At 43.5% G+C, this 72,089-nt stretch overlaps 1 protein-coding gene across 1 annotated transcript; it reads right to left on the reverse strand.

The window, feature by feature from the left end:
• Positions 1-464: 464 nt before the first annotated feature.
• Positions 465-27,258, reverse strand: LOC138641444 (nuclear receptor ROR-gamma-like). Its single transcript, XM_069728962.1, has 10 exons — positions 27,003-27,258; positions 9,975-10,060; positions 9,282-9,423; positions 7,857-8,297; positions 7,640-7,761; positions 7,435-7,567; positions 7,250-7,357; positions 7,063-7,173; positions 3,723-3,832; positions 465-1,039 (listed from the first exon to the last, which is right to left on the reverse strand). Exons 1-10 carry the CDS (start codon positions 27,043-27,045, stop codon positions 893-895), a joined length of 1,443 nt encoding a protein of 480 aa, XP_069585063.1. The 5' UTR covers positions 27,046-27,258; the 3' UTR covers positions 465-892.
• Positions 27,259-72,089: the final 44,831 nt, after the last annotated feature.

Below are 72,089 nucleotides of genomic sequence, written 5' to 3' on the forward strand. Positions count from 1 at the left end.
GTGTTGGAGCCATGATTCATGTCAGTCCACTTGGTGGACTCTAATTTGATGCAGGTGTTAGTTTTGGGAATGAAAATTTACAGGGTGATTCCATAATTTTTTCCCTCAGAATTGAGTGACTCCATAATTTTTACCCTACGCTTGGTTACAAAACGTAACCATTACTGACTACCACATTTTTTGTTCTAGATTTCTTTTACTGTTTCTTAAAGCCAGAAAGTTGTCATTTGAAATTACTTTAGTTTTGTGCCATGTTTGTGATATGCTTTTTTCTACAAAATTAAACAACTGAATGAACATCTTCCAAGGACTGTGATTACATAATTTTTGCCAGTTGTTGTACTCTATTTTAGAGCACAGTCTTCTACTCAGTTGTCCAAATCATAGATGTTGAAAGAGACATGTTGTGAAGCATAACCTGTCTTTTGATTATGATCCACCATATAGAAGATGTGGCTGCCATTAATACAGAAAATTTCTTTTATTACAAAAAGATATAATAGGACATACAAATAGCTTATTGATGATCAGCCATGTAAAGGAAGCATAGATGTGCAATAACATAAGCAAAAAAAAAAGGAAGAACATTGGTCGCCCTAACTCTTCTTTGCAAAGCTTTTGACATAGGGTTCATGGATTCCATGTCTTGAGTTAATGCTTAAAACAAGGTTGTATTATAATGCCCTCCTATTCTAGGATCTGCTCATAAACTTTTCATTACCCAACCCATTGATCCAAATAAAAGAGTTCTCTACTTCGTATGGACATATGGAGTAGAAGACATCGAGGCCCCTTCACGATTTTAAGATTGTTATTGTCCCAGGACTCAGTGTTAATTAGGGGAAAGAGGACACGGAGATAAGAGATATAAACTCATACGTCCAGGCTCTGTTCATGAATTTTCAGTCTCGGAGATGAACAGCTCTTTATACAGAGGAGGGAATCTCTCCCATGCAATGGTTGGATACATCTGTCTGAAGATGTTCAGCTTTTCCAAGTGCAGCTGGCAAATGTTAGAGAGTTTCTCCTTTTCAGGAAGCTGAATACAATAAAAAAATGATATTAGCTAAAAGACATTCGCACATGAAGAAGAAGCCACATGAGAAAAAGATTCCTGCTAGACCTCGAGGTAATACTGGGATTATATAGATCAGCAATGAAATGGAGAAGAAGAGACATGTTAGAATGATATAGAGCCGTGATCACATGAAGAAGAAGAGACTTGTGAGGATTATATAGGGCCACGTTCACTTGTGAAGATTATATAGAGCCTCGATCACATGAAGAACAGACGTGTGAGGATTATATAGGGCCTCGATCACATGAAGAAGACTTCTGAGGATTACAGTATATACAGGGTGGGCCATGTATATGGATACACCAAAATAAAATGGGAATGGTTGATGATATCAACTTCCTGTTTGTGGCACATTAGTATATGGGAGGGGGGAAACTTTTCAAGATTGTTGGTGACCATTGCGACCATTTTGAAGTTGGCCATTTTGGATCCAACTTTATTTTTTCCAATGGGAAAAAGGTCATGTGACACATCAAACTTATTGAGAATTTCACAAGAAAAGCAATGGTGTGCTTGGTTTTACGTAACTTTATCCTTTCATGAGATATTTACAAGTTTCTCTTTGTTTACAGCCATTGACATGTCGCAGAGGTTAACACGTGAGGAGTGGATAGAAATTGATGTCTGGTGAACACAGTACCCAGGTCATTGCCGCTGAATTTGCAGAATGGGCAAAACAAAAATTGGAACAGGAACCTCAGCTTACACAGGACATTATGTTCAGTGATGAGGCAAACTTTTTTGAGTGGGCCATTTATATGGATACACCTAAATAACATGGGAATGGTGTCAGTTTCCTTGCATAGGGTGTCTTGCATTGAAATCTGCTGCAATGACCCGGGTACTGTGTTCACCAGACATCAACACAATTTCTATCCGCTCATCACTTGTTAACTTCTGCGAGAAACTTGTAAATAACTCATGAAAGATAAAATTACGTTAAAACCAAGCACACAATTGTTTTTCTTGTGAAATTCTCAATAAGTTGATGTGTCACATGACCCTCTTCCCATTGGAAAAAATAAAGTTGGATCCAAAATGGCCAACTTCAAAATGGCCACCATAGTCACCACCCATCTTGAAAAGTTTCCCCCATTCCCATTTAATTTAGGTGTATCCATATACATCACCCACCCTGTAGAACCACGATCACATGGAGAAGAGGAGACATGTGAGGATTGAATTGAGCTGCAATCACATGAAGAAAAGACATGTGAGGATTACATGGAGCCACAAACACATGAAGGAGAGACGTGTGAGGATTATATAGAGCGGTTATCACATGAAGAGACTGAGGATTATATAGCACCGTGATCACATGCAAAAGAGATGTGTGAGGATCATATAGAGCCGCAATCACATGAAGAAGAGACATGTGAGGATAATATAGGGCTGCCATCACATGAAGGTGAAGGGAAGTGTTAGGATTATAAAGCGCTGCGATCACATGAAGAAGAGTTGTGTGAGGGTAATATAAAGCCTCAATAGCATGAAAAAGAGACATGTGAGGATTATATAGAGCCACGATCACATGAAGAGTCATGTGGGGTTTGTATAGAGCAACCATCACTTGAAGGTGAAGAGATGTGTGAGGATTATATGGAGCCGCGATCACATGAACAGACATGATGATTATATAGAGCTGCAATTACATAAAGACGAGATGTGAGAATTATTTAGGACTGCAGTCACATGAAGGTGAAGAGACATGTGAGGATTATATAGAGCCACGATCACATGAAGAACCTACGTGTGAGAATTATATACAGTTGCCATCACATGAAGGGACGTGTGAGGATGATATAGGTCCATGATCACATGAAGGAAACGTGAGGATTGTGAGACAGTGAGCGGCGTTGTTGTGAATGGCAGGATTGTGTCACAGAGGAGGAGGTCCTCTGCTCTGTGAGCCTGAAATGTTGCTCTGGGACTTGTAGTTTTACCAGCTTTGTTTAGCTTGTAAGGGGCTGGGCTTACAGGCCTGGCGGGGGCAGGAGAGCTGGGCGAGTCTACCTCCCATCAAGGGGTGTGTCTCAGACGATATAGTGAGACTGTGGTGTGATCACATGGTCTCTGTGTTGGAAGGTCCTGCGAGTGGAGACTTCCTGAAGAGCACATGGTGAGGCCATGTACCTGCATGGTCTGTGTTGGAAGGTCCTGCAAGTGGAGACTTCCTGAATAGCACGTGGTGAGACCATGTACCTGCAGAGCCTGTGACGGTTAACTGTGTTGGGGAAGCTATCATTCTTCTAAGGGTCTGGAACTGTCGGGTGTGATGTTGCGGAGCAAGTCATCATACGGGACAGTGATCCTAGTAAGGCGGCTTCCCTGGAAGCCAGGAATGACAAGGAGTCAGCATGTGGAATGGAGCTCCTGGAAAGTTACCTCAGACAAGGGGGTTGTAAGAAGGCAGAGAGGTGTATCTGCTATGTAAACAGACTGCTGTCTTATTATGTTTTGTGGATGTAACGGTACAGACTGTACTCTATCCGGTTTATGCTGTATTTGAATAAACCGGATGGTATGATTAAGTGAGAAACTATTCCTGTGTGCAGTAATACCATTGCCAAGCGAGTGTCCCCCAACACACTCAGGGAGCGCTATGTCACAGGATATTATGAGTGTGAACAGTGAATCGACTAACCTTCATTAAAATGAATTCGCGATGTGTCCTCCGGAGAAGATGTCTGAAAGCAAAGTGTATTTTCCTGTACAGAGTATCCACCTTGTGCTTGTCTTGTAGCCAGGGGTAGCCTAAGAAAAGTCAGATTATTATGATTGTGTATGGCCCCGACCAGAAATACACTGTGTGCAGAATTATTAGGCAAGTTGTATTTTAGAGGATTATTTTTATTATTGATCAACAACTATGTTCTCAATCAACCCAAAAGACTCATAAATATCAAAGCTTAATATTTTTGGAAGTTGGAGTGTTTTTTTTTTTTAGATTTGGCTATCTTAGGAGGATATCTGTTTGTGCAGGTAACTATTACTGTGCAGAATTATTAGGCAACTTAATAAAACCAAATATATTTCCATCTCACTTGTTTATTTTCACCAGGTAAACCAATATACAGTAACTGCACAAAATTTAGAAATAAACATTTCTGACATGCAAAAACAAAACCTCAAAAAATTAGTGACCAATATAGACATTGTTCTTTATGATGACACTCAACAGCCTTCCATCCATAGATTGTCAGTTGCTTGATCTGTTTACGATCAACATTGCGTGCAGCAGCCACCACAGCCTCCCAGACAGTGTTCCGAGAGGTGGACTGTTTTCCCTCCCTGTAGATCTCACATTTTATGAGGGACCACAGGTTCTCTATGGGGTTCAGATCAGGTGAACAAGGGGGCCATGTGATTATGTTTTCTTCTTTGAGACCTTTACTGGCCAGCCATGCTGTGGAGTAGTTGGAGGCATGTGATGGGGCATTGTCCTGCATGAAAATCATGTTTTTCTTGAACGATACCGACTTCTTCCTGTACCACTGCTTGAAGAAGTTGTCTTCCAGAAACTGGCAGTAGGTCTGGGAGTTGAGCTTCACTCCATCTTCAACCCGAAAAGGTCCCACAAGTTCATCTTTGATGATACCAGCCCATACCAGTACCCCACCTCCACCTTGCTGGCGTCTGAGTCGGAGTGGAGCTCTCTGCCCTTTACTGATCCAGCCTCTGGCCCATTCATCTGGCCCATCAAGAGTCACTCTCATTTCATCAGTCCATAAAACCTTTGAAAAGTCAGTCTTAAGATATTTCTTGGACCAGTCTTGATGTTTTATCTTATGTTTCTTGTTCAAAGCTGGTCGTTTTTCATCCTTCCTTACCTTGGCCATGTCCCTGAGTATCACACACCTTGTGCTTTTTGTTACTCCAGTAATGTTGCAGCTCTGAAATATGGCAAAACTGGTGGCAAATGGCATCTTGGCAGCGTCACGCTTGATTTTCCTCAATTCATGGGCAGTTATTTTGAGCCTTTTTTGCCCAACACGCTTCTTGCGACCCTGTTGGCTATTTGCCATGAAACGATTGATTGTTCGGTGATCACACTTCAAAAGTTCAGCAATTTCAAGACTGCTGCATCCCTCTGCAAGACATCTCACAATTTTGGACTTTTCAGAGCCTGTCAAACCTCGCTTCTGACCCATTTTGCCAAAGGAAAGGAAGTTCCTAATAATTAAGCACACCTTATCTAGGGTTTTGATGTCATTAGACAACACCCCTCCTCATTACAGAGATGCACATCACCTGATTTACTTAATTGGTAGTTGGCTCTCAAGCCTGAACAGCTTGGAGTAGGACAACATGTATAAAAAGTATCATGTGATCAAAATACAACTTGCCTAATAATTCTGCACACAGTATATGTACCGGTAAGTAAAAATGGGACCTAGAAAAAACTAAAATGAGTAAATGAAGCCATTAAGTCAATATCTAAATTCTGATCATTTTCAAAATGGACAGCTGGAGTAAGATGGGCCTGATTCTTTAAGATTGAGAACATGACAAGTTGTATAGTTTTGCAAATCAAGAAAATTAAATCTGTAATACAATTGACAATAAATGGAATATATATATAGCATGTTTGGTACTTTCATTACATTTTACAATTAGAAATAACATTTGTGATTATTAGGAATGATGTGGCATTATGAAAAGAGGCTTTTTTTTCTTTCTTATTGGATATTAAAAATCTCTATCCTACAAGACAAGTTTGCAGAAATATTTCCTACCATCTATTTGACTACTTTGCACTGCTTCAACCACAACATTTTCCCCCTTTCTGTTCTCCCCTCAGCACCACTTCTGTGCTTTTGTGGTCAGACTGTTTTTTATGTCTCATAACAACTTTTTTATTGCCTAACTCACAAACCTCTAGTTTGCATTTTATATTAAAATTATATGCAATTAATTGAAAATGGACATCAAATCTAAAAAAAATTACAGGAAAATAAGCAGCTATACACACACAATACCTGCCGACTGGCACCTTATACAAGCCATATCCGAGTGCATTTGTAATACTAAGCTACCCCTAACCTCCATGGATGATTGATGCGTGAGTGGTTGTTTATCAGTATCTTTCTGCGTCCACCTTTTACCATTGGATCCTGCAGTCCATTAATATTGATAAGTATGATACTTTTTTAATGTCTATTTAAATCCTCTTTATTCATAATGCTACTAGTCAGTCCCCTTTCCCCTCTCGTAGCAAATGTTGTTTTTTAGCAAGGTTATTAGTCAGTCTACGTTCTAACCTGGCAGCAGTAAATATCTAGTAAGTTCTCTATTCAGCCATTTTCCCTTCTGGCAGCCCTATACATAGTCTTATTAAGTTCCACTGTCAATCTCCTTCCTCTTCTGGCAGCTTTAAATATAGTTTCCATTAAAATCTACTGTCTTCTTTCCCCTTCTAACAACCAGAAATATAGTATCTATTAAGTTATAATATCAGTCTTCTTCCCTTTCTGGCAGCTCTAAATCTAAATATAGTATCCATTATGCTCCTTGGTCAGCCTCTTCCCACTATGTATTATTCCTATTAAGTTCTACTGTCAGTCTGTTTCCCCTTCTGCTAACTCTAAATATAGTTCCAAATGAGCTATACTGTAAGTCCTCTTCTCCTTCAGGAAGCTTTAAATATAGTTCCCATTAAATTCTACTGTCAGTCTCCTTCCCCTTATGGCAGCTATAAATATAGTACCCTTTAAATTCTGCTATCAATCTCCTTCTCATTCTGACAGCTCTAAATATAGTTTCCATTAAGTTCTACTGTCAGTTTCATTCCCTTTCTGACAGCTTGAAATATAGTTTCCATTGAGCTCTACTGTCAGTCTCCTTCCCTGTCTGGCAGCCATAAATATAGTACCCAGTGAGTTGTACATGCATATATAATACATCTATTACGCAGCGCAGTTTATGATCATTTTGCTATAATATGTTACAAGGTACACAGTAATATAAGTAACCAGATAACTTACTAGGATTGAGCAGGGTTATGGCGTTGAAGAAGGCCATTTCATGTTCAGAGAGGTTGAGCGCGCAGAGTGACTGGCAGAGATCAAACATAGAAGTGATGAGGTCGGTGCACCCTGAAAGAGTAAAGACTACGGTCAGCGTTTTGCCTTCTATCTGATCTGATTGTGAGGATTGTAGACATTGTCTCACCTAGAGAGTGGAAGAGTTCTAGCTGGGCATACTTTCCCTCAAAAAAGACTGTATTATTGAAGCAGTTAAAGGCCCTGCTCATTCTTATCAGCAGCAGCTCCATTGCACCTATAGATAGGACAGGGCATTCAGTTGGGTTGTGTGAGAAGCTAATGATCTTACTCCTACATGTTAACCTCTCTTACCTGCTTTCAGGAGTACAATCTGGTCATTCGGATTCAGGTCCGTGAAGCCGCTGAGTCGCTTGGCGAATTCCACAATATATTGAATGGCGTCTGTAATGTGACAGACACAACGTTCCCACATCTGGTCCATGGGCTGCCGAGAGAAACGAGAGGTGGTACATGCACACAGTCATTATTTACTCCATGCAATTAAGGATCTACTCACCTTTTGCTGGAAGTTCTGCATCTCTTCAGGTGAAAATGTTTCCCATCTCAATATCTGTAGGTTCTCCTGACGAAACTGGCAGGTTTCTTGGTGTGCAAAGATCACGTTCTGCATCAGCAATTCTGAAGTAATCAAATGAGAAGTTGATGTTATTGAAGATGGTACTTATCTAAAGTAAATCGAGACTTGCCTTTTTATCGAGAGTGGACTTACTCACCAAGCTCAGTGGCTGATATCATGCATTCCGGAGGGAAAAAACTGCTGAAATTTAGGCTGCAGTATGATTCCAGATTGTGGAATAAATTCGGTCTTCCATTCTCTAAATGAGGCTGCAGATCTCGAAGATGGTTCTTCCTACTTGTGAATTCTGTGTGTGTCTTTTCTGGTGTGTAATGTACGAGAGGTTCCCTCTGCACTTGCATCCTAGGCAGAGAACAGTTACGTGTGGCACAAGAGGAGTCCCATCTTCCGTGACCTATCCATGCAGAGGGTTGGATGGGGTGAGGCAGCTCAGGAGTTGTAGTGGATGGTTGTTCGGCGTTGGTGTCAGAAATTTGTAGGCCTCCAGCGATCTCTGTTCTTTGCTCCTTTAGAAGTTTCTGCACCTCCGCTTGTAATTTCGCCCTCTGCTTCTTAGACATGCGTCCAAACTTGACAGCTGAAACCATAAATTAAGAATGACTGCAATAGTTGTCGTGCTTACCGTAAAAAAATACAATTATTAGTCATTATTGCCAGATTTTTAGAAGCCAGTGTTTTCCTAGATGATCTAAACCTTTAATTATTATCAAAGTGGTGATTTTCCTAGTCAAGGACCACTGGTTGCAACGTAAAGCTGTCTCGATCCAGTTATAATGCCCTTGAGCGCCTCTGATGTTGCAGAGGTAATGCTGCCTCTGCCAGTGACATCGGAGTATGCACTATTCAGACCTACTGTGCGGCCACTCTGCCGGTCTGAACTATCTTTAAGAACCCAACAAGCCAGAAAGCTCCTGAAGAAAGAAGATAGACAACCACTTAAAATTTGATAGCCTTATTGAAGACTACCAGCTGATGTATGGAGTCTTACAAGCAATACCCTATATGGAATAAGTAAGATAAGTAAACTAGTTTTTCTCTAGAAAACATAGCTACTCTGTCAGTGTTTGACCCACATAAAAGTCTGGAAACCTGACCCAAGATATATAAGGCTGTGATCACAAGTAGAGGTCATACAGTTTATACCATGGTGCCGACCACCCAGACCACTGTTTTATCTATCTGCCAGTTGTCACCCACCAAGTTACTCTTGGACACATCTTGTGGTCATGCACCTTCAGCCGCATGTGGTCTTGGTTTGATGCTTCACAATATTTATGAGCCACCCACATGATATTTACAGAGGCACCAAAATGTAGCTCATAAAACACCTTTAAGTTTTTGACATTAGGGTTTCTAAAATCATTTTCATTCATCGTAATAGAGTATTTTCTGATGAACATAACAAATCACCAGGCTTTCTACAATAAAAACGTATGAATATGCCCGAGAAAGAAGCCATTTTTACTTTAAAATGTACCACCACTGTCTACATTTAGTCAGAGGATAGAGAAGAGTGTTGTGTACTTTGCCAAAGAAGAGAGAAGTCATTATGGATTCTTACCATCACGAGACATGCCCAGGGATAGACACTTTTGCAGTCGGCAGTGCTGGCATCGGTTCCTACTAGAACGGTCAATTAGACAGCTTTGTTGCTGGCTGCATGAGTAAATTGGCTTCCCTTGCTGACTCCGGCGGAAAAAACCCTGCCAAATAAAAGAAGCAATAAAGATCTGTCGGAACTCAAGGCCCCGTCACACATAGCGACGCTTAAGCGATCCCGACAACGATACGACCTGTCAGGGATCGTTGCTGCGTCGCTATGTGGTCGCTGGTGAGATGTCACACAGTGCGATCTCCCCAACGACGCAGCAGCGATGCGGCGACCTGTAGCGACCTGTACAACAATGCTATTTCATGATGATTCAATGGGACGTCCTGTCAACGAGGTCGTTGGTAAGGTGTCAAACACAGCGATGTGTGCTACCCAGCGGGACTCTAATCGGTCCTTTCAATACATTGCAATCAGATTAAACACTATTGAGCCAATTGTACAGAGCAGCAGTTTAGTAGATTTTATTTTTCATCCTTCCAGATGACACCCAATATTGTCGAAACCCGCGATAAGGTGCCTGTACACTCCGTATCAGTATTTAGGATCATTGAGATTTCTGCTTCTCTCTGTACCTTTCTATTTCTGTTTATTAGCAAACGTAATTCTGTGTACTGAGAGGATGATGTTCCCCAGATATCTTACCTTGCATCCTTCACATGTGATTACACCATAGTGGATCCCAGAAGACTTATCTCCACAAATTTTACATGGAATGACTTCAATTTGGGCTACAAAAAAACAACAAAAACCAGAAGAGATATTTACATCAGAGCTGCTAAAAAAGCAAATCAGAGAGTCTCAAAAGCTTTCATGATCTCTGCTGAATGTACAATTTTTAACCTATGGAAATTACCTTTATTTTACCTGGAGTGGAAAGTGCTAAGATTGAAAGTGTTAAATAAAAAAAAAAAAAACTATGATGAGAAATACAACAGCGAAGCATCAGCCAACCAAACCCCTTTCCACTTACTGCAAAACCTCAGACATCCGGATATGTCTTAATCATCTTGTCAAGGACTGCAGCAATATTTGCATTGACTGGTTTTCTACTAATTGATCTCTTGCCTTAATATATAATAATAATCATCATAATAAATGACGTCTACATTGCAATTATTTCTCAGGTGAAAGGGAATCTGTCAGCAGAATTTTGCTATGTTTTTGCTTCTTTGGAACTTATAGATCCCAGACGTAGGGATCTTTTAAGAGGGCAAAATAGAGAGCTCCTATAATAGAGCCAGATAGAGGGTTCTTATAAGAAGGCAAGACAGAGGGCTCCGGTAAGAGGGGGGCTCCTGTATGAGGGCCAGAGGGGGAGGGCTCCTTTAAGAGGGTCAGATAAGGAGTGTGCCTGTAAGAGGACCAAACGGGGAGGGTTCCTGTAAGAGCGCCAGTTGGAGAGCTCTTGTAAAAGGGCCAGATGAGGAGGGCTCCTGTAAGGGGCCAGACAGGGAGGGTTTTGTAAGGGGGCCAGATGGGGAGGGCTCCTGTGAGAAGGCCAGACGGGGAGGGCTCACATGAGGGGACCAGACCAGGAGGGCCCCTAAGAGGGCCAGCCTAATGTGTGCTATGAGAGGGCCAGACTGGGAGGACTTCTGTAAGACGGCCAGATGGGGAGGGTTCTTGTGAGAGGCCCAGACGGGGAGGGCTCCTGTGAGAGGGCCAGATGGGGAGGGCTCCTGTGAGAGGGCCAGATGGGGAGGGCTCCTGTGAGAAGGCCAGATGGGGGGGCTCCTGTGAGAGGTATAGACAGGGAAGTTTCCTATGAGAGAGCCAGATGGGGAGGGCTCCTGTGAGAAGGCCAGATGGGGAGGGCTCCTGTGAGAAGGCCAGATGGGGAGGGCACCTGTGAGAGGTATAGACAGGGAAGTTTCCTATGAGAGAGCCAGATGGGGGGGGGCTACTGTGAGAGGAACAGATGGGGAGTGCCCCTAAGAGGGCCTGACTAAGGTCTGCTATGAGAGGGCCAGACTGGGAGGGCTCCAGTAAGAAGGCCAAACCGGGAGGGCTCCAGGGAGGGCCCCTAAGGGGGTCAGCCTAATTTCTGCTATAAGAGGGCCAGACAGGGAGGGCTTCTGTGAGAGGGCCAGACAGATAGGGCTTCTGTGAGAGGGCCAGACAGGGAGGGCTTTCTGTGAGAGGGCCAGACAGGGAGGGCTCCTGTGAGAGGGCCAGACGGGGAGGGCTCCTGTGAAAAGGCCAGACGGGGAGGGCTCCTGTGAAAAGGCCAGATGGGGAGGGCTCCTGTGAGAGGTATAGACAGGGAAGTCTCCTATGAGAGGGTCAGACGGAGGGGCTCCTGTGAGACGACCAGACCGGGAGGACTCCTGTGAGGGCAAGACAGGGAGGGCTCCTATGAGAGTGCAAGATGGTGAGGGCTCCTATGAGAGGGTCAGACGGGGAGGGCTCCTGTGAGAGGAACAGAAGGGGAGGACCCCTAAGACAGCCAGACTAAGGTCTGCTATGAAAGGGCCAGACTGGGAGGGCTCTTGTAAGAAGGACAGACTGGGAGGGCTCCTGTGAGGGCCAGACAGGGAGGACCCCTAAGATGGCCAGACAGATGTCTGCTATGATAGGGCCAGACTGGGAGGGCTCCTATGAGAGGACCAGACAAGGAGGGCTCCTGTGAGAAGGCTAGATGGGAAGAGCCCCTAAGAGGTCCAGATGGAGGTCTGCTATGAGAGGGCCAGAAGCGGAGGGTTCCTTTGAGAGAGCTAGATGGGAAGGGTCTGTTAGAAGGCCAGATGGAGGTTCTGCTATGATAGGTCCAGATGGTGAGGGCTCTTGTAAGAGGCCCAGATGGGGAGGGCTCCTTTGAGAGATTGTGGAGACATAGCATTGTATCTTAATTAACCAGACTGTAAAATGTGTAGGCCCAGAATTATACACTGTTGTCTGAAGTATTGACTCTTCTTGTAAGACAAATATTTACCTGTAATATTACCTCCTACAGTTTATTTTGTTATTTTTGCAAAACAGTAGTGCATGGCCACTGAACAATTATGTTTGCTGATATGTTGATTACATACAATGTCCATGCTATACAGGTTGTTGCCATTACCAAACAGATCAGGAAAATCTATGCAAATAGATTACATAATCAAACAATGCGACTTGGTCGTCACAATTCTTCCCCTTATCTGTGATGCTGGACTGAAGGACACTTGTTAAATATAAAAAGAGGTGATATGCCTCTGAGAGATTGAGAGACAGAGAGAGACAGCTAGAGATTCTGTCAAGATATCCATAGATCCAAAGGACCAGAGACATGACAGCAGCCAATACAACATGGCTCCATCAAGAGGGACATGGAGCTATGATTCTACAGGAAACAACCTAGGGGACCTCGGCCCCGGTGGGGAGAATACAGATCGGCTCCATTGACCATTGCTGAACCGTGGATACATTTAGAGAAGCCAGGTTGTGACCCTCGAGTCAACTGGCCTTGTACCTTAAAGGACTGTCATCTTCCTAAGCTTGTCGTTACCTCTATGTGTGTGTGCCACAGGTGGGGTAGTCGACCCTGGAAGATAAAGCTAGGTCGTGACCTTCTGGTAAACTGGCCTTGTATCTGAATGGACTGTCATCTTCCTACGCTTGTCATTACCTCCTCTGTGTGCATGCCCCGACCTCTGAAGTAACAGCTGCCATTATCCCGGCGAGTCAGCGGAAGGGTGGGACTCTGTAGTGTGCACCATCTTTGGGTTTTGTGCTGGGACTGTTCTATGTGTTATCTGCCTGTTTTGTGGTTCAATAAAGCATTGCCACACTGTTTTACCCTCACCCTGTGTTGTCTGAGTAGAGTTAGGCCCACGTTAAAAGGAGAGCAGGCGCTCAACGGGACAATTCCTGGTCCATGCCGTTTTAGCTAGCAGGCCTGGGGTGCCCACCGACCCCCCATGTCTCCACAGAGGTCAAGATAGTTGGCTCCAATAATAGAGACATGACGTGCTTCTATACCAGCGCTAGACACACAGCAGATTGAGCATTAATGAGACATATGGATGAATGCATTGCGTAATGAATGAGTTGTTCACTTCTTTCTCTTTCCAGCACTATATATATATGACACTATACCATAGTGCATGTCTCATCTGCTATTTTTAGAGGCTTCGGTTGTGGTGCTCATACAACCTCACCTCGCGATCGTTCCCGGCTCTGTCCTGTGGTCTGATTGTAGTGTGAGCCTGTACGTTGGCCCCAGGTGCCACTGAGCCGTAGAAACTCTAGTGGGACGTTGGACAACAGAGCAGTTTATTTCCAGCACTTGGCAGCTGGATATGTTCTCTATATTTGAATCTGCAGCCATTTGTCTTCTGATTCAGCAGATTTTCTCACCTTCCCTGATATTAATAACCTGCCGTTCACATATTGCAGCATTTGGAGCTTCTGTCAAACACTGCAACGCAAGTTTCCCAGCGTTCATCACAATTCTGGAATAATGGAAGGAAATATGACTGCAGGATCTCAGGGGGACACATTGGTTAGAAGACTTTTGGCTTCTCTTTTTATTGGATCAATTCATTAAAATAGTTACTCAGGTGTAAAATAGCCTTTAACATGAACAGCTTAAAGGGAATCTATCAGCAGGTTTTTTCTACCTAGCATAATAATAGTAATAATAATCTTTATTTATATAGCGCCAACATATTCCGCAACGCTTAATGTAGAGACCAAGACCCTGATGCCTGTGATGCGTCTCTTACTAGGCTACTGATTAGAGTTTTAAAAACACTGTTTTATCTGCTACAGATTTACCATTTATTTGCACGTAGAGCTCTATATTACCCCACCCACACCACTGATTGGCTGTTTTCTGTGTACACTGTGCATAGACAGAAAGCAGCCAATCAGTGGTGGGGGATGTTGTTCTACACAGCTCAGCACGCCAATAACTAATAAACCTGCAGCACATAAAACTGTAATTTTTTATTAAAACTTTAGCTAGTAGCCTAATAAGTGACACATCACTGGATTCAGAGTCTCTGCCTCTACATCATGCTGGGTATTAAAAACCTGCTGAAAAATTCCCTTTAAACAAACCATGGCAGAATGACTTAGTGCCTATATGGGACATGTTCTGTGCGTTTCTTATGCTTCGCTCATTACGCTCAGGCTCAGAGCAGTATTTCCAATTAGTACATAGAGCTGAGGTCCTTGGACAGGATATTTCACAACTCAACCACCCCCGATAACAGTTGTGTAAGTCTAGGTTTTTCCTGTGGGTGTTGAAGCACCAAAGTGACAGAGAATAGATTTCGTTCTGAGTCAGTACCTGCAGTCGGTTATTACTCAGGAGCGGTTCACACTCTGAAATGACGGTAACTCTCCCTTTTATCTGCTCAATCCTGACGGGAACACCAAGCCCACAAAAAGGTCATACTGGCCCCTGGCTGCCACTGCCAGGCAGTCATACCTCCAAGTAGCTGTCTTTTGCCTCCACCACCAATGACATGTACGGTTTCCGTCACGCCGCGCAGACCATTTCAGGCGCTTGTAAGACAATTGCTAAACTAGCGGAAGGCAGCGTGTTGGCAACGTTTTATTGTAAGATGTCACCTATACAGTCATATAGGGGACCAAGCCTCGAGAAAAATCATCCCTGTAGTGTAGCCCATAGTTGCATATTATTTTGGTTGCAATGGTGTTGCCAAAGGCTCAGTCCAGCATTGGGGGCAATTTAGATTTTTATGTAAAAAGAAAAATTGAGTTGACGTTTTTCATGAATATGGAGCATTTTACTAAACAAATGTTTCATTTTTTCATACTTTTTTGCTTCATTTTTTATTCTGCTTCACTTCGCAGTATGTTAAAAAAAAAATACTATTTCTTCATGTAATAGAAGAAAGGCCATAGAAGGAGTATAAAGAAAATCTCCCGAAAGTGTGTCAGCGCTGCACACAACCACATCAGCCATCTCATGTGGAAGTCTCCCACAGCAGGTGCTAAAATGTAACTGCATCGATCTCGCGGTCTGATAAATCCCCACATTATTCATCAAAGGGACAGGTGACATGATGCGAGGAAGCTCCAGAACCGGCATGGCTGCAGCTCGAAGAGCTGACAATCTAATAAGGCACTGCCTCTGCAGATACGGGGCTTTCCCTAATCAGATATCGAAAGACAAGTCTTCACATTATATAGAAAAAACAATTCAAGAATTTTCACTCCAGGGCACAAAGTCCCGTCCCATAACCTAAATACAACAAGGCCGTTAATTTGAGTATATCTATCTCTGAAGAACAGGACGGTACACCAGATCAGGGATAATAGAACCGTAAACCAGATAACGGTAATATACACAACATAGGGGCTAACAGGACTGTTCCTCAGATAACGGGACCATACACCAGATCAGTTATAACAGAACCCTACACCAGCTAACAGTACCACACATCAGATCGGGGATAACAGAACCATATGCCAGATAACAATACCACACATCAGATCGGGGATGACAGAACCATACACCAGATAACAGTACCACACATCAGATCGGGGATGACAGAACCATACACCAGATAACAGTACCACACATCAGATCGGGGATGACAGAACCATACGCCAGATATCAGTACCACACATCAGATCGGGGATGACAGAACCATATGCCAGATAACAGTACCACACATCAGATCGGGGATGACAGAACCATACACCAGATAACAGTACCACACATCAGATCGGGGATGACAGAACCATACACCAGATAACAGTACCACACATCAGATCGGGGATGACAGAACCATACGCCAGATATCAGTACCACACATCAGATCGGGGATGACAGAACCATATGCCAGATAACAGTACCACACATCAGATCGGGGATGACAGAACCATACACCAGATAACAGTACCACACATCAGATCGGGGATGACAGAACCATACACCAGATAACAGTACCACACATCAGATCGGGGATGACAGAACCGTACACCAGAAAAAAGTACAATACATCAGATCGGGGATGACAGAACCATACACCAGATAACAGTACCACAAACCTGATAGGGCATAACAGAACCCTACACCAGCTAACAGTACCACACATCAGATCGGGGATGACAGAACCATACACCAGATAACAGTACCACAAACCTGATAGGGCATAACAGAACCATACACCAGATAACAGTACCACCCGCCAGATAACATTATCATACATCAGATTGGGGATAACAGTACCGTGCATCAAATATCAGTAGCATACAGCAGATTTTGGGATTACAGAACTGTTTACCAGTTCGGGGATAAAAGAATCGCACACCAGGTAACAGAACTGCACACCAGATAGGTAATAACAGGATGATACATACGATTGGTGACTGTCCCTGAGATAACAGGACCGTACACCAGATGGGGATAACTGAATCATACATCAGATAACAGTACCATATACCAGATCGAGGAAAACAGAACTGTACACCGGATAGCAGAACTGTACACCAGTTTTGAGATAACAGTGCCATACACCAGGTAACAGTACCATACACCAGAAAAGGAATAACGGGACCGTACACCAAATGGGTATAACAGGACTATTCCTCAGATAACAGGACCACACATCATATCAGGAATAACAGAACCGTACACCAGATAACTTTTCGATACACCAGATCTGGGATAACAGAATGGTACATCAGGTAACAATATTGCTCACCAGATAGGGAATAACAGGACTGTGCATCAGATGGGGGATAGCAGGACTGTTCCTCAGATAACAGTACCATATACCAGATCAGGGATAAGAGAAATGTACACCAGTTCAAGGATAACAGAACTTACACAGGAAAACAGTACCACAAACCTGATAGGGCATAACAGAACCATACGCCATATAACAGTACCACACATCAGATCGGGGTTAACAGATCCACACACCAGATAACAGAACTGTGCACCAGTTTGGAGATAACAGTACCGTATGCCAGGTAACAGTACCGTTCACCAGAAGGGGCTAGCAGGACTGTTCCTCAGATAATAGGACCGTACACCAGATAGGGGATAACAGAACCGCACACCAGATAACAGTACCATAGACTAGATCAGAGATAACAGATCTGTACACCAGTTCTGGGATAACAGAATTGTGCACCAGGTAACAGTACTGCACACCAGATAGGGAATAACAGGACTGTATACCAGATGGGGTATAACGGGACTGTTCTTCAGATAACAGGACCATACACCAGATAGGGGATAACGGAACCATACATTAGATAACAGTACCATATAACAGATCAAGAATAATAGAACAGTACATCAGATAACAGAACCATACACCAGTTTGGCGATAACAGTACCGTACACCAGATAACAGTACCGTACACCAGGTAGGGTATAACTGGACTGTACACCAGATGGAGATAATAGGACTGTTCCTTGGATAACAGAACCATAGACCAGATGGGGATAACAGAACTGTACACCAGATAACAAAACTGTACACCAGATAACAGTATCGTACACCAGATAGGAAATAACAGGACTCTACACCTGGTGGGGATAACAAAACCATACACAAGATAATGGTGCTATACACCAGATAGGAGAATAACAGAACTGTACACCAGATCAGGGATAACAGAACCATTCACTAGATAACAGTACCACACACCACATAGGGGATAACAGAACCATACACCAAATAACAGTACCATACAGCAGATTTCAAGATTACAGAACTGTACACCAGTTCGGGATAACAATTGTACACCAGGTAACAGTATCGCACACCACATAGTGAATAACAGGACTGTACACTAGATGGGGGATAACAGAACTGTTCCTCAGATGACAGGACCGTACACCAGATGTAGGATAACTGAACCATATATCAGATAATGAAAAAAAAAGTGTATGACCCGGCGATGAAGAATCCGCTGCACCTTCAGAGATCTTATATGTATAAAACTTCCATTTTATTGAAGAATAGTTGAAAGTTACAAAAGAGCACAATTACATGCAGTCAGATCAGCCAGTGGACATCTAGAACCAACATGTTTCGGCCTGTTACAAGGCCTTAATCATCATGTTACAGGCTGAAAGATGTTGGTTCTAGATATCCACTGGCTGATCTGACTGCATGTAATTGTGCTGTTTTATATCTTTCAACTATTCTTCGATAAAATGGAAGTTTTATACATATAAGACCTCTGAAGGTGCAGCGGATTCTTCATCGCCGGGTCATATACATTTTTGGGGATTTCGTTGCTCTGGCTGCTGAGCCGCGACCCTGGCTGATGGGCGGACTACTGGATTGAGTCGAGGACGGTGAGCTGACAAAATTTTTTTTTACCTTCATACATCAGATAATGGTACCATATAACAGATCGGGGATAACAGAACCACACACCAGATAACAGAACCGTACACCAGCTCTGGTATAACAGTATCGTACACCAGGTAACGGTACCATACACAAGAACGGCACACCAGATAACAGTAGACAACACCAGATATTGGATAACAGGACCATACATCAGATAAGGTATAAAAGTACCATATGCAAGATATGGACTGTTCCTCAGATAACAGTACCATACACCCAATAGGAAATAACAGGACTGTACACCAAAGGGGGAATAAAAGGACCACACGCCAGAAAAGGGATAAAAAACTGTACACCAGATAACAGGACCGTACACTAGATAGGGGACAACAGATCCATACAGCAGATAGGGGTGTAGTATGACCATACACCAGATAACAGTACAATACACCAGATAGGGGATAACAGAACCATATACTAGATAACTCAATTGTACACTACATGGGGGATAACAGTACTGTACTACAGATAAAAGTAGCATACACTAGATGGAGATAATAATACTATACACCAAATAGGGGATAAAAGAACCGTAGATCAGATAACAGTACCATACACCAGATCGGGGATAACAGAATCATACACCAACTGATAGTACCATACATCAGATATGGGATAAAAGAACCATACACCAGATAAGGCTGGAGTCACAGTAGCAATTATAGATGCACAAAGACACATAGATTAGATTGATATATAGATGTCAGTGACAGAGATATATCTATCTATCTATCTATATATCTGTCTATCTATCTGTCTATCTATCTATCTATCTATCTATCTATCTAATCGTCTAAGGGGTACTTCCATCTGGCCACGACCAATCAGCGACAGGCTTAGTCCGGCCACGAATTGGCCCCTCCCTACTCTCTTCCAGTCAGTGCCTCCTCCCTACTCTCCTCCAGTCAGTGCCAGTGTGTCGCCCCATCCCGGACAAACTTTTTACTATTGATGCTGCCTATGCAGCATCAATAGTAAAAAGATATAATGTTAAAAATAATAAAAAATTGTGCTATTCTCACCTTCCGACGCCCACCGATGCACGCGATGCTGCTGCCAGCTTCCGTTCCCAGTGATGCATTGCGAAATTACCCAGATGATTTAGCGGTCTCGCGAGACCGCTAAGTCAGAGGTGTCAAACTGCATTCCTCGAGGGCTGCAAACAGGTCATGTTTTCAGGATTTCCTTGTGTTGCACAGGTGATAATTTAATCACCTGCACAGAATGATTCCATCACCTGTGCAATGCTAAGGAAATCCTGAAAACATGACCTGTTTGCAGCCCTCGAGGAATGCAGTTTGACACCTCTGCGCTAAGTCATCTGGGTAATTTCGCAATTCATCACTGGGAATGGAAGCGGTGGCAGCATCGCGCGCATCGGGACAGGTTCGTTGGACGCCAGAGGGTGAGTATATAACTATTTTTATTTTTAACAGGGATATGGGGCCCACACTGCTATATACTACGTGGGTTGTGTTATATACTGCGTGGGTTGTGTTATATACTGCATGGGCTGTATTATATACTACGTTGTCTGTGTTATATACTACGTGGGCTGTGCTATATATTACGTGGGCTGTGTTATATACTGCCTGGCTGCTATATACTACGTAGGCAGTGTTATATACTGCATGGGCTGTGCTATATATTTACGTGGGCTGTGTTATATACTGCGTGGGCTGTGTTATATACTACGTGGCTGTGCTATATACTATGTAGCTGTCTGTGTTATGTGAGCTGTGCTATATACTATGTGGCTGCTATATACTATGTGGCTGCTATATACTACGTGGCTGTCCTATATACTACGTGGCTGTGCTATATACTACGACGTGGCTGTGCTATATACTATGTGGCTGTCTGTGTTATATACTACGTGGCTGTGTTATATACTATGCGGCAGTGCTATATACTACGTGGCTGGCTGTGCTATATACTACGTGGCTGTCTGTGTTATATACTATGTGGCTGTGTTATATACTACGCGACAGTGCTATATACTACGTGGCTGGCTGTGCTATATACTACGTGGCTGTCTGTGTTATATACTATGTGGCTGTGTTATATACTACGTGGCTGTGCTATATACTACGACGTGGCTGTGCTATATACTATGTGGCTGTCTGTGTTATATACTACGTGGCTGTGTTATATACTATGCGGCAGTGCTATATACTATGTGGCTGGCTGTGCTATATACTACATGGCTGTCTGTGTTATATACTATGTGGCTGTGTTATATACTACGTGGCTGTGCTATATACTACGTGGCTGTGACGTACATGCATACATACATATTCTAGAATACCCGATGCATTAGAATCGAGCCACCATCTAGTACTATATAATCGTCTAATTCTGTCTGTTTGTCTGTAACGGAAATCCTGCGTCGCTGATTGGTCGCCACATAGTTCGCTCACGTTTACTGAACAAGTTCTGTCAGTCACAGTGCCACGCAGTTTAGTCACGTTTAGTGAACAAGTTCTGTCAGTCGCAGTGCCACGTAGTTCAGTCACGTTTACTGAACAAGTTCTGTCAGTCACAGTGCGACATAGTTCACTCATGTTTACTGAATAAGTTTTGTCAGAAGACACAAAAGAGCACAGTGAGGTCAAAAATACTCTGTTGTAAAAAAAAATCACAGTAATAAGCAAGTGCCTGTCAAAAGATGGAAAAAACAGGGTATTTAGTTGATACTTTTTTTGCAAAAAAAATGTATACTAAGCTGCTCCACCAATCGTCAAGGTATACCCATATAGAGCAGTGTGAACATGTTCCTACAGACTTGTTCAATGTGCAAGTAGCCCATGTGTTTCTGGTTGAATAAGTTCTGTCAGTCACAGTGCCACGTAGTTCAGTCACGTTTACTGAGCACGCTCTGTCAGTCAATGTGGTGTACAAAAATATTTTGGGTTGATATTGTTAACAAATATACTATAGTGTCGATGTATTTCTTTCGTCCGATGATTTATTTAAACACAGTTAGATATTCATGTAATGGTTTATATATTTTGATGATCTGTTTAATAATTTCGTTCAGTTGTATTAAGTTCTATGAGCAAAAAAATTTTATGATAATGTATATATTTTACCCGGAAAATCCTGTATATTCATTGCATTATTCTTAAATCTTCATAAATAAACTACGTACATATTCTAGAATACCCGATGCGTTAGATTCGGGCCACCATCTACATCTATATTACATAGATAGGTAGAAGAAAAGACGTCAATTCAGCAGCCGCAGAGTGTAAAATCAAAGCAGGAGCCGACAGGATAGAATTGGTGGATTACATACAGTAATATACACATAAAATAGATAGAAATACAGGTGTCAGGATACACACTGCTCAGTGTCTCTGCATGATGACAGGCTGTATGGTCGCATCATGCAACCATGCAGCCCACCATTTAGATGCAGCAGAGCTAGACCCGTCGTGGGACCAACGGATTATCATCTTCTCTGCGGAAAGGTGAGGAATATTGTTTTTTTGCGCTTTTTTTAAACCCTTTGCAGGAGACTATGGTGTCGGGGGAATGGGCGAGGTCGTAAGTATGGTTTAATTAAGATTTATTAAAGGAGTCTGTGTCATTCTTTCAATTAAAGGACTTTATTCTGGGTGTATGTGTTTTTATACAATATGACTATGGGGTTAGTAATGGGGGCGTCTTATTGACACCTATCCATAACTAACCTCGGGGCTTGATGTCACTTAACAATACAAAGGTGACATCAATTCCCCCAGCTATCACCCCACTTGCCATTGGGCAAGTGGGAAGAGCGAGGTTAAGTGCCAGAATTGGCACATCTTAGAAATGAACTTTTTCTGGGGCAACTGAAGCTGATGTTTTTAGCCTGGGGCAGTACCCATGGCCCCTTCCTAGGCTATTAATATTAAAGGGAACCTGTCACCCCGTTTTTTCAGATTGAGATAAAAATACTGTTAAATAGGGCCTGCGCTGTGCGTTACAATAGTGTATGTAGTGTACCCTGATTCCCCACCTATGCTGCGAAATACATTACCAAAGTCGCCGTATTCGCCTGTCAATCAGGCTGGTCAGGTCAGGTGGGTGTGGTGACATCGCTGTTTCTTCCCCAGCTTTCCGTTGGTGGCGTAGTGGTGTGCGCATGTCCAAGTGCCGAATCCACTGTGCGCAGGTGAAGAAAAAGCGCACGATCTGCGCTATTACCCTTGTCATCGGTGGGGCGGCCATCTTCCTGAGGCCGCGCGTGCGCAGATGGAGTGCTCTGCTGCACGGGGCTTCAGGAAAATGGCCACGGGATGCCGCGCGTGCGCAGATGGAGATCACGGCGGCATTTTCCTGAAGCCGAGATGCAAACTCAGCTTTGGGAAAATGGCCGCCGCGATCTCCATCTGCGCACGCGCGGCATCCCGCGGCCATTTTCCTGAAGCCCCGTGCAGCAGAGCACTCCATCTGCACACGCGCGGCCTCAGGAAGATGGCCGCCCCCACCGATGACAAGGGTAATAGCGCAGATCGCGCGCTTTTTCTTCACCTGCGCGCAGTGGATTCGGCACTTGGACATGCGCACACCACTACGCCACCAACGGAAAGCTGGGGAAGAAACAGCGATGTCACCACGCCCACCTGACCTGACAAGCCTGATTGACAGGCGAAAACGGCGACTTTGGTAATGTATTTCGCAGCATAGGTGGGGAATCAGGGTACACTACATACACTATTGTAACGCACAGCACAGGCCCTATTTAACAGTATTTTTATCTCAATCTGAAAAAACGGGGTGACAGGTTCCCTTTAACCCTCAGCTGTCTGCTTAGCCTTTGCTGGTTACTAATTATAGGGGGACCCTACATCATCTTTTGGGGGTCCCCCATTTTAATAGCCAGTAAAGGCTAAGTATACAGTTGTGATCTGATATTAGTAGACTGGGAAGTTCCATGGGTATTACCCTCTTCCCAGACTATAAACATCTGCCCCCAGCCATCGCCTTTCCTTCTGCTGGTTAAGAAAATTATGCGGGAGCCCGCGACACTTTTTTCAGCAAAATAATCTTTTACTAATTAAATACATGTACAGTAAGCTGCCCACACACTATGCTAATTGTATATGTCACTGACATCTATACTGTATATCCACCTATTCTATGTGTATATACTGTATGTAATCCATCTATTCTATCCTGTCAGTTCCTGCTGTGATTTTACAGTACATGACTGCTGAATTGCCAGCTTTTCTTCTATCTATGTAATATATATACGGATTTATATGTGAGTGTCACTGACATCTATATATCTAGCTATTCTATGTTTATATATCTATTCCATTCTAACCTGTCAAGCTTTGATTTTACTGTACGTGGCAGATGAATTGGCGGCTTTTCATACGCGATCGGTGTGTAAAAATTGGACAGCAGTCGCTGTTCGATTTTTTTCTCACACTCATTGGCTTCTATTGTGGGATGCTATCCAATTTCCAATTATAATAGCAGTATGCTGCGACTTTTTTCCAGTCCGATCGTGATCAGACCCGAGCTGGGAAAAAAAACGCTGATGAACACACAATGATAGAATAACATTGGTCCGAATGCAATCCGATTTTTTAGTGGATTGCTTTCGTCCGATTTCATTGCAAGTGTAAATGAGCCCTAACAGTAGTATACACCATATTGGGGATAACAAAACCGTACAACAGATGATAGTACAATACACCCGATATTGGTTAACAGGACCATACACCAGATAACATTACTGTACAGCAGAAATGGAATAACAGTACCATACACAAGATAGGGAATAACAGGACTGAACACCAGATGAGGAATACAAGGACCACACGCCAGAAAGGGGATAGCAGAACTGTACACCAGATAACAGGACCATACATCCGATAGGGGATAAAAGAACCGTACATCAGATGGGGTGTAACAGGACCATACACCAGATAACAGTAGTATACCATATTGGGGATAACAGAACCGTACACCAGATAATAGTACCAGCCACCAGATATTGGATAATAGGACCATACACCAGATAACAGTACCATACACCAGAACTATTCTTCTAGCATTCTGTTACATACCCCAGATTACAAGTAACAGTAACCTATATCAAAAAGTAACTGTACCATACCAGATAGCGGGAAACAGTGCCATATAATAGAGCAGGTAACAGTAACATACACCAGATGGAAGGTAAAAGTACTGTACACTAGATAACAGTACTGTACACCAGGTAGCGGGTAGCAGAACCCTATGCAAGATAGCAGGTAGCAGTGCCGTATACCATATAGCAGCTGACGGACTATGCAACAGATAGCATATATTAGTGCAATTCACCAGATAGCAGGTAACAATACTGTACGCCATATAGTGGGTAACAGTGCCCTATGTGAGATGGTGTGTAATGTTACCACACACCAGGTAGCACTTAACGTTGCCATATAGCAAGTGGCATTATTATATACCAGATACTATGCAGCCATAAACAATACAGAAGATAACTGTACCGTCAACAGATAGAGGGATAAGAGATATGTGATAAATAGAAGGTGTATGATAGACATCAACAGACAAAAACTAAAAAACTCTTATTATTGTTTTTTATTGTTTCTACATTATAAACCGTGAGGCCAAACGGAAACAATTTAATATTCTTCTAAATATCCAACATATATTCTATTCTAAGTACCGTATATATTATAAATATATAACATGCACATAAAAAACACGCCCAGAAGATACATATAAAATATACATCCCGTAGACTAACATAGTCACAAATATTACATACATCTACATAATATATATATAAAACATGTATAAATTTATAATAAAGCACTGATGAATTGAGGACAATGTTCTGCGATATATACATATGTATCTCTTAGATCATGGTTAAATATAAATTTATTTAACCTAAATTCCCAAAAAGTTGGGCAGCTGTGTAAAATACGCAGAAAACAAGAATGAAATTATCTGGAAATCTCTTATGTCATATTTTAGTCATAACAGATCATAGGACACAAATCAGACGTTGAACATTGGACATTTTGAAATTGATGGCAGCCACACATTACCAAAGAATTGGGTCAGGGTTAATAAGAGGCTGGAAAAGAGAGTGGTACTAATGAAAAACAGCCGGAGGGTCAATTTTTAACTAAGTTGCATGACTGCATAAAAAGAGCATGTGAGAGAGGCAGAGACTCCCAGAAGCAAAGATGGTCAGAGGTGACCAATCTGTGAAACACTGCGCCTAAAAATTGTGCGAAAAATTATCTTTAAAGTAAAAATGCAAAGACTGTGAATATCTCACCATCTATAATATCATCAGAGAATCTGGCGTACAAGGCCCGGGGTCAGTATTGGATGCTCGTGATCTCCGGACTCTTCATTAAATATAGACATTCTTGTTTGAACTACATTTTTATCTCCTTCTGGGAATATCTGCTGTGTTACGGCAGAAGACACAGAAGCAAAAGATTCCTAATATACAACATAATACACTTATACTTCTGTTTTACAACTTTCTACATAAAAAAAAAATATTTTCAAGCTGGATTTTTAAAGAAGATGGAAACTTCCCCCAAATAGAGTCCCAGACAATGAACTGTGTATACACCGGGCAGACCAGGAATCTGGATGGAGGTCTCACTTAAAAATCAACACAAATCTCTGAGTCATGTAGACTTAGAAATTACATCGACCTCCATCTCGGGTCGTCTGGTATAGATGGCTCATATAGGTTTCTTGTCTTTGGCCCTCCTTATACCCCCTGTCTTGCCATTCACTTCTACTACAGAAGTTTTTTTCTGGGATTTAGAAAACTTCAGTTCTGTGAACGAAGAGTCTAGGAAATATATCATGTCCATCTGACTGAGCATCCTAGATTATTGTGTGGATGGGGAAAGGTTTCTATCACCCTAGACATAAAAATCGTGTAAACAATGAAACATATATTAACTTTATCAATGCAGCTTAAATATTATGCGCCGATTTGGTTCTCTTTGGCCACGGTCCAGACCCTCTCAGATCAGCCATTGTCTAGTAGTGGCGAGATGCTTTATACAGTCATGTGATTGCATGTAGACATCTGTATGAGAAGTATATGGAGGTACATTTAAATATCTTTATCATTCTAAAATAACAGATTTTGCCCCCAACTAAGATAGAAGGGACCTTCGCACCATTTTCTCTGCACCCGTGGTTCTGATTTTGTTATTTCAGAGTTATTCCACGTTCCCCATTTATTTAGTGTAGAAGAAATTGATTAAAAAAAATAAATGAAACTTGTACAGATTCAGAAAGGAAAGAGACGGAGGGGGAGTGATGTTCTCTCTGATCTGGGTCATACCTCTTATGTTTGACATCGTCCTCTTCTCTTCTGCCCACAACATTCAGTCTTCAGTGTGGTCCTCAGATCACAGGTGATATTCTTAGCTTTCAGCAGCCAGTAATGCTGAGGGGGCTGGGCAGCCCCAAAAAACAGCAGCCAATGACTGATAACAATCAAAACCTCTGCTATTTAAGGTTTCATACCTGGGAGAGGCACATGGGCCCCCTACAGGTGACACAAGGTAGGGGAGGCACCACACATGCTGTTTGGCAATGTCTAATGCTCTATGGTTGACACGCTTATGAAGGATCTTCTAACCTCCAAAGTATGACGATATAAACCAGTTCCCCAATGAGATGCACCTGCAAGGCCATGGCTAGAAGCATCTGTAATATACACTTGGAGACAAGAAAATTCCTCTAACCAGGCACCTGATGTTTTAAAAAAATTGTTAATTCAAAAGCAGAAGAGAAAACCAATGAGCAAACTCATCTGATCCACTGGTTCAGGTCTGAGGTGTCTTGAGCTTAAGGGATCAAACCTGTGCTTTTTGAACTGGGGAAAGGTTTCAGGAGTGACCCCCATTATACGTAACTCCGAAAGGGACAGTTTTGTTAGGCTGATAAGTTGTGGTTGAACATAATTGTGTTTGGAGAGAAAAATGGATTGGTGAGTGGACAATGAGCTGGCCCATGTAGTCAGCCATTTGTAAAGTTGTGCTGTGCAGGAGGACTTCTATATGGAAAGTTTTTGGCTGTGTGTTATGACCTCCATGGTCATTGTGATAAATGTGTGTATTGAATGGCTACCAAGCTGTTGGAGTGTGTGATGGAGAGACCTTACCCTTTAATGGTAGGTCTGAATATTGCAGTTGACGCTTGCTTACCAATTTTGAAAATTCTATACGAGTGAATAGAGAAAGCCACCCATGCTTGTTCAGCTCTCCCTTCCACGGTGGACCCCAATTCTTGAGATAGTTGTAGGTCCTAGTTGTGGCAGGCACTTCTATCAGACATATATGGCCAATACTTTGGAACTACCATTACGGGTTGAGACGGAACATCCTTTACACCAGGTGGAGGTAATTAGTTATCCCAGAGGCCCACAAGAAAGACCATGATTATTATAGAGGACCGAACCAATCGCATAAACTTAATTCTGCTCTTTATTACTGTTTTTATGTTCACTTAATATTGAGCAGAATTAAGTATGGTTACTTGCTGATGCTGTTTATGCATATTACAATAGGGCTTATTGTAACATGTTCTCTGTAGCAGCAAATCAAAACCATATAATTTAGTGCTTTTTATAAAGTTTATATAAAGCAGCAATTTTTTCTCCTCCTGTTATTCAGCCCTTGTATTTTGATTTACAGCTCACAACACCGTATGATGTCCCCATACAGCTCCCACACAATATGAGGTTCCCACACAGATCCACATAGAGAACGTTGTTCACATAGAGCCCCAACATAGAATGTCTCAACACAGTATTTTGTCCCTCACACAGTCTGTCCCCAAAGAGCCCCCCACTCAGTATGATGTCCTCACAACAGTCCCTTTACATAGTATTGTATCTTCACACAACCCTCGTCGCAAAATGATGTACCCACCCAGTCCCCTTAAGGCACAGCATCATATCCTCTACATGCACCTTGAGGAACAGCATAATGTCCAAACACATGCCCCCTAGGACACAACATGGTATCCCCACAATTGCTCCAGTCTGCGCTGTGTACTAACACACAGCTGATATAGTGACATCATTGCCCCTCCTGCACTCTCAGATGCAAAGGCTCGATGATGGAGGAGGGAGCTCATGGCTCCCTGTTCATCGTTGTACTCATCGGTATCTGCATTTTGAAGATACTGATAATAGTAAAGTTAGAAGATGGGAAGGGGGCTGCGTGGTGCATGGAGCTACTACCTAAAGCCCTTTGGCTGTCCTGGTCCTCGGGCTGCACCAGAACAGCCAAAGACGTACGTGACCCGATGGCTGCACTTGCTAAGGTTTACACCCTTCTAGTTGTTTGAAATGGGCAAATCCCTTCTGTAGACCGCTTGCTGTTAAATTTGGGCTCATAATTAGTGTTGAGCATTCCGATACCGCAAGTATCAGATATCGGCCGATATTTGGGGAATTCCGATACCGAGTTCCGATATTTTTGTGATATCGGGAATCGGTATCGGGATTAAGATTAATGTGTAAAATAAAGAATAAAAATAAAAAATATTGATATACTTACCCTCGGATGCGCCCTGGTTGTCACCGCTGCAACCGCCATGCTTCCGTTCCTAAGAATGAGCGCGTTAAGGACCTTCGATGACGTCGCGGCTTGTGATTGGTCGCTGAGCGGTCATGTGACCGCTCACGCGACCAATCACAAGTCGCGACGTCATCGAAGGTCCTTAACGCGCTCATTCTTAGAAAGGGAAGCATGGCGGTTGCAGCAGTGACAACCAGGGCGCGTCCGAGGGTAAGTATATCAATATTTTTTATTTTTATTCTTTATTTTACACATGAATATGGATCCCAGGGCCTGAAGGAGAGTTTCCTCTCCTTCAGACCCTGGGAACCATAGAGCAGGGGTCCCCAACTCCAGTCCTCAAGGCCCACCAACATGTCATGTTTTCAGGATTTCCTTAGTCTTACCCAGGTAATAATTGCATCACCTGTGCAATGCAAAGGAAATCCTGAAAACATGACCTGTTGGTGGGCCTTGAGGACTGGAGTTGGGGACCCCTGCCATAGAGGATACCTTCCGATATTTGTGTCCCATTGACTTGTATTGGTATCGGATATCGGTATCAGTGATATCCGATATTTTTCGGATATCGGCCGATTCCATCCGATACCGATACTTTCAAATATCGGACGGTATCGCTCAACACTACTCATAATCCTAATTTTACCATCTTTGCTAGGTATGATGGTCCTCATCTCCATACATATCACAAACTTAATGGCAGTCACCATCGTTCCTCCGACATAGGACAGAGCGAGAGAGCGACGCACCTGTCACAATTTTTTTATACAGATGTTACTGATACATAAGACGGGTCTTCACTCACCAGCACATTGCCCGCCTCGTGCCTGTGATTCCCTGTGACAGCTGGCGGGATGTTTGACAAACTACGTGTCACTTCACACCTTGTAACGTGTTAACCACAGTGCACTAAAACGTAGACCCCGGCCTAACCGCATCTGTTCTTTGAAAAAGCTTACAAAGCAAATAGAGTGCAATAGTGAATATTGTCCAAATGAAATATACAGGAAAGTGCAATAATAAGAAACATCACAGGGACTTATAGACAATAACAAGAGGCACAGAGCGGGCGAGAGACAGAGAGGTGATATACAGTGCTCAGGAGTCATCAAAATATTGAGAGAAATGGGACTGTAACTTCCTACTATATCATATACAATGCTGTGGTCAAAGTATGTACAAGCATATAACTACTATAACTTCTATAATACTTCCCTCTATGTACAAGAATATAACTACTATAATACTGCCCCTATGTACAAGAATATAACTACTATAATACTGCTCCTATGTACAAGAATATAACTACTATAATACTGCCCCTATGTACAAGAATATAACTACTATAACACTGCTCCTATGTACAAGAATATAACTACTATAATACTGCTCCTATGTACAAGAATATAACTACTATAATACTGCCCCTATGTACAAGAATATAACTACTATAATACTGCTCCCTATGTACAAGAATATAACTACTATAATACTGGAAAAGAAAAAACAACAAAGATCCCACCGCGCTGATCATGCAGTGCTGCAAGTAGTATGAAGGTGAAGCAGAAGTCCAGCGTGGGTGATATCCATAAAAAATACCTTTTATTCCATTTTCATTAAAAGCACATAAGTCCAAAATCCATCTTTATATCCAGAGACACAAAAAATAAGACTAAGGCGGCACGACCGTTGAAACGAGTATGACTAAAATTGCACTTTAAGTAAATAAGGCAGCACACTGCAGCGCTAGAACATGCAAACTTGAAAACACGAAATTTGAACTGCATTACTGCACTAGAAATATGAAAAATGAGAGCGTTTAGCGCATAAAAATGGCCAATTTTATGTGTACCTGGTAGCCCCTTTACGGCATCTCTCTTATACCAGGTCCTAAACTTGCCTTACCTCGTTGAGAATAAACGTCTCCATCTGAACGGGTACATGTGAAACCTCTTCTTAGACTAAAATTCTCTCTCTCTGTGGAGGGGTATTGGACCTGCTGTAATTAAAACACCTGAAGCTAGGAGGCGGAGTGCATGATCAGAAGGCTAAAGAATACATTTCAAAAACCTGACCTGCACATCCAAACATAGACTAAGTGTGAACAGGTGCTGAACCTAGAGTCGCCAACTCGTATATAGTTAAGTAAATAAGGCAGCACACTGCAGCGCTAGAACATGCAAACTTGAAAACACGAAATTTGAACTGCATTACTACACTATAAATATGAAAAATGAGAGCGTTTAGCGCATAAAAATGGCCAATTTTATGTGTACCTGGTAGCCCCTTTACGGCATCTCTCTTATACCAGGTCCTAAACTTGCCTTACCTCGTTGAGAATAAACGTCTCCATCTGAACGGGTACATGTGAAACCTCTTCTTAGACTAAAATTCTCTCTCTCTGTGGAGGGGTATTGGACCTGCTGTAATTAAAACACCTGAAGCTAGGAGGCGGAGTGCATGATCAGAAGGCTAAAGAATACATTTAAAAAACCTGACCTGCACATCCAAATATAGACTAAGTGTGAACAGGTGCTGAACCTAGAGTCGCCAACTCGTATATAGTTAAGTAAATAAGGCAGCACACTGCAGCGCTAGAACATGCAAACTTGAAAACACGAAATTTGAACTGCATTACTGCACTAGAAATATGAAAAATGAGAGCATTTAGCGCATAAAAATGGCCAATTTTATGTGTACCTGGTAGCCCCTTTACGGCATCTCTCTTATACCAGGTCCTAAACTTGCCTTACCTCGTTGAGAATAAACGTCTCCATCTGAACGGGTACATGTGAAACCTCTTCTTAGACTAAAATTCTCTCTCTCTGTGGAGGGGTATTGGACCTGCTGTAATTAAAACACCTGAAGCTAGGAGGCGGAGTGCATGATCAGAAGGCTAAAGAATACATTTCAAAAACCTGACCTGCACATCCAAACATAGACTAAGTGTGAACAGGTGCTGAACCTGGAGTCGCCAACTCGTATATAGTTAAGTAAATAAGGCAGCACACTGCAGCGCTAGAACATGCAAACTTGAAAACACGAAATTTGAACTGCATTACTGCACTAGAAATTTGAAAAATGAGAGCGTTTAGCGCATAAAAATGGCCAATTTTATGTGTACCTGGTAGCCCCTTTACGGCATCTCTCTTATACCAGGTCCTAAACTTGCCTTACCTCGTTGAGAATAAACGTCTCCATCTGAATGGGTACATGTGAAACCTCTTCTTAGGCTAAAATTCTCTCTCTCTGTGGAGGGGTATTGGACCTGCTGTAATTAAAACACCTGAAGCTAGGAGGCGGAGTGCATGATCAGAAGGCTAAAGAATACATTTCAAAAACCTGACCTGCACATCCAAACATAGACTAAGTGTGAACAGGTGCTGAACCTAGAGTCGCCAACTGGTATATAGTTAAGTAAATAAGGCAGCACACTGCAGCGCTAGAACATGCAAACTTGAAAACACGAAATTTGAACTGCATTACTGCACTAGAAATATGAAAAATGAGAGCGTTTAGCGCATAAAAATGGCCAATTTTATGTGTACCTGGTAGCCCCTTTACGGCATCTCTCTTATACCAGGTCCTAAACTTGCCTTACCTTGTTGAGAATAAACGTCTCCATCTGAACGGGTACATGTGAAACCTCTTCTTAGACTAAAATTCTCTCTCTCTGTGGAGGGGTATTGGACCTGCTGTAATTAAAACACCTGAAGCTAGGAGGCGGAGAACATGATCAGAAGGCTAAAGAATACATTTCAAAAACCTGACCTGCACATCCAAACATAGACTAAGTGTGAACAGGTGCTGAACCTAGAGTCGCCAACTCGTATATAGTTAAGTAAATAAGGCAGCACACTGCAGCGCTAGAACATGCAAACTTGAAAACACGAAATTTGAACTGCATTACTGCACTAGAAATTTGAAAAATGAGAGCGTTTAGCGCATAAAAATGGCCAATTTTATGTGTACCTGGTAGCCCCTTTACGGCATCTCTCTTATACCAGGTCCTAAACTTGCCTTACCTCGTTGAGAATAAACGTCTCCATCTGAATGGGTACATGTGAAACCTCTTCTTAGGCTAAAATTCTCTCTCTCTGTGGAGGGGTATTGGACCTGCTGTAATTAAAACACCTGAAGCTAGGAGGCGGAGTGCATGATCAGAAGGCTAAAGAATACATTTCAAAAACCTGACCTGCACATCCAAACATAGACTAAGTGTGAACAGGTGCTGAACCTAGAGTCGCCAACTGGTATATAGTTAAGTAAATAAGGCAGCACACTGCAGCGCTAGAACATGCAAACTTGAAAACACGAAATTTGAACTGCATTACTGCACTAGAAATATGAAAAATGAGAGCGTTTAGCGCATAAAAATGGCCAATTTTATGTGTACCTGGTAGCCCCTTTACGGCATCTCTCTTATACCAGGTCCTAAACTTGCCTTACCTTGTTGAGAATAAACGTCTCCATCTGAACGGGTACATGTGAAACCTCTTCTTAGACTAAAATTCTCTCTCTCTGTGGAGGGGTATTGGACCTGCTGTAATTAAAACACCTGAAGCTAGGAGGCGGAGAACATGATCAGAAGGCTAAAGAATACATTTCAAAAACCTGACCTGCACATCCAAACATAGACTAAGTGTGAACAGGTGCTGAACCTAGAGTCGCCAACTCGTATATAGTTAAGTAAATAAGGCAGCACACTGCAGCGCTAGAACATGCAAACTTGAAAACACGAAATTTGAACTGCATTACTGCACTAGAAATATGAAAAATGAGAGCGTTTAGCGCATAAAAATGGCCAATTTTATGTGTACCTGGTAGCCCCTTTACGGCATCTCTCTTATACCAGGTCCTAAACTTGCCTTACCTCGTTGAGAATAAACGTCTCCATCTGAATGGGTACATGTGAAACCTCTTCTTAGACTAAAATTCTCTCTCTCTGTGGAGGGGTATTGGACCTGCTGTAATTAAAACACCTGAAGCTAGGAGGCGGAGTGCATGATCAGAAGGCTAAAGAATACATTTCAAAAACCTGATCTGCACATCCAAACATAGACTAAGTGTGAACAGGTGCTGAACCTAGAGTCGCCAACTCGTATATAGTTAAGTAAATAAGGCAGCACACTGCAGCGGTAGAACATGCAAACTTGAAAACACGAAATTTGAACTGCATTACTGCACTAGAAATATGAAAAATGAGAGCGTTTAGCGCATAAAAATGGCCAATTTTATGTGTACCTGGTAGCCCCTTTACGGCATCTCTCTTATACCAGGTCCTAAACTTGCCTTACCTCGTTGAGAATAAACGTCTCCATCTGAACGGGTACATGTGAAACCTCTTCTTAGACTAAAATTCTCTCTCTGTGGAGGGGTATTGGACCTGCTGTAATTAAAACACCTGAAGCTAGGAGGCGGAGTGCATGATCAGAAGGCTAAAGAATACATTTCAAAAACCTGACCTGCACAACCAAACATAGACTAAGTGTGAACAGGTGCTGAACCTAGAGTCGCCAACTCGTATATAGTTAAGTAAATAAGGCAGCACACTGCAGCGCTAGAACATGCAAACTTGAAAACACGAAATTTGAACTGCATTACTACACTATAAATATGAAAAATGAGAGCGTTTAGCGCATAAAAATGGCCAATTTTATGTGTACCTGGTAGCCCCTTTACGGCATCTCTCTTATACCAGGTCCTAAACTTGCCTTACCTCGTTGAGAATAAACGTCTCCATCTGAACGGGTACATGTGAAACCTCTTCTTAGACTAAAATTCTCTCTCTCTGTGGAGGGGTATTGGACCTGCTGTAATTAAAACACCTGAAGCTAGGAGGCGGAGTGCATGATCAGAAGGCTAAAGAATACATTTAAAAAACCTGACCTGCACATCCAAATATAGACTAAGTGTGAACAGGTGCTGAACCTAGAGTCGCCAACTCGTATATAGTTAAGTAAATAAGGCAGCACACTGCAGCGCTAGAACATGCAAACTTGAAAACACGAAATTTGAACTGCATTACTGCACTAGAAATATGAAAAATGAGAGCATTTAGCGCATAAAAATGGCCAATTTTATGTGTACCTGGTAGCCCCTTTACGGCATCTCTCTTATACCAGGTCCTAAACTTGCCTTACCTCGTTGAGAATAAACGTCTCCATCTGAATGGGTACATGTGAAACCTCTTCTTAGACTAAAATTCTCTCTCTCTGTGGAGGGGTATTGGACCTGCTGTAATTAAAACACCTGAAGCTAGGAGGCGGAGTGCATGATCAGAAGGCTAAAGAATACATTTCAAAAACCTGATCTGCACATCCAAACATAGACTAAGTGTGAACAGGTGCTGAACCTAGAGTCGCCAACTCGTATATAGTTAAGTAAATAAGGCAGCACACTGCAGCGGTAGAACATGCAAACTTGAAAACACGAAATTTGAACTGCATTACTGCACTAGAAATATGAAAAATGAGAGCGTTTAGCGCATAAAAATGGCCAATTTTATGTGTACCTGGTAGCCCCTTTACGGCATCTCTCTTATACCAGGTCCTAAACTTGCCTTACCTCGTTGAGAATAAACGTCTCCATCTGAACGGGTACATGTGAAACCTCTTCTTAGACTAAAATTCTCTCTCTGTGGAGGGGTATTGGACCTGCTGTAATTAAAACACCTGAAGCTAGGAGGCGGAGTGCATGATCAGAAGGCTAAAGAATACATTTCAAAAACCTGACCTGCACAACCAAACATAGACTAAGTGTGAACAGGTGCTGAACCTAGAGTCGCCAACTCGTATATAGTTAAGTAAATAAGGCAGCACACTGCAGCGCTAGAACATGCAAACTTGAAAACACGAAATTTGAACTGCATTACTACACTATAAATATGAAAAATGAGAGCGTTTAGCGCATAAAAATGGCCAATTTTATGTGTACCTGGTAGCCCCTTTACGGCATCTCTCTTATACCAGGTCCTAAACTTGCCTTACCTCGTTGAGAATAAACGTCTCCATCTGAACGGGTACATGTGAAACCTCTTCTTAGACTAAAATTCTCTCTCTCTGTGGAGGGGTATTGGACCTGCTGTAATTAAAACACCTGAAGCTAGGAGGCGGAGTGCATGATCAGAAGGCTAAAGAATACATTTAAAAAACCTGACCTGCACATCCAAATATAGACTAAGTGTGAACAGGTGCTGAACCTAGAGTCGCCAACTCGTATATAGTTAAGTAAATAAGGCAGCACACTGCAGCGCTAGAACATGCAAACTTGAAAACACGAAATTTGAACTGCATTACTGCACTAGAAATATGAAAAATGAGAGCATTTAGCGCATAAAAATGGCCAATTTTATGTGTACCTGGTAGCCCCTTTACGGCATCTCTCTTATACCAGGTCCTAAACTTGCCTTACCTCGTTGAGAATAAACGTCTCCATCTGAACGGGTACATGTGAAACCTCTTCTTAGACTAAAATTCTCTCTCTCTGTGGAGGGGTATTGGACCTGCTGTAATTAAAACACCTGAAGCTAGGAGGCGGAGTGCATGATCAGAAGGCTAAAGAATACATTTCAAAAACCTGACCTGCACATCCAAACATAGACTAAGTGTGAACAGGTGCTGAACCTAGAGTCGCCAACTCGTATATAGTTAAGTAAATAAGGCAGCACACTGCAGCGCTAGAACATGCAAACTTGAAAACACGAAATTTGAACTGCATTACTGCACTAGAAATTTGAAAAATGAGAGCGTTTAGCGCATAAAAATGGCCAATTTTATGTGTACCTGGTAGCCCCTTTACGGCATCTCTCTTATACCAGGTCCTAAACTTGCCTTACCTCGTTGAGAATAAACGTCTCCATCTGAATGGGTACATGTGAAACCTCTTCTTAGGCTAAAATTCTCTCTCTCTGTGGAGGGGTATTGGACCTGCTGTAATTAAAACACCTGAAGCTAGGAGGCGGAGTGCATGATCAGAAGGCTAAAGAATACATTTCAAAAACCTGACCTGCACATCCAAACATAGACTAAGTGTGAACAGGTGCTGAACCTAGAGTCGCCAACTGGTATATAGTTAAGTAAATAAGGCAGCACACTGCAGCGCTAGAACATGCAAACTTGAAAACACGAAATTTGAACTGCATTACTGCACTAGAAATATGAAAAATGAGAGCGTTTAGCGCATAAAAATGGCCAATTTTATGTGTACCTGGTAGCCTCTTTACGGCATCTCTCTTATACCAGGTCCTAAACTTGCCTTACCTTGTTGAGAATAAACGTCTCCATCTGAACGGGTACATGTGAAACCTCTTCTTAGACTAAAATTCTCTCTCTCTGTGGAGGGGTATTGGACCTGCTGTAATTAAAACACCTGAAGCTAGGAGGCGGAGAACATGATCAGAAGGCTAAAGAATACATTTCAAAAACCTGACCTGCACATCCAAACATAGACTAAGTGTGAACAGGTGCTGAACCTAGAGTCGCCAACTCGTATATAGTTAAGTAAATAAGGCAGCACACTGCAGCGCTAGAACATGCAAACTTGAAAACACGAAATTTGAACTGCATTACTGCACTAGAAATATGAAAAATGAGAGCATTTAGCGCATAAAAATGGCCAATTTTATGTGTACCTGGTAGCCCCTTTACGGCATCTCTCTTATACCAGGTCTTAAACTTGCCTTACCTCGTTGAGAATAAACGTCTCCATCTGAACGGGTACATGTGAAACCTCTTCTTAGACTAAAATTCTCTCTCTCTGTGGAGGGGTATTGGACCTGCTGTAATTAAAACACCTGAAGCTAGGAGGCGGAGTGCATGATCAGAAGGCTAAAGAATACATTTCAAAAACCTGACCTGCACATCCAAACATAGACTAAGTGTGAACAGGTGCTGAACCTAGAGTCGCCAACTCGTATGTGCTGCCTTATTTACTTAACTATATACGAGTTGGCGACTCGTATATGATCATGCACTACAAATGTGCATGTGTCTGCACAAATGGTTAGAAACCTACTCCATGAGGATGGTATGAGTGCCCAACGTCCGCAGACAGGGTTTGTGCTCACAGCCCAACACCGTGCAGGACACTTGGCATTTGCCACAGAACACCAGGATTGGCAAATTCGCCATAGGCACCATGTGCTCTTCACAGATGAAAGCAGGTTCACACTGAGCACATTTGACAGATGTGACAGAGTCTGGAGATGCCATGGAGAGCGATCTGCTGCCTGCAGTATCCTTCAGCATGACCGATTTGGCAGTGGGTCAGTAATGGTGTAGGGTGGCATTTCTTTGAAGGGCCGCACAGCCCTCCATGTGCTCGCCAGAGGTAGCCTGACTGCCATTAGGTACCGAGATGAGATCCTCAGACCCCTTGTGAGACCATATGCTTGTGCTGTCGGCCCTGCGTTCCTCCTAATGCAGGAAAATGCCATACCTCATGTGGCTGGAGAGTGTCAGCAGTTCCTGCAAGATGAAGGCATTAAAGCTATGGACTGGTCCGCCTGTTCCCCAGACCTGAATCCGATTGAACACATCTGGGACATCATGTCTCGTACCATCCACCAACGTCACATTGCACCACAGACTGTCCAGGAGTTGGCGGATGCTTTAGTCCAGGTCTGAGAGGAGATCCCTCAGGGTTGATCATTTTTATGTTTCATTCTTCTCAACACATTCCACTATGTAATGAATAAAGATTTATAACTGGAATATTTCATTCAGTGATATCTAGGATGTGGGATTTGAGTTTTCCCTTTACCTTTTTGAGCAGTGTATAACTACCATAATACCGTTCCCTTTATACAAAAATATAACTAATATAATACTGCTCCTATGTACAAAAATATAACTAACATAAAACTGCTCCCTGTATACAAGAGTATAACTACTATAGTACTGCCACTATGTACAAGAATGTTACTACTACTGCATAATGCTGCCTTCTATGTACATGCACATAGCTACTGTAACACTGCCCCTTGTATGTACTGTACATGAAAAAAAACTACTGTAATACTGCCCCTATATGCAAGGTTATAACTACTCTAATACTGCTGCTAGGTAAAGGAATATAACTGCTTAAACAGCAGAAAAACCTACTGCAGGTTCAAATAGACTATTTCTATAAGGTAAAGGCTGCTAATCCTGGGGATCACACTGTATATAACCAGAGATGGAAATGTATGCACTAATCTCCTTGGAAACAAATCATAAAATTATAATTAAACTCTCAGATAAGTGGGGGAGATGTGGTGGTTATGGATACTGATAAATACGTAAGAATGTGCTCTTCCATATTGTCTGATACAGCCACCTATGAATTTTTGAGGGCCTACCCCACAGCACAATATCGAGCTTCCCTTGAAACCACTGTGACTCAAGCACTGACCAATCATATTATCTCAGAGAGTGAATTCGACTTTATGCTCAGTAGATAGCCAACACTGGCCACCTTTTATTCATTACCTAAGGTGCATAAGGCTTTTAATCCCCTGAGGGTAAGTTCACACAGGGTGTTTTTGCTGCGTTTTTTTCTGCAGCAAAACCTGATCATCTTGGCAGGAAAGACGCTGTGCCAAAAACGCAGGTTTAGGTGCATTTTTGGTGCATTTTTTTCATGTGTTTTTTCTCTTTGTGCATGCCAATAAAGTTCAGTGCACATAGAGAAAAAAAAACAACTTCCTGTAGATAGATAGAATGAATAGAATAGATAGATTGATAGAATAGATACATTACCTGCGGTATCCTCTTCCCCGGCATTTTCCCACGGTGTAGAGGTTACCTTAGGTCAGGCTGTGAGGGAGGGCAGGCTCAGTAACGTCACTGCTAGTTACTGAGCCTGCGCCCACTGCGTATCTTTCATTCCCCAGTAGCTTACAGCTGGATGCGGTCGCATTAGCAGCGCTCCTGGTTGTAAGCAGGGTTGAGCGAAACGGGTCGGCCAGATTCAGAAGTCGCCAACTTTTGGCAAAGTCGGGATTCATGAAACCCGACACGACCCCTGTGTGGGGTCGGCCATGAGGTCGGCGATCTTCTGAATCTGGTATCGGAATTCCGATACCGATTCCTGATATGTTTAAGATATCGGGAATCGGTATCGGAATTCAGATTTAAGTGTAAAATAAAGAATAAAAATAAAAAATATTGCTATACTCACCCTCGGACGCGCCCTGGTTGTAACCGGGAGCCTTCCTTCCTAAGAATGAGCGCCTGAAGGACCTTTCGATATACCTATTAGGAATATACTCACCCTCGGACGCGCCCTGGTTCTAACCCGCAGCCTTCCTTCCTAAGAATCAGCGCTTGAAGGACCTTTCGATGACGTCGCAGCTTGTGATTGGTCGCGTGACGCCCATGTGACCGCTCACACGACCAATCACAAGCCGCGACGTCATCGAAAGGTCCTTCAGGCGCTCATTCTTAGGAAGGAAGGCTCCCGGTTACAACCAGGGTGCGTCCGAGGGTGAGTATAGCAATATTTTTTATTTTTATTCTTTATTTTACACATTAATATGGATCGCAGGGCCTGAAGGAGAGTTTCCTCTCCTTCAGACCCTGGGAACCATTAGAAACCCAATGCACTGCATTGGGTTTCGTGTTTCGGCCGACCACGACCCCGTCTTTTCTATAGGATCGGCCGATTTCACTCGGCCCGACTTTTGAAAAAGTCGGGTTTCGTGAAACCCGACCCGATCCTATAAAAACAAAAGTCGCTCAACCCTAGTTGTAAGCTTTATCACCCCCAGATTCTGTGTGGGGCCCTAGTTATATTGGACTGCGACGGATCAGGGACTATACTGTTGGTTTATTATTTTATTTTTATTTCAGAAGATCGATGGCGTCGCTTGGAATGGCAGAATAATAAAATGGTAAAACTGTGGTGTTTTATTTCATTAAAAGACTTTTTTCTGCATGTGTGTGTTTATTTAACCCTTTAATTACTTTAGGATTAGTAATGGAGAGGTGTCTTATTGACGCCTCTCTATTACTAAGCCAGCTTAATGTCACCTTTCAATAGGAAGGTAGCATTAACCCCTCATTACCCCACTTGCCACTGCTACAGAGCAAGTGGGAAATGTCGGGCAAAGCGCCAGAATTGGCACATCTAACACATGTGCTTTTTCTGGGCAGCTGTGGGCTGCTATTTTTAGGCTGGGGGGGCAATATCCATGGCCCCTTACCAGCCTGAGAATACCAGCCCCCAGCTGTGAGCTTTAGCAAGGCTGGTTGTCAAAAATGTGGGGGACCACACACCTTTTTTTAAATTATTTAAATAATTAAAAAAAAAAAGCGTGAGGACCCCCCTCTACTCTTGATAACTAGCCTTGCTGAAGCTGACAGCTGGGGGTTGCAGCCCCCAGCTGTGAGTTTTGTCAGGCTGGTTAACAAAAATAGGGGGGAACCCACGCCCGTTTAAAAAAAAAAATTATAGCGCAGGAGTGGCAGATGAAAACTCCCATCCGCTGCTCCTGCTCTCATTGTAATTAGCAGCTGTAAGTGTCAGAGGATGGGAGCAGTAGTCCCATCATCTGACACCAGTGATTGGAGGTGAAGTCTACACCTCCGATCACAGCTGAGCACTCCCACTGTTTTCTGACCGAGTGTGACGTCACATCCGGCTCTCCTTGACTTTTCTGTAGCAAATCCGCTGCAAGAAAAGTCAACCTGTGTATTTGCAGCGTTTTTTCACCATCCATTCAAGTCAATGGGTGGAAAACGCTGAAAAAATGCTGAAAGAAGTGACATGCCCTATGTGCAAAAACCGCAGCAAAGCACCAAATACTGACACACAAAAAACCTATGAAATCTCATAGGCTTTGCTGGTACTGTAAAAAGCAGCTGAAAATTAGCATAAAAAATGCAGCAAAAACGCCCTTTGTGAACTTACCCTTAGGGTATGTTTCCAGGGTCAGGAATGGCTCAGGATTTGCTCATGATTTGATGCAGGTAAAATCTGCATCTGAGGTCACTGGCAGGTCACCTGCGTTTTTCATGCGGATTTGTGTGTGATTTTGTAAGCTACAGATATAAAAAAACATGAATTGTGATGTAATTTCTTGTGCAACCTCCTCTTTTACATACTCCATTGAAGAATAATGTTTACACACACAGATATATAGATAGATAATAGATAGATAGATATATAGATAGATAATAGATAGATAGTTCTATAAGAAATAGAAAAATAGAGCAGCACATTCAGCATGGAAAGAGTCTGGGTGCAATAGAGCTTCCACAGACATATACCAAACCTTACATGCAGGGGCGGATTATCAGAGGGTCAATATGGGCGGTAGCCCAGGGCCCAGTGGTCTGGGGGGGCCCTGGGCTACCGCACAGATTAACCCTCTGATAATCGTCTGTGAATGCCCGCCGGCATTTATGTGACCCCAGACCCGGTGGGCAGAGAGAGTGGGTCCGCATTGGGCCCCTTCTCATCTGCTCACCGGGCCCTTTCCGGCACTGCGTCGGTTTCCTATTGACGTGCGGGCGCGCGCCCGCACGTCAATAGTTAACAACAACAGCCGCCAGCCAATTGGAGGCTGGCAGCTGAAGTCGGCCGCAGTGCACACGTCGCCGGCGTCTGACGTCATTGTCAGTCGCCGGCGAGTGTGCGCTGCTGAAGGGAGCTCGCCGCCGGGAGCGCAGACAGGTGAGAAGACTGTTTTTTTTTTTGATCAGTTAAACGGTGGACACACTGGGGGGGGGCAATGCTGGAGGGAGGACACACTGGGGGGCAATGCTGGAGACACTGGGGCAGGTTGGAGGACACACTGGGGGCAATGCTGGAGGACACACTGGGGGGCAATGCTGGAGGTCACACTGGGGGCAATGCTGGACACACTGGGGCAGATTGGAGGACACACTGGGGGCAATGCTGGAGGACACACTGGGGCAGATTGCTGGTGGACACACTGGGGGCAATTCTTGAGACAATGGGGCAGATTGCTTGAGACAGTGGGGCAGATTGCTGGAGACAGTGGGGCAGATTGCTGGAGACAATGGGGCAGATTGCTGGAGACAGTGGGGCAGATTGCAGGAGACAGTGGGGCAGATTGCTGGAGACAGTGGGGCAGATTGCTGGAGACAATGGGGCAGATTGCTGGAGACAGTGGGGCAGATTGCTGGAGACAGTGGGGCAGATTGCTGGAGACAGTGGGGCAGATTGCTGGAGACAGTGGAGCAATGCTGGAGATAGTGGGGCAATGCTGGAGACAGTGGGGCAATGCTGGAGACAGTGGGGCAATGCTGGAGACAGTGGGGCAATGCTGGGGACAGTGGGGCAATGCTGGAGACAGTGGGGCAATGCTGGAGACAGTGGGGCAGATTGCTGGAGACTGGGGCAATACTGGAGACAGTGGGGCAATGCTGGGGACAGTGGGGCAATGCTGGGGACAGTGGGGCAATGCTGGAGACAGTGGGGCAATGCTGGAGACAGTGGGGCAATGCTGGAGACAGTGGGACAATGCTGGAGACTGTGGGGCAATGCTGGAGACAGTGGGGCAGATTGCTGGAGGACACACTGGGGGGCAATGCTGGAGACAGTGGGGCAGATTGCTGGAGGACACACTGGGGGGCAATGCTGGAGGACACACTGGGGGGAAATGCTGGAGACACTGGGGCAGATTGGAGGACACACTGGGGGCAGATTGCTGGAGACAGTGGGGCAGATTGCTGGAGACAGTGGGGCAGATTGCCTGGGACAGTGGGGCAATGCTGGGGACAGTGGGGCAATGCTGGAGACAGTGGGGCAATGCTGGAGACAGTGGGGCAATGCTGGAGACAGTGCGGCAATGCTGGTGACAGTGGGGCAATGCTGGAGACAGTGGGGAAATGCTGGAGACAGTGGGGCAGATTGCTGAAGGACACACTGGGGGGCAGTGCTGGAGGACACACTGGGGGGCAATGCTGGAGACAGTGGGGCAGATTGCTGGAGGACGCACTGGCGGGCAATGCTGGAGGACACACTGGCGGGCAATGCTGGAGGACACACAGGGGGGCAATGCTGGAGACAGTGGGGCAGATTGCTGGAGACAGTGGGGCAGATTGCTGGAGACAGTGGGGCAGATTGCTGGAGACAGTGGGGCAGATTTCTGGAGACACTGGGGGTAATATGCTGGACACACTGGGGCAGATTGCTGGACACACTGGGGGCAGGACTGGAGGCATGGGCAGAATGTAGACACGGGGCATGATTGGAGACACTGGGTAGAATGAAAGACATGGGGCAGGATTGGATCATGGGGCAGGATGGATACGATGGAGACAGATGGGGCAGGATGGGGAGATCATATGGGGCAGGATGGATACTCATGAGTGCAGGATGGGAGAACATATGGCTGGAGCGAGGAATGAGATACATGGGGTGGGGAATAGTATTACCATAGGGGCTAATTAAGGGATATTATTACTGCAGTGATGTATTTATTTTATTTTTTGAGTATACTGTTTTAAATGGGGGGGGGGCGGTCCTGTTACTGTGCAGAGTGACACTATATCGCCTTTTTCTCTTCATGTGGTGTAATGTAGAAGTTGTGAAAAATTAAGTAATGTGTTCTACAAGCGGAGCTCGAGATAACTGTGTTATTTCCTGCAGAAACGAGTCCTGGCTGGAAGAAATGATGGCGGTCTGTGCTGGATGAAACTGTAGAGAAGAAATCGCCTAGTATCTTATCCTCTTCAATTTAAATAAACTCTTCAATTTATGCATCAGAAAATCATACGAGTGCAGTGATTTTTCTGACTTTATGTGCTGGATGAAAGATGAAGGACTTCACCTAGAGACGTCACTGGTGAGTCAGTGTTACCTATACACTGACACTATACACTGTATAATATATACAGAGGTCCTGTGTACAATGTCACCAGTGATCACTGTATTACCTCTACACAGACACTGCATACTAAGTACAGATCTCCTGTGAATACTGGCACTTATGGTGATAGTATTGTGTTTTTTTTATTTTTATTTTTTACTGATCAGTATTGTAGTATTCAGTCACTATGTGGTGGTAATATGTGGTCTGGAAATGGTGTTGTGGTATTTGTCCCTTGTATGTGCTATTTGGTCACCAAGTGGTAATATGTGGTCTTGACATGGTGCGGTGGAATTTGTTCCTTGTATGTGATATTATTCGATCACTGTGGTTGTAATTTGTGTTCTGGTCATGGTACGGTGGTATTTGTTCCTTGTATGTGATATTATTGGTCAAGATATACCTAAATTGTATTTCAGATTTTAACAAATATTGAATAGGTTACAGTAGAGTAGGGCCCGGCCATTTTTCTGGAATAATCTGGTTCGGGTATATCATGACCCCCGTTGTTGTGAATTCTGTGGCTGAGTTCACTTCTGTGGTCACAAGTGGTATTGCAGTCTCTGGGCTTCCTCCCTCAGGTGTTTTGGTGAGCTCGTTGGCTGCCTTGCTATTTAGCTCCACCTGAGTCTGTCTTCCTTGCTCCTTGTCAATGTTCCAGTGTTGGATCTGAGCTACTGCATCTTTCCTTGGGCCTGCTGCTCTGCTAGATAAGTGCTTCTAGTTTGTTTTCTGTTTTTTTCTGTCCAGCTTGCTATTGTCTTTTGCTGGAAGCTCTGAGAAGCAGAGGGGTGCACCGCCGTGCTGTTAGTTCGGCACGGTGGGTCTTTTTGCCCCTTTGCGTGGTTTTCGTTTTAGGGTTTTTTGTAGACTGCATAGTTCTCTTTGCTATCCTCGCTCTGTCTAGAATATCGGGCCTCACTTTGCTGAATCTATTTCATTCCTACGTTTGTCTTTTCATCTTGCTAACAGTCATTATATGTGGGGGGCTGCCTATTCCTTTGGGGTATTTCTCTGAGGTAAGTCAGGCTTGTATTTCTATCTTCAGGCTAGTCAGCTCCTCAGGCAGTGCCGAGTTGCATAGGTAGTTGTTAGGCGCAATCCACTGCTGCTTATAGTTGTGTGAGGATAGATCAGGTACTGCAGTCTACAGAGATTCCACGTCTCAGAGCTCGTCCTATTGTTTTTGGTTATTGCCAGATCTCTGTATGTGCGCTGATTACTGCACGCTGTGTTGCCTGATTGCCAGCCATAACAGTACAAGGAGACATACCAATGATTCCCAATAGAGGGAAAAAAGAAATCCTGACATCATTTTTTTTTCTTAGCTCTGTCTTCAGTCTTTTTTTTCCCCTAGACATTAGAGTGCTTCAGGACACAGCTGTGGACATGGATATTCAGGCTCTGTGCTCCTCAATGGATAATCTCGTTGTAAATGTACAAAAGATTCAAGATACTATTGATCAGAAATCGATGCTAGAACCAAGAATTCCGATTCCTGATTTGTTTTTTGGTGACAGAACTAAGTTCCTGAGCTTCAGAAATAATTGTAAGCTATTTTTGGCCTTGAAACCTCATTCTTCTGGTAATCCTATTCAACAGGTTTTGATTATTATTTCTTTTTTGCGCGGCGACCCACAGGACTGGGCGTTTTCTCTTGCTCCAGGAGATTCTGCATTGAGTAATGTTGATGCATTTTTCCTGGCGCTCGGATTGCTTTACGATGAGCCTAATTCAGTGGATCAGGCTGAGAAAAATCTGCTGGCTTTATGCCAGGGTCAGGATGATGTAGAAGTATATTGTCAGAAATTTAGGAAATGGTCAGTACTCACTCTGTGGAATGAATCTGCACTAGCGGCTTTGTTCAGAAAGGGTCTCTCTGAAGCTCTTAAGGATGTAATGGTGGGATTTCCTATGCCTGCTGGTTTGAATGAGTCTATGTCCTTGGCCATTCAGATCGGTCGTCGCTTGCGCGAGCGTAAATCTGTGCACCATCTGGCGGTACTGCCTGAGAGTAAACCTGAGCCTATGCAGTGCGACAGGACTATGACTAAAGTAGAACGGCAAGAACACAGACGTCTGAACAGACTGTGTTTCTATTGTGGTGATTCTACTCATGCTATTTCTAATTGTCCTAAACGCACTAGGCGGTTCGATAGCTCTGCCGTTATTGGTACTGTACAGTCCAAATTCCTTTTGTCCATTACCTTAATGTGCTCTTTGTCATCGTATTCTGTCATGGCGTTTGTGGATTCAGGCGCTGCCCTGAATCTGATGGATTTGGATTATGCTAAACGTTGTGGATTTTTCTTGGAGCCTTTGCGGTGTCCTATTCCGTTGAGAGGAATTGATGCTACACCTTTGGCCAAGAATAAGCCTCAGTACTGGGCCCAGCTGACCATGTGCATGGCTCCTGCACATCAGGAAGTTATTCGCTTTCTGGTACTGCATAATTTGCATGATGTGGTCGTGTTGGGGTTGCCATGGCTACAAACCCATAATCCAGTATTGGATTGGAACTCTATGTCGGTAACCAGCTGGGGTTGTCAGGGAGTACATGGTGATGTTCCATTTTTGTCTATTTCGTCATCCATTCCTTCTGACATCCCAGAGTTCTTGTCGGACTTTCAGGATGTATTTGAAGAGTCCAAGTCTGATGCCCTACCTCCGCATAGGAATTGTGATTGTGCTATCGATTTGATTCCTGGTAGTAAATTCCCTAAGGGTCGTTTATTTAATTTGTCCGTACCTGAACACACCGCTATGCGCAGTTATGTGAAGGAGTCCCTGGAGAAGGGACATATTCGCCCATCGTCGTCACCATTGGGAGCAGGGTTCTTTTTTGTAGCCAAGAAGGATGGTTCGCTAAGACCGTGTATTGATTACCGCCTTCTTAATAAGATCACTGTTAAGTTTCAGTATCCCTTGCCATTGATTTCTGACTTGTTTGCTCGGATTAAGGGGGCTAGTTGGTTTACTAAGATTGATCTTCGTGGTGCGTATAATCTGGTGAGAATCAGGCAGGGAGATGAATGGAAAACGGCATTTAATACGCCCGAGGGTCATTTTGAGTATCTGGTGATGCCGTTCGGACTTGCCAATGCTCCATCTGTTTTTCAGTCTTTTATGCATGACATTTTCCGTGAGTATCTGGATAAATTCTTGATTGTTTACTTGGATGACATTTTGATCTTCTCAGATGATTGGGAGTCTCATGTGAAGCAAGTCAGAATGGTTTTCCAGGTACTGCGTGCTAATTCCTTGTTCGTGAAGGGATCAAAGTGTCTCTTCGGTGTGCAGAAAGTTTCATTTTTGGGGTTCATCTTTTCCCCTTCTACTATCGAGATGGATCCGGTTAAGGTTCAGGCCATCCAGGATTGGACTCAGCCGACATCTCTAAAAAGTCTGCAGAAATTCCTGGGCTTTGCTAATTTTTATCGTCGCTTCATCTGTAATTTTTCTAGCATTGCCAGACCATTGACCGATTTGACCAAGAAGGGTGCTGATTTGGTTAATTGGTCTTCTGCTGCCGTGGAAGCTTTTCAGGAGTTGAAGCGTCGTTTTTGCTGTGCCCCTGTGTTGTGTCAACCTGATGTTTCTCTTCCGTTCCAGGTCGAGGTTGATGCTTCTGAGATTGGTGCAGGGGCGGTTTTGTCACAGAGAGGTTCTGGTTGCTCGGTGTTCAAACCATGTGCTTTCTTTTCCAGGAAATTTTCTGCTGCTGAGCGTAATTATGATGTGGGCAACCGAGAGTTGCTGGCCATGAAGTGGGCATTCGAGGAGTGGCGTCATTGGCTTGAGGGTGCTAAGCATCGCGTGGTGGTATTGACTGATCATTAGAACCTTACTTATCTTGAGTCTGCCAAGCGCTTGAATCCTAGACAGGCCGTTGGTCGTTATTTTTTGCTCGTTTTGATTTTGTGATTTCATACCTTCCGGGCTCTAAAAATGTGAAGGCGGATGCTCTGTCTAGGAGTTTTGTGCCCGACTCTCCGGGGTTATCTGAGCCGGCGAGTATCCTCAAGGAAGGAGTCATTGTGTCTGCCATCTCCCCTGATTTGCGGAGAGTGTTGCAGAAATTTCAGGCTAATAAACCTGATCGTTGTCCGGCCGAGAAACTGTTCGTTCCTGATAGGTGGACTAGTAAAGTTATCTCTGAACTTCATTGTTCGGTGCTGGCCGGTCATCCAGGAATCTTTGGTACCAGGGAGTTGGTTGCTAGATCCTTCTGGTGGCCATCTCTGTCACGGGATGTGCGTGCTTTTGTGCAGTCCTGTGGAATTTGTGCTAGGGCTAAGCCCTGCTGTTCACGTGCCAGTGGGTTGCTTTTGCCCTTGCCGGTCCCGAAGAGGCCTTGGACACATATTTCGATGGATTTCATTTCTGACCTTCCCGTTTCTCAAAAAATGTCGGTCATTTGGGTGGTCTGTGATCGCTTTTCTAAAATGGTCCATCTGGTGCCCTTGGTTAAATTGCCTTCCTCCTCTGATTTGGTGCCTTTGTTCTTCCAGCATGTGGTTCGTTTACATGGCATTCCTGAGAATATTGTTTCTGACAGAGGTTCCCAGTTTGTCTCGAGGTTCTGGCGAGCCTTTTGTGGTAGGATGGGCATTGACCTATCTTTCTCCTCGGCCTTCCATCCTCAGACTAATGGCCAGACCGAACGAACCAATCAGACCTTGGAAACATATCTGAGATGTTTTGTTTCCGCTGACCAGGATGATTGGGTGTCATTTTTGCCGTTGGCTGAGTTCGCCCTTAATAATCGGGCCAGCTCGGCTACCTTGGTCTCTCCATTTTTCTGCAATTCTGGGTTCCATCCTCGTTTCTCTTCAGGACAGGTTGAGTCTTCGGACTGTCCTGGTGTGGATTCTGTGGTGGACAGGTTGCAGCAGATCTGGACTCAGGTAGTGGACAATTTGACCTTGTCCCAGGAGAAGGCTCAGCTTTTCGCTAATCGCAGACGCCGTGTGGGACCCCGACTTCGTGTTGGGGATTTGGTTTGGTTATCTTCTCGTCATATTCCTATGAAGGTTTCCTCTCCTAAATTTAAACCTCGTTTTATTGGTCCGTATAGGATTTCTGAGATTCTCAATCCGGTGTCTTTTCGTCTGACCCTCCCAGACTCCTTTTCCATACATAATGTATTCCATAGGTCGTTGTTGAGGAGATACGTGGCACCTATGGTTCCATCTGTGGAGCCTCCTGCCCCTGTTTTGGTGGAGGGGGAATTGGAGTATACTGTGGAGAAGATTTTGGATTCTCGTGTCTCTAGACGGAAACTCCAGTATCTGGTCAAATGGAAGGGTTATGCTCAGGAAGATAATTCCTGGGTTTTTGCCTCTGATGTCCATGCCCCAGATCTTGTTCGTGCCTTTCATGTGGCTCATCCTGGTCGGCCTGGGGGTTCTGGTGAGGGTTCGGTGACCCCTCCTCAAGGGGGGGGTACTGTTGTGAATTCTGTGGCTGAGTTCACTTCTGTGGTCACAAGTGGTATTGCAGTCTCTGGGCTTCCTCCCTCAGGTGTTTTGGTGAGCTCGTTGGCTGCCTTGCTATTTAGCTCCACCTGAGTCTGTCTTCCTTGCTCCTTGTCAATGTTCCAGTGTTGGATCTGAGCTACTGCATCTTTCCTTGGGCCTGCTGCTCTGCTAGATAAGTGCTTCTAGTTTGTTTTCTGTTTTTTTCTGTCCAGCTTGCTATTGTCTTTTGCTGGAAGCTCTGAGAAGCAGAGGGGTGCACCGCCGTGCTGTTAGTTCGGCACGGTGGGTCTTTTTGCCCCTTTGCGTGGTTTTCGTTTTAGGGTTTTTTGTAGACTGCATAGTTCTCTTTGCTATCCTCGCTCTGTCTAGAATATCGGGCCTCACTTTGCTGAATCTATTTCATTCCTACGTTTGTCTTTTCATCTTGCTAACAGTCATTATATGTGGGGGGCTGCCTATTCCTTTGGGGTATTTCTCTGAGGTAAGTCAGGCTTGTATTTCTATCTTCAGGCTAGTCAGCTCCTCAGGCAGTGCCGAGTTGCATAGGTAGTTGTTAGGCGCAATCCACTGCTGCTTATAGTTGTGTGAGGATAGATCAGGTACTGCAGTCTACAGAGATTCCACGTCTCAGAGCTCGTCCTATTGTGTTTGGTTATTGCCAGATCTCTGTATGTGCGCTGATTACTGCACGCTGTGTTGCCTGATTGCCAGCCATAACACCCCGTCACATGACCCCATCACATGACCCCCGTCACATGACCCGGGGGGCCCACAGTGTGTGAACAGCCCGGGGCCCTGGCTACCCTTAATCCACCCCTGCTTACATGTAGTAGTCCAAAAAAGGAAGCAGCACACCACTGTCTGTGAATAAGCAGCTATTTTATTTAGCCCATGATGGTGACGTTTTGGTTCAGTGTAGCGAACCTTTTTCAAGCAGTGAACAAAGTGCACAGGATTGAATATTTAAAGGATGTGCATAATTAGAAATATTTAACTACATTAGTAAAAAAAGGGGACATTGCCCTTCAATATGTGAAATACAAAAAGTGCAGAGCATTATATAGGTCAGCATACATACAAAGGCACATAGAGTGTGCATCAAAGCGCTAATCTAATATATAATTGCCTAGAATACTACTTCCTGCAATTTGTGCCAACTTCCGTGGCTTTGTCCGGAGCTAATGTCCGGAGCTAATGTCCGGAGCTAATGTCCGGAGATTAATTGCCTAGAATACTACTTCCTGCAATTTGTGCCAACTTCCGTGGCTTTGTCCGGAGCTAATGTCCGGAGCTAATGTGCGGAGATAATGTCCGGAGCTAATGTCCGGAGCTAATGTCCGGAGATAAGTGACGTCAACAGTGTCCAGTGTCTGATTGGTTGCCGCCTGCTGCGAGGGACCAATCAGAAACGTGCCTTACTGTGACACACTCCGCCCGCCATTTTGGTGTGATTTTTGAATTTTTACCTCACAGCAAGTTTCTACTGCGTGGAGGCGGGCCCAGTGACGTTGCTCTTCAAGCTCCTGCCGAATTTCGTCAAAAAAATGATAATAGCATTTACCAAAACTATATATATTTAGTTGTGAAGTGGTTCAGTGACATTTTCACACCAATTTTGAACTTTTGTTTGGTGTTTTCTCCATATACTGCCTATTATTTTTGTGCTTTCTTACTATTATTTATTAATTGTATTATTCTTACATTTGAATAAATAAAGTATATATGGATTCTAGACTCCCGATTCTTTAGAATCGGGCTGCCATCTAGTTGACAATAAAAGCACAGATGTGTGACATTATAGTGAATCAACTCCATGACCTACCCCATAGCATACAACGAGTCACGCACATAGTGGCGTCCTATAGCGCTGAATGCGCATGTCAGGAAAAGCAATTCAAGTGTGATATTGAAAGCGCTTACTAGAGCGTGCGCAGTAGGGACTAAGCAAATTCCGATGCCATATTGGTTAAAGGCAAACAAAGATAAAAGTAAAGGAAATGCGCATGTCCGCATAACATTTATCTGCGCACGCGCACTGACTATTGTAAAAAATAGCACTAAATAAATCACAGAAATGTAAGAAATGCGCTATTGTAAAAGTACCGTCACACTTAGCGACGCTGCAGTGATACCGACAACGATCCGGATCGCTGCAGCGTCGCTGTTTGGTCGCTGGAGAGCTGTCACACAGACAGCTCTCCAGCGACCAACGATCCCGAGGTCCCCGGTAACCAAGGTAAACATCGGGTAACTAAGCGCAGGGCCGCGCTTAGTAACCCGATGTTTACCCTGGTTACCAGCGTAAAAAAACAAACAGTACATACTTACATTCAGCTGTCTGTCCCTTGCCGTCTGGTTCCTGCACTGACTGCTGGCCGTAAAGTGAAAGTGAAAGCAGAGCACAGCAGTGAGTCACACAGCGGTGACTCACCGCTGTGGCTGTGCTCTGCTTTCACTTTACGGCCAGCAGTCAGTGCAGGAACCAGACGGCAAGGGACAGACAGCTGAATGTAAGTATGTACTGTTTGTTTTTTTACGCTGGTAACCAGGGTAAACATCGGGTTACTAAGCGCGGCCCTGCGCTTAGTTACCCGATGTTTACCCTGGTTACCAGTGAAGACATCGCTGAATCGGTGTCACACACGCCGATTCAGCGATGTCTACGGGGAGTCCAGCGACGAAATAAAGTTCTGGACTTTCTTCCCCGACCAGCGATCTCCCAGCAGGGGCCTGATCGCTGCTGCCTGTCACACTGGACGATATCGCTAGCGAGGACGCTGCAACGTCACGGATCGCTAGCGATATCGTCTAGTGTGACAGTACCTTAAGAGACATATAACTGGAGATGTAAGATAAACAATGTTCACAATGTGTTGTATTCTTTCAGGGACGGCCCGAATGTATAGGCGAACTAGGCGGCCGCCTAGGGCGCCGACCCAAAGGGGGCACCAGAGAAAAAATAGAAAAAATTATAAAAAATCTTTTCAAAAGGCAAAAAGTTTTAGGGATGGAAAGAAAACTGTACATAAATTTTTTTACCATAAATTTAAAAGAAAAACCGTTGAGCTTCAATTTACGCATTGGAAAGGAGGCGCAAAACTACGGACGTGAGTCGTTTGCATCGTCTGCTGACAGGTGTTTAATCCCGCGCGTTTATTTTGCTCCTAAGTTTTCAAATGTTGTCAAAGCAAACAACCAAAAATGCACACTTAGCACACACCACACTAAGGGGGCGCCCGAAAAAAAATACGTATACTTAAAAGGTAGGTGTACCATATGGCCTATTTATACGTAGTTTGGACTTTAATTACTAGGTACTAGTTGGCGATTATATTGATAGATGTCATCAGCAGTCGATGCGGCTAGTGGGAGGAGTCTGTTTTGACGCATTGGCGTAGACTGCCTGGCTGTCAGGCCAGCTAAGGCAAGGGAGATAGATAGTATCTATGTTTTTTGCATATCGGCGCGCGTGATTATAATATTTTCGAGGTATGTCTCTACTGCTTGCATGCTTTATCATGTGAGCCATTGCTGTTATTTTGTATATTCATTAGATTCATTGTTCCATGAGGTTTCATGAATGCAAATAGAAAATAGGAGGTTTTTAGTAAATTTTTGGCCTACGTTCTAAAGTGTTAGGCGCTGCGAGGAAGGTATATTGTTTTGATTTTCAAAAATATTGGAAACATTGGAAATTGTTACAGAAATTTGTGGTTTTTGTCTTAAAAGTAAAATCGTATTATATAATGTTCAGATAACAATTTTAATGAACTACAACCATCAATATCTGGTGGTAGATCTGATCAAAGTACCAGTACTGACATGGAGGCTGGTACATCTATAGAAATACTACGCAAAGACTATTCGGATGATCCCGCTACGTGGACCGTAATCAATGATGACTTACGCCTATATGTAGTAAAACTCGGCCCCACACAAGTTAAAGATTTCGATTTTCCTTTGGACACTAATCGTAGAAAATTTTCTTGTGTTCACTATAAACGTCGTCTTGTCAATGGTGAAAATCTTGAACGCAATTGGCTAATGTATTCTATTCAGAAAAATTCAGTTTTTTGTTTTTGCTGCACGTTGTTTCCAGACTCATCACTTCAACTAGGAATCATCAAACGCTCAACCTTAGGTACTGATGGTGTAAATGACTGGAAAAACATATCTGCTATTTTAGCCAGCCACGAAAAAAGCAAAGATCACATGATTAGCTTTTCAAAAATGGTAAGAACTCGAAAATAGACTTAAGATGAACAAGACCATTGACGCAGAACACTTACGCAAAATTGAAGAGCAAGAAAAATACTGGCATCAAATTTTAGAAAGGTTGATAGCTCTAGTGAGGGTACTAGGTACGCAAAACTTAGCGTTCCGTGGATCAAATGATGCATTGTTTGCATCTAATAATGGGAACTTTTTGAAATTTGTGGAGTATTTGGCTATGTTCAGTCCTGTCATGTGTGAGCACATTCGGAAAATCCGGGACAAAGAGATTCATGCACATTATTTGGGAAAAACAATAGAGAATGAGATGATTCAACTGCTAAGTAATGGTATTCAGGAAAAGATTCTTGACGATGTCAAAACTGCTAAATACTTTTCTGTAGTGCTGGATTGTACTTCAGACGTGTCTCATGTTGAACAAATGACCATCATTGTTCGGTTTGTTTCCACATCAGAAGACAAAAAGTTTGAAATTAAAGAGCACTTCTTGGGATTCATTCCTGCTTCTGATACAACTGGAGGTGGTTTGACAGCCGCTGCCTTGAACAAATTTGAAGAACTGTCGCTCTCTGTGGACAACTTACGAGGGCAAGGCTACGACAATGGGAGCAACATGAAGGGAAAAAACATTGGACTACAAAGACGAATTTTGGACATAAACCCACGTGCATTCTTTGTGCCTTGCAGCTCCCATTCTCTAAACTTAGTCGTCAACGATGCCGCTAAATGTTGTTTTGGAGCGACAACTTTTTTCCTGTTAGTTCAAAATCTCTACGTATTTTTCTCTTCGTCAACTCAGCGTTGGGAAGTACTTGTGCGTCATTTGCCATCTCTGACTCTAAAACCTCTAAGCAAAACAAGGTGGGAAAGTAGAATTGATGCTCTGGCCCCCCTCCGTTACCAATTAAGCAAAGTCCATGATGCCCCAATGGACATAGCAGAAAATATTAGTCTCACAGGAAGCTCTGAAAATGTCTCCCGGCTAGAAGCTCAAGGTCTTGCTAAACAAGTTGGAACCTTTTCTTTTGTTACATCTGTTCAAAGTATGGTTCAACATTTTGTACGAAATTAATTTGACAAGTAAGTTACTTCAGTCACAAGAATTTGATTTAGCTGCTGCTTCTCAACACCTTGACAAAACAAAGAAATATCTGCCATCATTAAGAAGCGATGAAGAGTTTGAGAAGCTGTTAGTTGATGCGAGGGAAATCGCAGAAGAGCTTGGCATACCAGCTAATTTTGAGTCAAGTTCTGCGCCAAAACGTTTAAAGAAAAAAAACAGACAGTTCTCTTATGAAGGGAAAGATGAGCCCATAAGAGATGAGAAACAGAGTTTCAAAATTAACTTTTACGTTGCGATCTTAGATACTGCTATAAATTCAGTTGATGAGCGGTTCACTCAGCTGAAAGAAATGGAATTGAAATTTGGATTTTTGTACCATATCCGTTCACTTGAGGGAAAACCAAGCAAATTTGTTCTGGATACATGTAAAGCTCTGGACAAGTCTCTTACACACAACGAAGTAAAAGACATCGATGCCATAGAGCTATGCGGTGAACTGCAGGCAATGTCAAGACGTATTCCAGAAGATTCATCACCAAAAGACGTTCTTGAACTTTTGCTTAAATCTGACTTGAAAGAAAGTGTCCCCAACCTGGTGGTGGCTCTAAGAATTATTTTGACTCTGCCTGTATCCGTGGCCTCAGGAGAGAGAAGCTTCTCAAAACTAAAGCTAATTAAAACATATTTAAGGCCAAATATGAAGCAAGAGAGGTTGGTTGGGTTGGCAACAATTTTGATAGAATCTGAAGTTGCTAAACAAATTAATCTAGGTGACTTAGTGTCATCCTTTAAAAAAAAAAGGCAAGGAAACAAAAATTTTAATTACCTATGGTCGTTTTTGTTTTGTGTTATTGATTACTTTGTATATATTTGTCCTATACAACTTCTCAGAAGATTAAAGAGTTAGGAGAGAGTTAATTAATCATTGTTGTTGTGGTTTATTTTGCTCCTAAATTTATATCCCAAGTTTTCATCTACTGCCAAGAATAGTAGGGGCGCAACAAAATAGTTTCGCCTAGGGCGCTGTAATCTCTTGGGCCGGCCCTGCATCAGTCCAGAGGGGATCAATGAACAGCTCAGCTTCGCTAGCTATATTCTAACTGGTTTTTGACTGACCAAACTAAATCTGATTATATTTGAGACACCGGATACACTATATAAAGTATTTGAAATTACAGTAATTATCATATACTAGATGGTGGCCCGATTCTAACGCATCGGGTATTCTAGAATATGCATGTCCACGTAGTATATTGCACAGCCCACGTAGTATATTGCCCATCCACGTAGTATATTACCCAATCACGTAGTATATTGTCCATCCACGTAGTATATTGCCCAGACACGTAGTATATTGCCCAGTGACGTAGTATATTGCCCAGCCACGTAGTATATTGCCCAGTGACGTAGTATATTGCCCAGTGACGTAGTATATTGCCCAGTGACGTAGTATATTGCCCAGCTACGTAGTATATTGCCCAGTGATGTAGTATATTGCCTAGTGACGTAGTATACCTCACAGAACCACGTAGTATATTGCACAGCGACGTAATATACAGCGCAGAGCCACATAGTATATTGCCCAGCCACATAGTATATTGCACAGCGACGTAGTATACAGCACAGAGCCACGTAGTATATTGCACAGCGACATAGTATATTGCCCAGTCACGTAGTATATTGCCCAGACACGTAGTATATTGCCCAGCTACGTAGTATAATGCCCAGCGAAGTAGTATACAGCACAGAGCCACGTAGTATGTTGCACAGCGACGTAGTATATTGCCCAGTCACGTAGTATATTGCCCAGTGATGTAGTATATTTCCCAGCGAAGTAGTATACAGCACAGAGCCATGTAGTATATTGCCCAGCTACGTAGTAAATAGCCCAGCCAGGTTTGTCACAGGTTAAAAAAAAACAAAAAACATATACTCACCTTTCCAAGGGAGCCCTTGTAGTCCACGGCAGCTTCCGGTCCCAGGGTTGGTATGAGTGCAGGACCTGTGATGACGTCGCGGTCATATGACCGTGACGTCATGGCAGGTCTTTGTAGCACAGGGCCTGTGATGACGTCGCGGTCACATGACCGTGACGTCATGGCAGGTCCTTCTCGCGCAGGCGCGCAGGGCCTGTGATGATGTCGCGGTCACATGACCGTGACGGCATGGCAGGTCCTTCTGCCACCGGAACCTGCAACAGAAGATGGCGGCCGGCGCGAGCTGCTACGAAGGGTGAGTATAGCAGGTTTTTTTATTTTTTATTATTTTTAACATTACATTTTTTACTATTGATGCCGCATAGGCAGCATCAATAGTAAAAAGTTGAAGACACACAGGGTTAATAGCGGAGTGCGTTACCCGCGGCATAACGCGGTCCGTTACCGCCGTCATTAACCCTGTGTTAGCGGTGACTGGAGGGGAGTATGTGGGCGACAGACACTGACTGCGGAGAGTAAGGAGTGGCCATTTTCTTCCAGACTTTGCCTGTCGCTGATTGGTCGCGGCAGCCATGACAGGCAGCTGGCGAGACCAATCAGCGAATGAATAACCGTGACAGACAGAAGGACAGACGGAAGTGACCCTTAGACAATTATATAGTAGATATCTCTCAGGTGCTCTGTGAGGACAGTGAAACCACTGAAGTTACAAAACCAACCTCACCACCGAAAATCATGAACTCCAAGGGGTGACCAGACAGAGTGTAATTAATAAAATGCCTTTATTAAGTAAAAGGTGGCAAAATATACAAACAATTAAAAATTAATAATAAAAAACAATGTGCGCTTATTAGGACGGAGATTACTAATAATAGATGGTATAAAATATATATATCTCTCAATCAAGACCGGCAGACCCAATTATATCACATATTTCTCAAGTGAAAAACATAAAAAACATATGTTCCAAAATTGGACAAAAAAAGCCAATATCATATCAAAATCAATAGTACCATATATAATAATTATATTAGAGTGCCAGTGCAAAAATAAGATGAAATATGTGCTCAATCATAAGATTATTCCAAATATCACAATGCTCCATTAAATTGCTAAATGCATGAGGTGAAAATAATAAGAGAATTATGAGGAATAAAATATGAGGGCAATATACCTTTAAGGGTCGCCACATCCCGTTGCCGCGCACCCCGAAACGCGTTTTAGAAATAATTTCCTTCATCAGGGGCTAGCCATTGTAAAATCACAGGGGTTTTTATACATGAAAGAAATTGTGCCAATAGCTGTGACCCTAGTATGTGGCGGTGCATGCGCGGCCAGGAGGCCTCTGAACCACGTGACCGGACGCACGGGAGCAGAGTACCTGGCTTTGCCAAGGTCACGAGTACGCGATGAGCCAGGACGACAGGACACAGGAGGCGCATGCGCACAGCCAGAGCCACAGTATGGGACAAGAGGAACGGGCAGATCAGATAATGCAATATGATTTAATCTTGTTCCAATGGGAATAATACATGGTACTATTAAACCAATGATTGCAGTATACATTGTGGATCATATCATTATGAAAACAAAAATATGTGAATTAATATACAGGGTGGTCCAAAAGTAGGTGGACCAAAAGTAGGTGGGCAGAAAATAATAACAATTATTTTGATTTATATATAAAATTATATTTACTAACACAAGCATAGCATTGACAATTTAATTTTATTCTGAACAATAATACAAAAGCCCTTAAATTTTATCAACGCAGGTGCTCAAGCTGATTTCCATCACAATTTGTACAGCTTTGAAGTCTGCCTCTTACGCTTCGACAAACATTTTTGCACAAGTCTCTTTGGGCATTAATTTCTTGAAATGCATCTCTTATGTAACTTTTCAAATCACTGACACTTTTTGGTTTTCAACTATAAACTTTGTCCTTGAGTACTCCCCAAAATAAAAAATCAATTGGTGTCAAGTCTGGTGAACGTGCCGGCCAATCAAGTGGGCCTCTTCGGCCAATCCATTTATTAGGAAATGTTTCATCAAGATACTTGCGGACTACTCTTGAATAATGTGAAGAGGCCCCATCTTGTTGGAAATAAAGGTCATTTGAATTAAGGTACCGTCACACTTAGCGACGCTGCAGCGATACCGACAACGATCCGGATCGCTGCAGCGTCGCTGTTTGGTCGCTGGAGAGCTGTCACACAGACAGCTCTCCAGCGACCAACGATCCCGAGGTCCCCGGTAACCAGGGTAAACATCGGGTAACTAAGCGCAGGGCCGCGCTTAGTAACCCGATGTTTACCCTGGTTACCAGCGTAAAAAAACAAACAGTACATACTTACATTCAGCTGTCTGTCCCTTGCCGTCTGGTTCCTGCACTGACTGCTGGCCGTAAAGTGAAAGTGAAAGCACAGCACAGCGGTGAGTCACACAGCGGTGACTCACCGCTGTGGCTGTGCTCTGCTTTCACTTTACGGCCAGCAGTCAGTGCAGGAACCAGACGGCAAGGGACAGACAGCTGAATGTAAGTATGTACTGTTTGTTTTTTTACGCTGGTAACCAGGGTAAACATCGGGTTACTAAGCGCGGCCCTGCGCTTAGTTACCCGATGTTTACCCTGGTTACCAGTGAAGACATCGCTGAATCGGTGTCACACACGCCGATTCAGCGATGTCTGCGGGGAGTCCAGCGACCAAATAAAGTTCTGGACTTTCTTCCCCGACCAGCGACAGCACAGCAGGGGCCTGATCGCTGCTGCCTGTCACACTGGACGATATCGCTAGCGAGGACGCTGCAATGTCACGGATCGCTAGCGATATCGTCTAGTGTGACGGTACCTTTAGGCTGTTGCTGTAACTGGATTCATTAGAATTTCGAGATACTTATCTCCTATGACTTCCATCAAAAAGAAAATGGTCCAAAAACCCCAAACCTTGAAATACCACCCCAAACATTGATACCAGGTTCATTTAGTTGTTGCTCTAATGTTAAATGCATGTTCTCATTATACCAGTATATACGATATGTCTGTTAATATGGCAAGATAATTTGAAAGAATCTTCATCACTCCACATAATGTTATTTAAAATTACTGGATTTTCTTCAGTTTTGTTAAGCATAATCTCACTAGATTGCAGCCGCCTGTCTGGATCATCCTCCAATAAACCATGAATTAGATGTGGACGATAAGCTTTCCACTCAATAGATTAAAGGATTCGCATAATGGAAGCTCGGGAAGTTTTTGAAGCATTAAGGATTGAGGCAGTGGCACCGAATTTGTCACGAATGCGGTCTCTTTGGGGCTTGAGTACCAAATATTTCAACCTAATTTGCTCTAACTGTTTCAGCATTTTGAGATTTTCAATACTCTTTTAAAATCCATTTTCTTTGATCTGTATTTAAATTATTTGCCATTATGGGTTATCTGAATTATCTGAAAAGAAAACAGATTTGGGGGAGATTTCTCTGTGAAAACTGGATCTGTGAAGCTGACTCAGTTTCCCTTAGCAACCAATCAGATTCCACCTTTCATTTTCCAAAGAGTCTGTGAAGAATGAAAAGTGGAATCTGATTGGTTGCTAAGGGCAACTGAGTCAGTTTCACTTTACACCATGTTTGATAAATCTCCCCCTTCATAACCCTATTACACATACTGTCCACCTACGTTTGGACCACCCTGTATCTACTTTATAACTGTCTAAGGGTCACTTCCGTCTTTCTGTCTGTCTGTCCTTCTGTCACGGATATTCATTGGTCACGGCCTCTGTTTGTAATGGAATCCAAGTCACCGATTGGTCTCGCCAGCTGCCTGTCATGGCTGCCGCAACCTATCAGCGACGGCCCCTGTCCGATTAGTCCCTCCCTACTCCCCTGCAGTCAGTGCCCGGCGCCCGCTCCATACTCCCCGCAGTCAGTGCCCGCTCCATACTCCCCGCAGTCAGTGCCCGGCGCCCGCTCCATACTCCCCGCAGTCAGTGCCCGCTCCATACTTCCCACAGTCAGTGCCCGGCGCCCGCTCCATACTCCCTGCAGTCAGTGCCCGCTCCATACTCCCCACAGTCAGTGCCCGCTCAATACTCCCCGCAGTCAGTGCCTGGCACCCGCTCCATACTCCCCGCACTTGGCGCCCGCTCCATACTCCCCTCCAGTTACCGCTCACACAGGGTTAATGCCAGCGGTAACGGACCGCGTTACCACCGCTATTAACCCTGTGTGACCACGTTTTTACTATTGATGATGCCTATGTACCATCAAGAGTAAAATGATCTAATGTTAAAAATAATTAAAAAAAACAAAAAACTTGCTATTCTCACCCTCCGTAGTCCGACGATGTGCTCCCGCCAGCTTCCAGTCCCAGAGATGCATTGCGAAATTACCCAGAAGACTTAGCGGTCTAGCGAGACCGCTAAGTGATCTGGGTAATTTTGCAATGCATCCTGGGAACGCAAGATGGTGGCAACCGCGCGCATCGCCAGAGATTCGTTGGATCTACGCTGGATCCCGCCGGGTGAGTATATAACTATTTTTTATTTTAATTATTTTTTTTAACAGGCATATGGTGCCCACACTGCTAAATACTATGTGGGCTGTGTTAGATACCACGTGGCTGCTATATACTACCTGGCCAGTGTTAGATACTATGTGGGCTGTGTTCTATACTGCGTGGGCTGTGCTATATATTACGTGGCCAGTGTTATATACTGCGTGGGCTGCGTTATATACTACATGGCTGCTATATACTGTGTGGGCAGTGTTATATACTACGTGGCTGTGTTTTATACTGCGTGCTATATACTAAGTGGCCACTGTTAGATACTACGTGGGCTGTGCTATATATTACGTGGGCTGTGTTATATATTACGTGGCCAGTGTTACATACTATGTGGGCTGTGTTATATACTGCGTCGCTGCTATATACTGCGTGGCTGCTATATACTGCGTGGGCTGTGTTATATACTACGTGGGCTGTGTTATTTACTGCGTGGCTTATATTAACGCTTCGGGTATTCTACAATATGTATGTATGTATATAGCAGCCAAATGGTATATACCACAGGCCACGTAGTACTCCTATATACTACTTACTCTTGGCAAAACCGTCAATGAAAAAGACCTGGGTGTATGGGTGGATGACAAACTCATGTTCAGTGGCCAGTGTCAGGCAGCTGCTACAAAGGCAAATAAAATAATGGGATGCATGAAAAGAGGCATAGATGCTCATGAGGAGAACATAATTTTACCTCTATACAAGTCACTAGTTCGACCACACTTAGAATACAGTGTGTCTATCTATAGATACAGTGCCTTGCGAAAGTATTCGGCTCCCTGGAACTTTTCAACCTTTTCCCACATATCATGCTTCAAACATAAAGATACCAAATGTAATTTTTTGATAAAGAATCAACAAAAAGTGGAACACAATTGTGAAGTTGAACAAAATTTATTGGATATTTTGAATTTTTGTGGAAATTCAAAAACTGCAAAAGTGGGGCGTGCAATATTATTCGGCCCCTTTAACTTAATACTTTGTTGCACCACCTTTTGCTGCGATTACAGCTGCAAGTCTCTTGGGGTATGTTTCTATCAGTTTTGCACATCGAGAGACTGAAATTCTTGCCCATTCTTCTTTAGCAAACAGCACGACCTCAGTGAGGTTTGATGGAGATCGTTTGTGAACAGCAGTTTTCAGCTCTTTCCACAGATTCTCGATTGGATTGAGGTCTGGACTTTGACTTGGCCATTCTAACACCTGGATACGTTTATTTGTGAACTGTTCCATTGTAGATTTTGCTTTATGTTTGGGAACATTGTTGGAAGACAAAACTCCCAGTCTCAGGTCTTTTGCAGACTCCAACAGGTTTTCTTCAAGAATGGTCCTGTATTTGTCTCCATCCATCTTCCCATCAATTTTAACCATCTTCCCTGTCCCTGCTGAAGAAAAGCAGGCCCAAACCATGATGCTGCCACCACTATGTTTGACAGTGGGTATGGTGTGTTCAGAGTGATGAGCTGTGTTGCGTTTATGCCAAACATATCGTTTGGCATTGTTGCCAAAAAGTTCAATTTTGGTTTAATCTGACCAGAGCACCTTCTTCCACATGTTTGGTGTGTCTCCCAGATGGATTCAGGCAAACTTTAAACAACACTTTTTATGGATATCTTTGAGAAATGGCTTTCTTCTTGCCACTATTCCATAAAGGCCAGATTTGTGCAGTGTACAACTGATTATTGTCCTATGGACAGACTGTCCCACCTCAGCTGTAGATCTCTGCAGTTCATCCAGAGTGATCATGGGCCTCTTGGCTGCATCACTGATCAGTCTTCTCCTTGTTTGAGATGAAAGTTTAGAGGGATGGCCGAGTCTTGGTAGATTTGCAGTGGTATGAAACTCCTTCCATTTCAATATGATCGCTTGCACAGTGCTCCTTGGGATGTTTAAAGTTTTGGAAATCATTTTGTATCCAAATCCAGCTTTAAACTTCTCCACAACAGTATCACGGAGCTGCCTGCTGTGTTCCTTGGTCTTCATGATGCTCTCTGTGCTTCAAACAGAACCCTGAGACTATCACAGAGCAGGTACATTTATACGGAGACTTGATTACACACAGGTGGATTATATTTGTCATCATTAGGCATTTAGGACAACATTGGATCATTCAGAGATCCACAATGAACTTCTGGAGTGAGTTTGCTGCACTGAAAGTTAAGGGGCCGAATAATATTGCGCACCCCACTTTTCAGTTTTTGAATTTCCATAAAAATTTAAAATAAGCGATAAATTTTGTTCAACTTCACAATTGTGTTCCAATTGTTGTTGATTCTTTACCAAAAATGTACATTTGGTATCTTTATGTTTGAAGCATGATATGTGGGAAAAGGTTGAAAAGTTCCAGGGGGCCGAATACTTTCGCAAGGCACTGTATATCTATTTATCTATGGATCTATCTATCTATCTATCTATCTATCTATCTATCTATCTATCTATCTATCTATCTATCTATCTATCTATCTATCTTTCTGTGTGTGTAAACATTATTTTTCAATGGAGTATGTAAATGAAGAAGTTGGACAAGAAGTGACATCACAATTCTTTTTTGTTCAATAATAGATTTTTATTTACCGTATATACTCGAGTATAAGCCGAGATTTTCAGCCCATATTTTTGGGCTGAAAGTCCCCCTCTCGGCTTATACTCGAGTCATATAGCCGGGGGTCGGCAGGTGAGGGGAAGCGGGGGCTGTGTAGTTATACTTACCTGCTGCGGCGCGGTCCCTGCAGTCCCTGGCTTCCCCGGCGCTGCAGATTCTTCCTGTACTGAGTGGTCACATGGCACCGCTCATTACAGAAATGAATAGGCGGCTCCACCTCCCATATTCATTGCTGTAAATGATCGGTAACTGTGACCGCTCAATTACAGGAAGAAGCTGCAGCGTCGTGGAAGCAGGGACCGCGCCGGAGCAGGTAAGGGGAGCACAGCGCTGCGCGATATTTACCTGCTCCTCGCTCCGGTGCGGCTCCGTCTGCAGCGTCCTCTAGCAGTGACGCTCAGGTTAGAGGCGCTGTGACGTAGTCAGTGCGCGCCCTCTGCTGAGCGTCAGTGCTGGAGACGGAGCCGCACGAGGAGCAGGTAAATATTGAAAGCGCTGGCGTCCTGAGCAAGAAAGGTGAGTATGTGATTTTTTTTTTTATTGCAGCACCAGCAGCAGCATTCTATATGGCACAGCATTATATGGAGCAACTATGGGGCAATAATCAACGGTGCAGAGCAATATATATGGGGCACAGCATTATATATGGAGCATCTATGGGGCCATAATCAACGGTACAGAACATTCTATATGGCACAGCTTTATGTGGAGCATCTATGGGGCCATAATCAACGGTGCAGAGCATTCTATATGGGGCACAGCATTATATATGGAGCACCTATGGGGCCATAATCAACAGTGCAGAACATTCTATATGGGGCACAGCATTATATATGGAGCACCTATGGGGCCATAATCAACGGTGCAGAACATTCTATATGGCACAGCTTTATATGGAGCATCTATGGGGCCATAATCAATGGTGCAGAGCAATATACCGTATATGGGGCACAGCTTTATAAGGAGCATCTATGGGGCCATAATCAATGGTGAAGAGCAATACATATGAGGCACAGCTTTATAAGGAGCATCTATGGGGCCATAATCAATGGTGCAGAGCAATATACCGTATATGGGGCACAGCTTTATAAGGAGCATCTATGGGGCCATAATCAATGGTGCAGAGCAATATACCGTATATGGGGCACAGCTTTATAAGGAGCATCTATGGGGCCATAATCAATGGTGTAGAGCAATATACCGTATATATGGGGCACAGCTTTATAAGGAGCATCTATGGGGCCATAATCAATGGTGCAGAGCAATACATATGGGGCACAACTGTTATGGACCTGGTGGTTAGGAGCACCCGGAACGACCTGATGGTTAAACTCACACAGGACAAGCTCTGGGAAGTGGGAGCTCTGCTGACCGCAACCCCTAATCCTATCACACAACTAGAAATAGCCGTGGAGCGTACCTAACTCTACCTAGACGCCTCTTCACAGCCTAAGAGCTAACTAGCCCTAGAGATAGAAAATAAAGCCTACCTTGCCTCAGAGAAATTCCCCAAAGGAAAAGGCAGCCCCCCACATATATTGACTGTGAGTAAAGATGAAAGTCACAAACACAGAAATGAAACAGGTTTCAGCAAAGGGAGGCCAGACTTACTAAACAGACTGAGGACAGGAAAGGTATCTTTGCAGTCAGCACAAAAAACTACAAAAAGACCACGCAGAGTGTGCAAAAAGACCTCCGCACCGACTCACGTTGCGGAGGTGCCACTCTGCATCCCAGAGCTTCCAGCTAGCAAGGCAAAATCATGATAGCAAGCTGGACAAGGAAACAATGAACAAATAATTAACTAGCAGGGACTTAGCTTCTGCTGGAGTAGACAGGTCACCAGAAAGATCCAAGAGCGAACTGAACCAGTACAAGAACATTGACAGCTGGCATGGAGTAACGATCAGAGTGGAGTTAAATAGAGCAGCCAGCCTAAGACTAAACTAGGTCACCTGTGGAAGGAACCTCAGAACCAGCAGCTCCACTCACAGCCACCAGAGAGAGTCCATGGACAGAACTCGCCGAAGTACCATTCATGACCACAGGAGGGAGTTCGATAACAGAATTCACAACACACAGCTTTATAAGGAGCATCTATGGGGCAGAGCAATACATATGGGGCACAGCTTTATATGGAGCATCTATGGGGCCATAATCAATGGTGCAGAGCAATATACCGTATATGGGGCACAGCTTTATAAGGAGCATCTATGGGGCCATAATCAACGGTGCAGAGCAATGTATATGGGGCACAGCTTTATAAGGAGCATCTATGGGGCCAAAATCAACGGTGCAGAGCAATATATATATGGCACAGCTTTCTATGGAGCATCTATGGGGCTATAATGAACGGTATAGAGCATTCTATATAGCACAGTTGCATATGGAGCATCTATAGGGCAATAATGAACGGTATGGAGCATCTATTTTTATTTTTGAAATTTACCAGTAGCTGCTGCATTTTCCACCCTAGGCTTATACTCGAGTCAATAAGTTTTCCCAGTTTTTTGTGGCAAAATTAGGGAGGTCGGCTTATACTAGGGTCGGCTTATACTCGAGTATATACGGGTAGATTTAAAAAACGCATACAAATCTGCTTGAAAAAAATGCATCAAAAACGCATAAAGAACGCATCAAATCTGTTCCTTCGTTTTCTGGCAAGAGAGGAAGAATCTGCACAGAAAATTCCACAGGCAAATCTGCAACGTGTGCACCTACTCTTAGAATATTAAACAATTACAGTTCAACTCATATTAGCCTTGTATTTTCTGTAAATTTCCTAACATCTGGAGACTGCATAACTCCATCAATATTTAATGAGAACAATGTATGTTTATAGTATTCACCTAATACCATATAGTTCTTATATCAATGTTTAGTGAGAAGGGTGTATGTTTATATTACCGCATAGCTTTTCAGTGGGAAAGTGTATGTTTATAGTTACTGCATAGTTTCGCTATTAATGTTTGGTGAGAAATGTCATGTTTATAATATTGTAGAACATCCTGTACCAGGAGAGTTTTTGGCTTGTCATATCTGGTGATGTATTTGTTCAGTGTAGATTGACATCTGAAGAGCTGGCCACTCAGAAGAGAGATAATATATTGGACAAATAGAATTTGTTAGTTTGTGTAACACTTGGTTGTCATAAGTTGGGGAAGACTGCAGCTAAGACAGAAGCCTGTTAAACTGTGGACTGGAGGGGATGCCCATGGGTCCACAGTGTGGATATTCCAGGAATTTCTCTGTTTTTGCTGTTTGCCTCTCACAGCTGATGTTCCCAGACAGATGATGTTCTTTGCCTGGTGAAGATTTTCCTGTGTAGTGTGTAATGTAAGTATTTTACCATTGTGATTTATATTATGCAAAAGTGAACTTAACCCCTTTATGACCCAACCTATTTTGACCTTAATGACCTGGCCGTTTTTTGCAATTCTGACCAGTGTCCCTTTATGAGGTAATAACTCAGGAACGCTTCAACGAATCCTAGCGATTTGGAAACTGTTTTTTCGTGACATATTGGGCTTCATGTTAGTGATAAATTTAGGTTGATAATTTTTGCGTTTATTTGTGAAAAAAATGGAAATTTGGCTAAAATTTTGAAAATATCTCAATTCTAAAATTTTGAATTTTTATTCTGTTAAACGAGAGAGTTATGTGACACAAAATAGTTAATAAATAACATTACCCACATGTCTACTTTACATCAGCGCAATTTTAGAAACAAAATTTTTTTTTGCTAGGACGTTATAAGGGTTAAAATTTGACCAGCAATTTCTCATTTTTGCAGCAAAATTTACAAAACCATTTTTTTTAGGGACCACCTCACATTTGAAGTCAGTTTGAGGGGTCTATATGGCTGAAAATTCCCAAAAGTGACACCATTCTAAAAACCCCTCAAGGTGCTCAAAACCACATTCAAGAAGTTTATTAACCCTTCAGGTGCTTCACAGCAGCAGAAGCAACATGGAAGGAAAAAATGAACATTTAACTTTTTAGTCACAAAAATGATCTTTTAGCAACAATTTTTTTATTTTTCCAAGGGTAAAAAGATAAACTAGACCCCAAAAGTTATTGTACAATTTGTCCTGAGTACGCCGATACCCCATATGTGGGGGGGAACTACTGTTTGGGTGCACACAACAGGGCTCGGAAGGGAAGGAGCGCCATTTGACTTTCTCAATGAAAAATTGGCTCCAATCTTTAGCGGACACCATGTCGCATTTGGAGAGCCCCTGTGTGCCTAAACATTGGAGCTCCCCCACAAGTGACCCCATTTTGGAAACTAGACCCCCCAAGGAACTTATCTAGATGCATAGTGAGCACTTTGAAACCCCAGGTGCTTCACAAATTGATCCGTAAAAATGAAAAAGTACTTTTTTTCACCCAAAAATTTCTTTTAGCCTCAATTTGTTCATTTCCACATGGGCAACAGGATAAGATGGATCCTAAGATTTATTGGGCAATTTCTTCTGAGTCCACTGATACCTCACATGTGGGGGTAAACCTCTGTTTGGGCACACGACAGGGCTCGGAAGGGAAGGAGCGCCATTTGACTTTTTGAATGAAAAATTAGCTCCAATCGTTAGCGGACACCATGTCGCGTTTGGAGAGCCCCTGTGTGCCTAAACATTGGAGCTCCCCCACATGTGACCCCATTTTGGAAACTAGACCCCCCAAGGAACTTATCTAGATGCACAGTGAGCACATGAAGCCCACAGGTGCTTCACAAATTGATCCGTAACAATGAAAAAGTACTTTTTTTCACAAACAATTTATTTTGGCCTCAATTTGTTCATTTCCACATGGGCAACAGGATAAAATGTATCCTAAAATTTATTGTGCAATTTCTCCTGAGTACAGTGATACCTCACATGTGGGGGTAAACCACTGTTTGGGCACACGGCCGGGCTTGGAAGGGAAGGAGCGCCATTTGACTTTTTGAATGAAAAATTAGCTCCAATCGTTAGATGACACCATGTCGCGTTTGGAGAGCCCCTGTGTGCCTAAAGATTTGAGCTCCCCCACATGTGACCCCATTTTGGAAACTAGACATCCCATGGAACTAATCTAGATGCGCGGTGACCACTTTAAACCCCCAAGTGCTTCACAGAAGTTTAAAACGCAGAGCCATGAAAATAAAAAATCATTTTTCTTTCCTCAAAAATTATTTTTTAGACCGCAATTTATTATTTTCACAAGTGTAACAGGAGAAATTGGACCCCAAAAGTTGTTGTACAGTTTGTCCTGAGTACGCTGATACTCCATATGTGGGGGGGAACCACTGTTTGGGCACACGTCGGGGCTCAGAAGGGAAGTAGTGACGCTTTGAAATGCAGACTTTGATGGAATGGTCTGCGGGCGTCATGTTGCATTTGCAGAGCCCCTGATGTGCCTAAACAGTAGAAACCCCCCACAAGTGACCACATTTTGGATACTAGACCCCCCAAGGAACTTATCTAGATATGTGGTGAGCAATTTGAACCCCCAAGTGCTTCACAGAAGTTTACAACGCAGAGCCATGAAAATAAAAAAATCATTTTTCTTTCCTCAAAAATGATGTTCAGCAAGCAATTTTTTATTTTCACAAGGGTAACAGGAGAAATTGGACCCAATAATGGTTGCCCCGTTTGTCCTGAGTACACTGATACCCCATATGTGGGGGTAAACCACTGATTGGGCACACATCGGGGCTCGGAAGGGAAGTAGTGGTGTTTTGAAATGCAGACTTTGATGGAATGGTCTGTGGGCGTCACGTTGCATTTGCAGAGCCCCTGATGTGCCTAAACAGTAAAAAAAACCCACAAGTGACCCTATTTTGGAAACTAGACCCCCAAAGGAACTTATCTAGATATGTGGTGAGCACTTTGAACCCACAAGTGCTTCACAGAAGTTTATAACGCAGAGCCGTGAAAATTAAAAAAATAATTTTTCTTTCCTCAAAATTGATGTTTTAGCAAGCAGTTTTTTATTTTCACAAGGGTAGCAGGAGAAATTGGACCCCAATAGTTGTTGCCCAGTTTGTCCCGAGTATGCTGGTACCCCATATGTGGGGGTAAACCACTGTTTTGGCGCACGTCGGGGCTCGGAAGGGAGGGAGCACCATTTGACTTTTTGAACGCAAGATTGGCTGGAATCAATGGTGGTGCCATGTTGCGTTTGGAGACCCCTGATGTGCCTAAACAGTGGAAAACCCTCAATTGTAACTTCAACACTAACCCCAACACACCCCTAACCCTAATCCCAACTCTAGCCATAACCCTAATCACAACCCTAACCTCAACACACCCCTAACCACAGCCCTAACCCCAACACACCCCTAACCCTAATCCCAACCCTAACCATAATCCTAACCCTAATCCAAACCCTAACCCCAACACACCCCTAACCACAACCTTAACCCCAACACACCCCTAACCATAACCCTAACCACAAGCCTAACCTTAACCCTATTTCCAACCCTAGCCCTAATTCCAACCCTAACCCTAATTCCAACCCTAACTCTAATTCCAACCCTAACCGTAAGGCTATGTGCCCATGTTGCGGATTGGTGAGATGTTTCCGCACCATTTTTGAAAAATCCGCAGGTAAAAGGCACTGCGTTTTACCTGTGGATTTACCGTGGATTTCCAGTGTTTTTTGTGCAGATTTCACCTGCGGATTCCTATTGAGGAACCGGTGTAAAACGCTGCGGAATCCGCACAAAGAATTGACATGCTGCGGAAAATACAACACAGCGTTCCCGCGCTGTATTTTCCGCACCATGGGCACAGCGGATTTGGTTTTCCATAGGTTTACATGGAACTGTAAAGCTGATGGAAAACTGCTACGAATCCGCAGCGGCCAATCCGTTGCGGATCCGCAGCCAAATCCGCACCGTGTGCACATAGCCTAATTCTAAGGGTATGTGCACACAATGCGGAAAACGCTGCAGATCCACAGCGTTTCCGCCGCTGCGGGTCCGCAGCAGTTTCCCATGAGTTTACAAAAAACGCTGCCCACATGCTGCGGAAAAAACTGCGCGGAAATGCAGCGGTTTACATTCTGCACATTTCACTTCTTTCTGCGGATTCCGCAGCGGTTTTACAACTGCTCCAATAGAAAACCGCAGTGAAATCCGCAGAAAAACCGCGGTAAATCCGC

This window comes from Ranitomeya imitator, chromosome 1 (genome assembly GCF_032444005.1).
Source record: "Ranitomeya imitator isolate aRanImi1 chromosome 1, aRanImi1.pri, whole genome shotgun sequence".
Lineage (NCBI taxonomy): Eukaryota > Metazoa > Chordata > Amphibia > Anura > Dendrobatidae > Ranitomeya > Ranitomeya imitator.

Bases quoted from the DNA above. Each gene is read 5' to 3' on its own strand.
- LOC138641444 (XM_069728962.1), bottom strand. From the start codon at position 27,045: ATGTTGTGGGCAGAAGAGAAGAGGACGATGTCAAACATAAGAG. The intron at 7,762-7,856 runs GTGAGTAAGTCC...TGATTACTTCAG, and splicing joins GATATCAGCCACTGAGCTTG to AATTGCTGATGCAGAACGTG. The intron at 7,174-7,249 runs GTGAGACAATGT...TTACTCTTTCAG, and splicing joins AGAACTCTTCCACTCTCTAG to GGTGCACCGACCTCATCACT.